Source organism: Musca domestica, unplaced genomic scaffold (assembly GCF_030504385.1).
Source record: "Musca domestica strain aabys unplaced genomic scaffold, Musca_domestica.polishedcontigs.V.1.1 12, whole genome shotgun sequence".
NCBI classification, from domain to species: Eukaryota; Metazoa; Arthropoda; class Insecta; order Diptera; family Muscidae; genus Musca; species Musca domestica.
Window position 1 is genome coordinate 9,126,249 of NW_026712155.1, and position 72,089 is coordinate 9,198,337.

Below are 72,089 nucleotides of genomic sequence, written 5' to 3' on the forward strand. Positions count from 1 at the left end.
AAAGAAAGAAAAGGAAGTTTTGTTTTTATTTTCATTGTGAACTGTGAGTGGTTCTTCTTTTGATTATGCAATCACTGATATGTGATCAAATTAAATTGTTGTTGCGAATTTTTTGTTTACAGTCGCAATGTTTGTAGATATAATCGTTGGCATTTTCTTGCTTTGTTAGGGAATGTAGTTTGGTTTGCATTTAGACATAAGGTAATTGTTTCTTAGTTAGGTATGTCCCGGCTTAATATTTAAACTCAAAATGGAATTTTTATGACTTAATGCATGATACAACAATGACTAAATGTGGAAATGAATTGGTATTAGCTTCGATGATGTTGTCAGCCAAATCGATGTGAAATTTCGTTGTGGAAAATTGTTTATTCTATTGAAATTAACATTGCGTTGTGGGGGTTCTTTAAAATTAGCGTTTTTATTCCCTACGCCACATAGTGGTAAGGGTTATATGTCTTTGTGCATTTGTTTGGAACAGGGAGAAGGAAGCCAGATAGGCCCATAGTTACTTCTGGGGATATTCATAGAATCACTTTCCGAGTCGATTTATGCATGTCAGTCAGTCCGTCCGTCCGTCCATGTATTCTCGTGAAAAAAAAGGTCGCATTTATTATCCGATTGAGATGAATTTTTGCAAACAATATTTGTTTGGACCAAGGACGAAACCTATTAATATTGGTGATAATCGGATCAGATTTAGATATAGCTCCCATAGAACAGTGTGGCTAGTTTTTAGAAAAATGGTCAGGCTTTATCCCTTTATTGCTGTTTTTATAAAAACAAAGTTTGTTTATTAGTGGAGAACGATGTTTTATTAAAAAAAAAAAACAATAAAGGGATAAAACCTGACCATTTTACAACAACAAAGTACTACGGTATCCCGAACAAACAAGCCACACTGTTCTATTAATAGATTTTTTTGTAATAGACAAAACCAACTTACATGGTTATGCTACTTCGTTCAGCTTGAACGGTTGTAAAATTTAGAAGACTTCCCAAATGAATTTTAGTTTTATTTAATGCTTTGGTTCCTCTTCTATTGAGCTTATGATCTCGTCACTTGGGTAAAAAATGTTTTTTTTGTCATAGAAGTTATTTTTAAAATAACTTCTGGGGAGAATATCCCAGACAAAAACCAAGGGAACTGATGAGGATTGGTGGCTCTTTCCGAAACCTAGGTATTCCCTGCCTTACCCCCTGGTAAACATTACCATCGTTCTCCACTAATAAACAAACGTTGTTTTTTTTATAAAAACAACAATAAAGGGATTAAGCCTGACCATTTTGCAACAACAAAATAGCTCCCATATATATTTAACCGATTTCGTGTTAATTGTGCATCAAATGGCCAATATAAGTCCAAATGACCTGAATTTTCCCACACCAACCGAATTCAATCTAGAAGCAAGTACATTAAATTTTTGTTCAGATATGGCCATAGCTCCCATATATATGTTTCATCCGATTTGGGGTTTTAATACCTCTGCCAAATTTTATCAAGATCGGCTCAGATTTGGATATAGCTCCCATATATATATATATATTCAACCGATTTCGGGTTAAGTAATCTGGCAACACTATGCCTGAGTAGTCGTGTTTTTTTTCATTGCAGCTGATCATTCGCTAAATTATCTTTTTTTATTCGCACTGATCGTTGTTATATATTTCGCTGCACTAAATTCTTGCAATTTATTAATAGTCCGACACAAATTACCTGGAGTTCGTATGATAAATCATTTAATCATCATTAAATCATCATCATTTTCATCAAGCGGTTTCTTATTGTGGCGTTCTTACGTAACAATTTTGCTGGTTGCTTATTTCGTTGTTCTTGATTGCTTTTGTTGCTGCTATTTCTTGTTGCTGTGCTGCCGTTTGCTGCGCTGTTACGTGTTTAAGGAAGAAAAAATGACGAAGTGTGGTGCTTGTGATGAGACTATTACAAAAACTCAGGGGAGTATATTGTGTGGAGTCTGTAACAAATGGCTACATGCCCCCTGTGCCAAGATTAGTGATAAAAACTTATTAGCGTTGCGTGCTATGAAATATACGCATTTCATTTGTGCTAAATGTAATGGAAACACCCGCACCAATCACAATAGTGACAGCATTGCTGATGAAATTCGCAATTTAAATGCCAAATTTGATGGGTTTATATTGAATAACCAATCAGAACAAAATTCTATAAAGACAGCACTTGATGATATAAAAAATGAAATGTCTTCGTGTTTCACTGAAATTAGGAGTGACATAAAAACTTGCAACGATCGTATTAATCATGTGGAATCTAATGCATCATCAAAACTATCTGATCTGCAAGCTGAGATCAATTTGTTGCATCGGAGACTGAACAGAGCTGACATGTTAATTGGTGGATTGCCAGCGGGAATCGAAGATCTTCTTGCCCCTGTTCTATCCTTGGGCACATTTTTCAACGTACCAATCTCTAGCAGTGACATTAGCCACGTATCTTACATAAGCAAGAAGGCACAGATTCTGGTCAAATTTAATAATGTGCATGCCCGTGACTGTATAATGAAGGAATACTTCAAAACTAGATCACTTAAGGCGTGTGATATAATGGATGGAGCCTGTAGGGATTTAACTAATCGTGTGTATCTTAACGAGCATTACTCGCCAGGTGCAGCTTACCTCAACTCAATTTGTAGAAAACTTCAAAAACAAAATATTATTACAAAATTTAAAATTTTGAACTCACATGAGCTGAAAGCCAAACTAATGTTTCCGGACGGCAAAGTATTGTTTGCTGACGTCAAGAATGCTGCCTCGCTTTTGAATGAATCCCCAGATGTTTCCACTTAAGCAGTATTTGACACTTTAACATTTTTTTAATACTTGCATTTCAATAACTAGTTTCCTAATATTGTGTAGTAGATCTCATTTCTTAGAATTTTATGATCAGCTGTATGAGTATGTTAAGTTTGAATTCGTTTTAAATGCATTTATATTGTATAGTATTAGTTTTTTATTTCGATTCTTGGTTCCCCCCCCACAAACTGTTTTTTGATTTATTATGCCCTTACGTGATAATCTAGGTCCAGTCGTGAATAATAACTCATACATAAAGGATGTACTTTGCCCATTTGACCGCAGTTTCAAGTTAGCTCATCTAAACTGCCGAAGTCTTAAACCTTTGTCAAAGATTGAAGAGTTGAGGCAAATCTTAAGAGATGGCATATTTCATATTTTTGCAGTCTCAGAAACATGGCTGTCGGCTGAAATATGTAGTAAAGCTGTTTCCTTGCCTGGATATAAGTTCTGTCGGAATGACCGACATCGTCCTGTCAGAGGTGGGGGTGTAGGGATATTTATACGTAGCGGAATTTCTTATAAAGTTGTGTTGAAAGTTTCAGAGTTAGGATGTGAGTCGTTATTTGTCGTAGTGCATTTTAACACTATTCAAATATTGTTTGGTGTTGTCTATTTGCCCAATGGAAATTTAGTTGAATTTGAATGCCACCATAGAGACCTATTTTCTAAATACTCCAAAGTTTTCATTTTAGGGGATTTTAACATCAATCTCTTTGACGCATCCAGAGCCAATGCTTTTCGTTCTATCTGTGCCCAGTATAATATATCTATCGTACATAATTCCATGCCCACACATTTTAACTTAGGTAGAAGGTCAACCTCACTTATTGATTATATGCTTACGAGTGATAGTTCATGTGTGAGATATTTTGATCAGGTTCAATGTCCGTCTGTGTCTGACCATGCTCTTATTTTTGCATCTATAGATTTCGATGTCCATTATCTGCCCGATTTTATAGAGTTTCGTGATTATAACAATATTAATTGGATTAGGTTATTTAGCTTTCTTGAGTCCTTTGATAATAATGCAATGTCTAATTCAATCGATGCAAATGAAAAATGTTCTTATTTAGGTGGTTTGCTTGCTGATCTTTTTTCTTGTGTACCAACTGTTAGAAAGAAGGTACAGTTTTCTCCAGATCGTTGGTTTATGGCAAGGGACGTTACTTTTGCAAGATCTGTAAGGGATCTAGCATATACTGCTTTCCAGAGAAATAAGTCTCAGGAAAATTGGGTAAAGTATTGTAGGTATCGTAACAAAGCAAGGACAGTTATTCGTAGGAATAAAAGGAGATATTTTTCAAAGCTTTTTGGTAATATGACTTCGTCTGAAATTTGGAAAGTGCTCAGGAATTCGGGATGTGTGCAACATGATAGCGCAGAATTTGATATTGATGTCAATGATATAAATACTTTTTTCGCACAGGCCAATTCTACGTCGGATGATAATTTTGATATAACTCAATTTAATGACACTACTTCGTTTTCCTTTAGATGTGTTTCTGTGGTTGAGATTTTTGAGGCGGTTAATAAAATTAAGTCGAATGCGGTTGGTATTGATGGAATACCAATCCGCTTTATAAAACTTGTCATTCCTTACATATGTGACTATATTTTGGATTTGGTCAATTTCATCTTGACTTGCTCCTCTTACCCATTAGCTTGGAAAAATGCCCGAGTAGTTCCTATACCAAAAGCTAAAAATGTATATAGTCCAGATGACCTACGTCCAATATCAATCCTACCAGCAATTTCAAAAATTATGGAAATGATCTTGAAGAATCAAATTTTGGAATACACTTCAAATATGATATCTGACACACAGTTTGCATTCCGGCAAAGGCACAACACCACACACTTACTTTTAAAAGCCACTGATTTCATCCGCCATAATATTAATGATCGAAAATTAAGTGTCCTTTTATCTCTTGATCTGTCAAAAGCGTTCAATTCCATTAACTTTGCTCATTTAATCACTAAATTAAGAGATAATTTTAATTTTTCTGGAACTGCCTGTAAACTGATTTATTCATTTATCAGAGATAGATCACAGTTTGTAGCTATCAATGGTAACCAATCTGACCCAGTGAGTTTAAATAGTGGTGTACCGCAAGGTTCTATACTGGGACCACTATTATTCCTTCTTTATGTTAATGACTTGCGTGATACCATGCAGTTCAAATCTTGTGAAACGTTGCAGTTTGCTGATGACATTTTCTTCATTTTAACTGGAGATAGTGATAACTTATCTTTGTTTGAAAGCAATGTAAATGAATGTCTGCAGCAATTCTCTAATTGGGCATCGGCGAATTATCTTACAATTAATCCGTCAAAAACTAAGGCTTTGATGTTTGGTAAGAGGAATAATAAGGCTTCCGATATCAATGTCCATTTAAATTACAATAATATTGAATTTGTTACTCACCACAAAATTTTAGGTGTTATAGTGGATAATGAGCTTTCTTTTAGACAACATATTGATGCTTTATCTGGGAGAGTTTGCTTTTTGTTGAGAAAGATCTATTCCGCCAAATTATATATGCCTCTTCGTATTAGAAAATATTTAGCTCATGCTGTGCTGATGTCTAACATCCTATATGGTTTGGAAGTAATCTCAGGCTGTATCGGGATCAGTTTTACACGTTTACAGAGAATTTTAAATTCAGTTGTGCGTTTTGTTTACAACGTTCCCCGAAGGAACCATATATCTAGATATGTTAAACTTTTTCTGGGGTGTTCTTTTACCGATTTTGTGTCTTATAGGATTCTTGTTGCCTTTTATAATATTATCAAATGTCGCACACCAACATCTCTATACAGTCTTTTTGTGTTTTCTCATTCAACAAGAAATCCTCAAATAGTTATACCAAGGATTTATAGAGATGTTTGTGCGAGATCGTTCTTAGTTAGAATTGCACGGAATTGGAATCTATTACCCTATGAACTGAGGATATTTTCCCACTCTAATAATGTTTTTAGGAAGAAACTTTTTATTCATTTTGCTTCTTTTGAGCTGTAGTTTTCTTTTCTAAATAGCCATGCTTCTGATTTTCTGACTTTTGGTGAAATGATCTTCATAATGATTGCATTGTATTACAACTATTTGAGTTATTGTTTGCTTGGACGCTATATTTTTCTTGTCTTATTATATTATTATGGCTGGGGAGCCAATGAAGATAAATTATTTTATAGTTTTAATTTTTTTTTGTATTTAATTATAAGTATTAAATACTCAGGTTTTGCTAGCTATGTAATATGATTTTATGGTCTCAGAGGCCCTGTATTACACAAATGAGTTTGAATAAATGAATAAATGAAATGAATAATAGTGCACCAAATGACCGAATTCAGTCTACAAGCAATTACACCAAATTCGGTGAAAATCGGCTCAGATATAGTTATAGCTCCCATACAGGGTAAGATGAAGAAACTGTAACCAACATTTAAATGTGAATAAATCTTTTTTGTCTCTTACCATCGCTCGTTACCGTGATACTGGTAGCGTAGCCCGACGTCAAGGAAGTGGAAATGGACGGAAGAAAACAGCAACATCAGCAGAAATGGTTCGAAAAGTAAAGAAGCGACTTAATCGAAATCCGCGTCGCAGTGGCCGAAGAAATGGCTGGTGAGCTAAACATATCGTAATATTCCATTCTGCAAATATTGAAAAATGAGTACGGGGTAAAGCCATTGAAATTCAAAAAAGTGCAAGAACTGAAACCGCAACAGAAAGGTAGAGGATGTCAAAAGATCGACCCTTAAGAACTTGGTGATATTTTACTTATTAATATTTCCCATAATGATTTATTTACATTGAACTATTTTTGAATGCTCAGAAATGAATTATCCAACTCGAATATTTGTTGAGCGTTCATGGCGTATTTAAAAAATGTGAATCTGTCCTTCTTGATGGAAAATATTTAATGAAAGAAAACTATATTTTAAAATTTCCAAATAACACCATGCAAATAACTATGGAAATTGGTATGTTAAATTATACACTTTTTTTATTTTGTAAACTTAAATTACGCTGTAACTTTATAACAACCAACAAAGAGATTTTAGACATCACAGATAAGAATCATTTTACAGATTGATAGATTACCTTCATTAATTATAGTCCTTGACGGCAAAAGCTCATTATGCTAATAAATAAACGACGTGTACATCATTGAGCCACTGACATTTTGTTACTGCCGAATTCACCTTTTCAAAAGAAGTGCGTGTCTCCACATCGCTGTATGTAAATCAATTTAGTTTTATGTTATATCCTTGACCCCTTCCACAATTAGAAGATTGGATGAAACCAGCGGTGCTCAAAACCGTGTTCTAGAACATGAAGAGAAAAAAGAGATAATTTAAGAGAAAATTAAAATTCTGTTTTTCTTTATATTTTACGATTCAATTTAATTATTTTTAACATGAATGTTTGCCTAAATAATTTATAATGCAAATGGATAAAAAATATTTGTATAAATAATGACTTAACACTGTTTTGTTCTTGATTTAAATAAGCAAAGAGAAATTTGACTGAAAAGAGATATTTCTTTTTGAGCACCCCTGATGAAACCTAAGCCATGCAACACTACAAGACACAACTAACACGGTTATGGTCTATGGGTGTTTGTGGGTTCTTGGGTATTTCGAAAATGAATGACCGAGTCATCGTTGTACGATTTCGGAAAAAAAAGAAGAACAAAGTAGAAAAAAGAACACTCTTGGCTCATAGTCACACTTGTAGCAGTAAGTCCCTGAAGTCCTTACCTTAATAGAGTGCAAACAATGGTGTATTATAAATCTTAACACTTCATCTTTGTTGGCTGGGCGGGTGGATGGGGTGTGGGAAGGCCCAGGTAAATTGGTTGCCTTAAACAATACCTTTCACTTCCTACTTTGACTCTGTATGCGATTTTGTACCTTTGTCTAGCCGTATTGATCTCATGAATGGAACTCGCCATGATACTACATCCATGATCACGGAAACCATTGTCGTCTGTCTGTCTATTCGGTTCGGTATCGCCGTCACATACTTTTACATCACCCAATTTCCAAAGATACAAAAACACAAAAAGTTCCAAATAAGAAGAAGACGAAGAACGTAAAGTAAACAAGACTTCAACTTTGTTTTCCTTAAGTTTTAATAAATAAATAAGAAGATGAAAAGAATACACAAAGGGCGGAACTGAAACAAATGCCACTTTCGTTTATATATTGTTTGGTTTTTGTTGTTTGAAGACAGTGTTCGGAGTACGAAGAGTGAAAACATGAATAAATTCATTACATTTTGCAGGATGAGAGACTCCCAGTGCTATAAGCGTGGGTTTTTATTGAATTTCTTTGAGGGATTCCCTGAGCTATAAGCGAGGATTTTAAAACGATTCTTTTATGGAATCCCTGAGTTATATGCGGGGATTTTGAAGTCAGAGCGACTCTCAGAACTGTTATTGAGGATTTTGAAGGATTTTTTTTCAGTGCGACTCCCAACGCTATCATCGTGAAATTTTAAGGAATCTTGCTGTGAGATACTTTCGGAGCAATAAGCGAGGATTGATAAAGAATTTTTGCTGAGCTACTTTTGGAGTAATAAGCGTGGACTTATGAAGAAAGTTTGCTGAGCTACTTTTAGAGCGATAAACGTGGATTTATAAAGAAATTTTGCTGAGCTACATTCTGAGCGATAAGCGTGGATTTATAAAGGCATTTTTCTGAGCAAATTTCAGAGAGATAATCTTGGATTTATAAAGACATTCTTTCTGAGCTAATTTCAGAGCGATAAGCGTGGATTTATAAAGACATTTTTCTGAGCTAATTTCAGAGAGATAAGCGTGGATTTATAAAGACATTTTTTCTGAACTAATTTCAGAGCGAAAAGCGTGGATTTTGAATGAAATTTTACCTAGCAAATGGGCTAACGGAAAAGTAGATCTACTCGAAGTTTTGACATTGTTTTCTTGAGTAATTAATTGAAACATTTCGGTTTTTAATGAATATTTAACCTTTCTTCCGAAAATGGCCATACATATTTATGTTTTGTTGTAGACTCTATAGAAGATCTTGTTTACCGTCAACCTTATGGCTACAGAGCTAAATAAAACCTAATGGCTAAATGCGCCTCATCAGAAAAACAGTCTTAAATTTGATGTTTCTTTAGACGCAATCTGTTTAAGGACATTTGAAGTCAATCTAATGTTCTCCGTCTGGCATTATATCTTTAGATATTTAAGAATATCTTATCCAGGCCATCCAGTACAAAAGTTGTGGATTTTGTAGGAATAAATTTAAGATTTCCTTGAATAAATTGTAAAAAAATGTTTAGGAACATTTTTTAAGATTTTAAGATTTTCTTGAATAAATTGTTTAAAAATATTTAGGAGCATTTTTAAAGACTTCATAACAACAAAAATATTTTTATTTAAAAATATTTTATATGAATATCGACCATGTATTTAGGGTTCATATCTGTCGGCAAACCACTATATCTTTTAACTCCTTTAAAGTCAAATATATATTTTTTGAAATATCGGCCATATCTTTAGTGTTTATATTTGTCGGCAAATCACTAACTAATATTTTTTAACTGCTTTGAAGTCGATTTTAGTTAACATATAACTATTTTCCATTCCATAGCGTTGGTTTCCCTTTTGCACCACTGTCTCCCCAATTGTCGCGATATTGTGTTATCCTTTATTTGCCATTCTTTACTCCAGCCACCGAGGATAATACAATAGCTACAGTTTTTAATTAGCTGGAGTGTAGTAGTAGTAGTGGTGGTGGTAGTCTGAATAAATAAGAGTTTAAGGCGGATGTGGCACATTATTATTATTATTATTGTTGTTATCGGTATTGTTATTATACGTGTTGTTTTTGTTGGTGTTATTAGCGAGGATTTTAAGTTTTCTTGTAACGTTAGGTACCTTAAAAAATTTATCTCGAGTAGTTGCTTTTGTTATCCATTGTCTTGCAAAAGTGCAAGCAAGACGTGCAGCTCTCTTTTGAATGCAGTAGCTGAGAGGAGAGAACAATGGAATGGAAGTCGGTGCAGTAGGAGTGCAACAGATTTGTGGATTTTGGAAAAAAAACATGTTATGCACATAGGGGGCATTCAACTTATAACATTTGCTGTAGTGGATTTAAGCAAGTAATGCTGGAGGTGCACCAAAATAAAAAAAAGAAAATGGTGTGAATCTTTAAAGGTGAAAGTGCATAAAAACATCATGAAATAATAACCAATATGCACAAGGGACCCAATTATTATATTAAAAGATCCATTTTTTTTTAAAATTCACGTTTCATAAAAATGATACAAAAAACGAGTGTTTAGAAAAATCAGTGAGTGGCTCCAGTGCTAAAAATTTCAATATTCGAGGGATGCCAGACCTAAAAGTATAGATTTTAAAAATAATGTTTCAGAGTGACTTTCAGAGCTATTATCGTTGATTTTCAAAGGCATTTTTCAGGATTTTAAAGAATTTTTTTCCGAGCGACAACCAGTGCTACTATCGTGGATTTTGAAAATGATTTTTTCTGAGGGAGTATGGGAGCTATAAGCGTTGATGTCTAAAGGTATTTTTTTAGAGAGACCCCATACCTATAATTGTGGATTTTAAAAGACTCTTTTCGGTGGCTCTTCGTGCCATTATCGCGGTTTTTAAGACATTTTTAAAGCAACTCACAGATTTACTTTCGTGGATTTTTAAGAATTTCTGCTGAGCTACTCCCAGAGTTATTAGCGTGGATTATTGAAGGAATTTTCTGAGCTACTCCTAGTGATGTTTTCGTGGATTTTTCTGAGGGACTTGTAGAGTAATAAGACTGGATTTTTGAGGAATTCCTCTGAGGGACAATCAAACCTATAATCGTTAATTTTTAAAGGAATTCTTTTGAGGGACTATCCAAGCTATATTTTAAAGGAATTTTTCTTAGCGATTCTCAGACATGAAAGCATAGATTTTTATAGGAATTCTTCTGAGGGATTATCAGACCTATTAGCATCGGTTTTTAAAAGGGGAGTTTAAGAGGGATTATTCAAGCTATAAGCGTGGATTTTTAATGGAATTCTTCTGAGGGACTATGAAACCTATGAGCGTGGATTTTTAAAGGAATTATTCTGAGGGACTATCAAACCTATGAGCGTGGGTTTTTAAAGGAATTATTCTAAAGGACTCCAAGACCAATGAGCATGGATTTTTAAAGGAATTCTTTTGAGAGACTATCAGAGCCATAAGTGTGGATTTTTAAAGAAATTCGATTGAGAGCCTACTAGAGCCATAAGCGTGTATTTTTAAAGGAATTCTATTGAGAGACTATCAGAGCCATAAGTGTGGATTTTTAAAGGAATTCTTTTGAGAGACTATCAGAGCCATAAGTGTGGATTTTTAAAGAAATTCTATTGAGAGCTATCAGAGCCATAAGCGTGGATTTTTAAAGGAATTCTATTGAGAGACTATCACAGCCATACGCGTGGATTTTTAAAGGAATTCTATTGAGAGACTATCACAGCCATACGCGTGGATTTTTAAAGGAATTCTTCTGAGGAACTTCAAGACATATAAGCGTGAATTTTTAAAGGAATTTGAGAGACTATCAGAGCCATAAGTGTGGATTTTTAAAGGAAATCTTCTGAGGGACTTCAAGACACATAAGCGTGGATTTTTAAAGGAATTCTTCCGAGGCACTATCAGACCTAAGAGCGTGGATTTTTAAAGGAATTCTTCCAAGGCACTATCAGACCTAAGAGCGTGGATTTTTAAAGGAATTCTTCCGAGGCACTATCAGACCTAAGAGCGTGGATTTTTAAAGGAATTCTTCCGAGGCGGAATCAGACCTAAGAGCGGGGACTTTTAGAGGAAATTTACCAGAGGGACTATCAAATCTATAAGCGTGGACTTTTTAAGGAAATTTATCAGAGAGACTATCAAACCTATAAGCATGGATTTTTAAAGGAGTTCTTCTGAGGGACTATCCAGGCTATAAGCGTGGATTTTTAAAGTAATTCCTCTGAGGGAATCCCGAGCTATAATTTGTGAATTTTTATGGGAATTTTTCTAACCTTTAAGTGAGGATTTTTAAAGGAATTCTTACGAGGGACTACCAAACTTATGAGCGTGGATTTTGGAAGCAATTGTCCAATCACTATCAAACCTGTAAGCGTGGATTCTTAAAGGAATTCATCTGAGGGACTATGGAACCTATAGCCGTGGAGCTTTAAGGAATTCTTTTGAGAGATTATCAGACCTAAAAGCATGGATTGTAAAAGGAATTCTTCTGAGTGATTCTCATACATGGAAGCGTGGATTCTTAAAATATTTTTTTCTGAGGGGTTCCAGAGCTATATTTTGTGTATTTTTCAAGGAATTCTTTTTTGAAAGGAATTCTTCCTTGAAAGGAAGGAATTCTTCTGAGTGACTACCAAATTTTTAAAGTAATTCTTTTTGAGGAACTAGCAGACCCATGAGCGTATATTTTTATAATAATTTTTCTGAGGGTCTTTTAGGGCTATAAACCTTTTTCTAAAGCAATTTTTCTGGGGGACTCTCGGATTTTTAATGCAAGATCCGAATTGCCGAAATTGTATTTTTTTGTATAATTCCAATATTTTCCCTCACCATATTCTATTAATATCCATTTGACGTTTCTAATTCCCCTAATTGACCAAACAAAACCAAAGATATCAAGCCAATACCAAGAATGACCTCAAAGGATAATATCCTATCCTTTTAATAAAGAATTCGAATATAAAAAAATAACCTAATTGAAATTAAATTCTTGGTATTTTGGGATACCTTTGTCCACCTTTCCTGCCATGCAAACATATTTGTTTTTAGTTAATCAAATCGCTTTTGTATAAAGGAGCGTTGTTCTTGTTGTTGTTGCTGGAACGCACAACAGCTCACTTGTGAAACTTCCCCCGACTTTTTTTAAAAGCCCTCCATAAGCGAAGTAAATATTGAAAAGAAAGGCCATACTGGTATGAAGGGATTGATGTTGTACACAACAAGAACAACAAAATCCAGCCAACCCACCAACGAACATGACCAGAGCTACTTAACATCATTTAAGTTGATTTTAAGGGTACTTTTGAAGTTTCCTGAGACAAAAGAATTGAACAATCCTTTTCTTCTTCGTTTTGCTGTGTTGTGTTGGGTGGTTTTTTTTGCTGCAATGCTCTCCATTTTCCTGCCAATTCATTTCGCAAATGGCATCAGCAGCATCAGCGCCAGTAAGTAATTCATTGACAGGCTCCCCCTTTTCCCCAATCCATTGTTGCTTTGTTTCATTATAATGATGTTGTAGTTGCTGTTGTTGTTCGTGGCGCTCGCCCTCTATTGTGGCTTTCGATTAACGTCCAGGCCATACAAATACGCTTTGTTTTGTTTAGCCCAGCTGAATGGATGAAGGGAAAGCGAGAGAGTGAGTTCCTATTTTAGAAAATTGGTTTATTGGTTTTTTTTTTTCGAAATATTTCGTCTACCTGCCAGCAGACATCAAAACGTAACAAAAGACTCCAACCAAGTGGTTTTAATTGAAAGCTTTTCCCACGAAGAAGGGTTTGTTTGCCACTTTGTGTTTTCTTTAAAATTAAAAGAAAACTAATTTTCTTAGAAGAAAAAAAAAGTTTGCCGAAATTTTGAAATAAAAAAAACGGCAACAAAAATGTCCTTTCAAATATGAGGACAATAAGGAGTTTTGAACGGAGGGGTATTTTTATTTGAAAATGTTTAAAATTTAGAAAATTGTCAAGTTATATACAAATTTTTCCCGAGTCCCACATAGATTTAAGAGTGGATTCGTAACGGAATTTTTCTAAGGGAGATCTAGAGAGAGAGAGAGATTTTTCGGAGGAATTGTCAGCGTGGATTTTTATAGGATTTTTTCTGAGGGACTATCAAATCTCTAAGCGTGGATTTTTAAAGGCTTTTTTCTGAGGGACTATCAAACCTCTAAGCGTGGATTTTTAAAGGATTTTTTCTGAGGGACTATCAAACCTGTAAGCGTGGATTTTTAAAGGAATTTTTCTAAGGGACTATATAACCTCCAAGCGTGGATTTTTATAGGATTTTTTCTGAGGGACTATCAAATCTCTAAGCGTGGATTTTTAAAGGCTTTTTTCTGAGGGACTATCAAACCTCTAAGCGTGGATTTTTAAAGGATTTTTTCTGAGGGACTATCAAACCTCTAAGCGTGGATTTTAAAGGATTTTTGCCAAGGGACTATGAAACCTCTAAGCGTGGATTTTTAAAAGATTTTTTCTGAGGGACTATCAAACCTCCAAGCGTGGATTTTTAAAAGTTTTTTTTCTGAGGAACTATCAAACCTCCAAGTGTGGATTTTTAAAGGATTTTTGCCGAGGGACTATGAAACCTCTAAGCGTGGATTTTTAAAAGATTTTTTCTGAGGGACTATCAAACCTCCAAGCGTGGATTTTTAAAAGTTTTTTTTTCTGAGGAACTAACAAACCTCCAAGTGTGGATTTTTAAAGGATTTTTGCCGAGGGACTATGAAACCTCTAAGCGTGGATTTTTAAAAGATTTTTTCCGAGGGACTATTAAACCCCTAAGCGTGGATTTTTTAAATATTTTTTCTGAGGGACTATGAAACCTCTAGGCCTGGATTTTTAAAGTATTTTTTTCTGAAAAATGAGCTCAGGGTAAAGCCATTAAAATTCGAACATTTTGGCCGCAGACCTTGGACATTCCAACAGGTCTCAGCACCATTGCACTCAGCACGCGCCATCCAAGAATGGTTACAAAATGAGGTTCCTTGCTTCATTTCCAGCGCACAACGGCCACCAAAATCTCCGGATACCAATCCGTTGAACTGTTGTGTCTGGAGTATTTTGGAAAACAAGGTTGGCACTAAAAAATACCAAAGTGTCGATCACCTCAAGCAAGCGCTTCGCCGCGAATGGGTCAAAATACCGCAGAGCAACATTCGGGCACCGTGTGACGGTTTCATTGGCCGTTTGAAGGCTATAATTCGTGCCAAAGGTGGCCAATTCGAACAAATCTGAATTTATTCTAAAATTTGGTGATATTTCTGACATTTTTTGCTTTTATTGAATAAAATTAAAAAAAAATGTAAAAACGATGGCTTTTGACTTTGTTGCAGTTTTTTTATCCCACCCTGTATGGTTAAACTGAGTTGTAAAATACCTATATTCTGAAGTACATTGTTTTCTGACCGTAACTTTTAATTTTCAAATAGAAAAACTAAGACAACTTTCTAACACACACATACAGTGAAAGATACGAATCTACGCACACAGGTAGATAAAACAAACCCTCACCAACAAAGGCAACCGTAAAATGGTATTAAAAAATAGAAAGAACTTTTCGAAATGTAGTTAGGAATCCTTAAGGATTTTTGATTGATTTTTGGTTAAATGAAAGACAGACATACAACTCAACACACACATACATAGATATGTGTACATATAAGGTATATAAGCTACTTTTTATTGAAAACTCCTGTGGCAATGTTTGTGAACCAGTTTGTTGTTGTAGTTGTTGTTTTGACACACAAAAACACAAAGGAACTAACTTGGTTAACCAAATATGAAAAGTTAATGAAAATTTTCTTTAGTTACATTTTTCACAAGTTTTCAAGTTTTCTCCATGTTTATTTGTTTGGGTATGTTGGTGTTTGTTTGCCCGCCTGCCTGCCTGCTTGCCTGTCTCCGGCATTTTACCATTGTCTTTCGAGTTAGTTGATGCTGTCTTTTGTTGCCAAGGTATGAAAATGAAATAGAGTATTTGGTTGCTAAAACCAAAATTCTTATAGAAATTAAACAAGTTTTTTAATAAAGAAATTGCAACAACAAGAACACTATGTATTTCAAATAACGAATCAACTTGAATTAGAAAGGATTGTATTTTTTTCAAACATTATATGACAGATTTAAAATATGTTTTTGTGGTTGCCACATAAATGACGAGAAGCAGAAGAAGACGGAGAAAACAATAACTGTCGTTCAACATGATACTTTTAATTAAAAGTTTTGAATTTGATTTAAGATTCCGAAAACTTTACGAGGTAAAAAAAATATTAAAAAATAATTGTCACAAGACAGGGGAAGGGGAAGGGTAATCTTTGCTACACAATTAATTTGAGGAGACTATGTCAATGTCATAGAAGTGATGAGGGGTTATGGGGTTATCGGAGTCATATTTAGGAGGAATCTATGTCATATGCACTAGTTTTAAAAGTTATCCGAATAGACTTAAATGTGTCAATGGATATATTAGTTGTTATTGTTTTACCATAAAAATATCTGATGCTCTTCCGAAAATGGCAACACGTTTATTTTTTTACTCCCGTCCTCTTCTTCGTCACGACAATACAATATTTTATAATACGCATAATTTAATTTTAATTTAGGGCCAAATTGCCTTCTCATAGAAAAACAAATTTTGTTGAATCCTATAAATTCCAAGATACAAAAGTTCAGCAGACAACCTTTTTTAAAAATTCTCGATAATAGATCTGTAAGTCTTTCAGAAAAAAATCAAGATTAAGGTTCTAACAGTCTTCCAGCAATTTGATATCAAAATCTACGATTGTAGGTATGAGAGCCTCTCCGAAATGCTATTTAAAAATTGCAGTGCTGAGCAAAAAAAAAAAGAAAAATAAATCCATAAAGAATCCTTTGAAATCCTTAGAAAAATTCCTTTAACACTTATGGGTTTTGGAGTCCCTCAGAAAATTTTATTTAAAATCCTCAACAAATTCCTTTCAAAATCCACGCATATGGGTCTTGAGGTCCCTTCGAAAAGTGCCTTTACAATCCTCAGAAAAATGTCTTTAAAAATCCTCACTATGGGTCGTGGAGTCCCTTAGAAAAATTCCTTTAAAATCCCCAAAAAAAAAAAAAATCTTTTAAAAATCCAAAGTTTCCGAAAAGTTCCTTTTAAGTCCTCAGAAAAATTCCTTCAAAAATCAAAGCTTATGGGTCTTGCGCCCCCTCCGAAAAGTTCCTTTAAAGTTCTCAGAAAAATTCCTTTAAAAATCTACGCTGTAGCCCTTGAAGTCTCTCAGAAAAATTCCTTTAAAAATCCACGCTCATGGGTCTTGGAGTCTCTTAGAAAAATTCCTTAAAATCAACGCTTATGGGTCTTAAAGCCTTTAGAAAAAATTCTGCAAAATCCTCTGAAAATGCCTTAAAAATCAACGCTTAAGGGTCTTGGAGTCTTCCAGGAAAATTGTGTGTTGGAGTTTCATAAAAAATTCTTTTAAAAATTTACGTTTATAGATCTTGAAGTCCTTCAGAAAAATTTCCTTTGAAAATGAACGCTTATAGGTATTTGGAGTCCCTCATGAAAATTCCTTTAAAACAGAGAAATACCTTTGAAAATCCACACTTATAGCCCTTAAATACTCTCAGAGAAAATCCAGGCTTTTGGCCCTAGGAGTCTCTCAGAGAGATGCCTTAAAAAATACACGCTTATAGACCTAGGAATATGTCAAAAAATCCACGCTTTCAGCCCTAGGAGTCTCTCAGAGAGATACTCTTTAAAATCCGCGCTTATAGCCCTTAAAAACTCTCAGAGAAAATCTACGTTTTTAGCCTAGGAGTCTCTCAGAGAGATGTCTTAAAAAATTCACGCTCATAGATTTAGGAATCTTTTAAAGAAATCCACGCTTTTAGCCCTAGGAGTCTCTAGACAAATACCTTTAAAATCCACGCTTGTAGTCCTGGGAGTCCCTTAGGAAAACTTCTTTAAAAATGCAGGCTTGAAAGTCTCTCGGAAAAATATTTTGCCCTGGGAGTCCCTTAAAAAATTCCTTTGGGAATCCAAATTTATATTCTTGGGAATCTCTCACTTCTGGGTTTCTCTCGAAAGATCTGCCCTAAAAATGCACGATTGTAGTTCTGTATATCCATTCAAATTCAAAATTATTGCTCTGAGAGTTCTCCAAAAAAATCGTTTTAAAAATCGACAAGTTTAGGTCAGACTACCGACAATTATAGCTAGCCACAATATAGCACTGGTAATCTATCAGAAAGTCCAAAATGATAACTTTGAGAGCACCTCAAAAACACGATTGGATATCTGTGAGTTCCTTCAGAAATCTATTTTAAAAATACACAATAATATGTCTGGGAACTAGTCAAAAAATCTCCTTTAAATATCCGCGATTGTAGCTCTGAGAGTCTCTCTAAAAATCTAACGAAGAAAATCAGAAAATCCAAGATAATAGATCTTGAAGTCCCTAGGGAAATATCCTCGACAAAATTTCGATTAAAACAATTTCAGTCTCTCTAAAAATCTTTTTTAAAAATCTGCGTTTAAAGCCTTGAGATTTCTTTAGAAATCCCATTTACTTAATAAAATCTCCTAAAATATACACGATTATATTCTTTTCCAGATTATAACCCGGAGATATTCTCAGAAAATCTTTTGAAAATCGAAGAGGCATGTTTTGGGAGGCTGTCAGAAAATGATTATAGCTCTTAAGGTTTCTTAATAATCTCCATTTAAATAAACTCAACACATGTATACTCTTGGAAAAGTTCAGTAACGTTACTCAGAGAAGATCAAAATTTCTCATCATAGAAGACCAGTAAGTCTCTCATACCTATTGATTTCCTTTTCCCACTGCATCAAGGCGTATACGTATTGTCGTCATAAAGCATACGCAACCCCACACTTCAAAGCTTCTGCTTATATTTTGTATTTATTAAATCGAAAATTATTTATATAAAATCTCTTACAAAACATGCAGCTTGCTCCACATGCCAGATTTAATAAACCCAGCCAGCTAGCACACCCAAAAATGAATTATAGCCACCCGTTTCAATAACGCCTTCACAAACATTCATTTTTCCATATTTGAACCCCATTTATTTTTTGTTATTGTAAATTACATAATTAGCATGTGCAAATGTTGTGTGCCTGGTTTGCTATTCCACTTTTCTCTCTCGCTCGCTTCTTCTTTTTGGTAATCAAAATGCTGATATATTCCCATAGTCATGTGTCAAAACATTCATCATTCAAAAACATGATTTCGAACATCGGTCCTTCGTTTCGAGGCGATTATGGCAACAATTCTTTTCCCTTTATTTTGGCAGTGCGTCACATGTTCACATGTCCGTACGGTGGATATTCAACAACGAACGCTGTTGATACTTCTCCATCTACCGATCCCAAGCAAAGACAAACAAAAGAAAAGAGGATACATCGATAGTTTATTTTAGCTGCCAAGAAAAAAATACTTCCCCCTTCGGATAGACAATTTAAATAGATTAGACGGGGGGTCGTCGGCGGCGGAGATGGTGACTACGACGATATAAGGAAACGAACAAGTACTGACTTGCTACCATCTGCAACCATCCAGCCAGGCCTAGAAAAAAATTGCACATCAAAATAGATAGATTTGGCATATCAAGATGGGCGATTGTTGGTAACAAAAGCATTACAGCCACTGGCCGGGGAGTTGTTATGGTGAAGCCTTTGGGTTGCTTGTGGACTCCAAGGAAAATATGTAGTGGTCTTCTAAGACGAGGAATTTTAAATTTTTTGTGAAAACTTCAAGGTCGATTTTTTATGGGATTTTCTGAGGAACTATAGGAGCTATAAACGCTGATATTTAAAGGATATTTTTGAGCGTTTGCCACATCTATAATCGTAGGTTTTATAGAAAATTTTCAGAGAGCATACTAGAGCTTTAATCGTGGATTTTCAGAGGAGGTTGTTCGAAGACTTCTAAGGAAAAATTAACGGATGCTCTGAGGAACTTCTGGAGCCTAATATACAAATTAAAAAAAATCTGAACGACTCTCAGAGCAAAATTCGTGGAATTTCTGAGAGAATCTCAAGGCGATAATCCTGGATTTTAAAAAAAAAATTTTTGAGAGATACTCTGAACCAGAATTTTTGATATTTAAATCTAATTTCTGAAAGACTCTCATGGATTTTTGCTTCAAATTCTGAGAGCCTATAGTCTTTCATTTAAATAAAAGATCTGAACGGCTCTCAGAGCAAAACTCGTGGAATTTCTGAGAGAATCTTTAGGCTATAATCTTGGATTTTTAAATCAAATTTCTGAGAGATACTCTGAACCATAATTTTTGTTCTTAAAATCAAATTTCTGAAAGACTCTCATGGTTTTTGTATCAAATTCTGAGAGCCTATAGCCTTTCATTTAAATAAAAAATCTGAAGGGCTCTCAGAGTAATAATCGTGGAAGTTCTGAGGGAATCTCAGAGGAATAATCGTGGATTTTGAAATCAAATTTCTGAGAGATTCTAAGACCTTAAATAATCTATTTACATATATAAAATATCTAAGCTACTCCCGCAATAATCCTGGATATTTAAATCGAATATCCAATATCGAGATTGTCTAAAATATAATCGAGAATTTTTAACTTGGACTTCTAAAGGGACTTTCGCAGAGCTGTGGAAGACTCTCAAAGCGATGGTGGATGTTAAAAACGAATTTTGAAAGACTTTTAGAGCTATGATCGTAGAGAAAGACTCTCATAGCTTTAATCGTGGATTTTTTCCGAAAGGTTCTCAAAGAGCGATAATTATGAATCTAAATCAAGTTTATAGAGAGGGGATTTTTTGAGGAACTCCCAGATTTATAAGCCGGGATTTTAAATTACATCTTCCGTCTACAGGGTCTGAGATCTTAGGCGACCTGTAAAATGTTTTTTGGCCTTAGAGAAGTTTGAAAGGGTCTTTTAATTCTACAAGACCTGTTAAAGGTTTTCTGCCCACAGAAGACTAGTAGAAGGTCGTATTTCCACAGAAAATCTGTAATAAGTCTTTATATCAAAATACATAGATCTCGTTCAGTCCGCAACAGACAAGTAGAAAGTTTTCTGGTCATAAAAAACCAATTAAAGGTCTTCTGGCCATTGAGGACCTGTTTAAGATCTTTTGAATATATAAGTCATGTTAAAGTTCTTCTGGTCACAAAAAGACCTGCTGAAGACTTCTTTCCACAGAAAAAAATTTTCAGATTCGAGTCCACTGATACCGTTCTATTCATAGTAGACCTGTGGAAGATTTTCTGGCCATAGAAGACCAGTTAAAAGATTTATGGTCATGTAGAACCGGTTAAATGCCTTTTGAATATATAAATTCTGTTAAATATCATCTGGCCACAGAAGACCTTTTGAAGGTCTTCAGATTCAGGCCCAAAGATCTTGTTTTGGTATAGCAGACCTGTGAAAGGTTTTCTGGCCATAGAGGACTGGTAAAATATTTCTGGCCAAGGAAGACCAGTTGAAAGTGTTCTGTGAATGACCTTCTGGATATGGCAGACCAGATGATCTGTTAAAGGTCTTTAGTCATAGAAAACCTGTTAAGGACCTTTGGCCGCAGAGGATCTGTTCTAGGTTTTCTAGCCATAGAAGACCTATGAATGCTACTTTGTCAATAGAAGATCTGCAAATGACTTTATGTATTTAATCGACTTGTGAAAGCTCATCTGTCTATAACAGACCTCTGCAATATTTATCTGCAAAAAGGATCTGTTATAGGCATTCTAGTCATAGAATACCTGGAATGCTCTTTTTCCAATCGAAGATCTTATCTAGGACTTCTGTGCATAGGCGACCTGTGAAAGCTCTTCTTCGCTAAGAAGTCCGGTGGGAGGTCTCCTGTCCTCAAAAGAGCCGAGATAGCTCTTCTATCCATAGAAGACCTATGGTGAGGCGTATATCTATTGAAGACCTCTGAGAGTTATTCTGCCTATAAAAGACCTGTAAAAGGACCAAATGCTCTGTAATAGGTATTCTGTTCACGGAAGTGCTGTGAATACTCTCTTGTCCATAGCAGGCCTGTAAGAGGTCTTCTGCACATTGAAGTCGTGTTGAATGTCCTCTGATCGGAGAAGACCTGTGGAAGGCCTTCTGTTTGTAGAAAGCCTGCGAAAGACCTTCTGTCCAGGGAAGACCTTTGTAAGATATTCTATCTATAGAAGATTTCCTGAAGTTTCTCGGCCGTAGAATACCTGTTAAAGGTTTTCTGCCTATTGAAGACCTCTGAAACTTCATCTGTCTATAAAAGACCTGCAAAAGGACCAGGTGGTCTGTAGTAGGTATTCTGTCGACGGAAAAGCTCTGAATGGTCTTCGGTCCATTGAAGATCTGTGCTAGGTTTCTTCTTCATGAAAGACCTGGGAAAACTCTTCTTCCATAGATGACCTGTGAGACCCCTTCGGCCCAGAGAAGACCAGTTGAAGGTCCTCTGATCGAAGAACACCTCGAAGGGCTCTTTTGCCTATAGAAGACTTGTGTAAGGTCTTCCTTTCATAATATGTCTCTGGTGGGTGTTTTGCCTTTGAAAGACCTGTGGAAGATCTCTGATCACAGAAGAATTGTGAAGCTTTTCTAGTCATAAAAGACATGTAAAATGTCTTCTGGTCCCAGAAAATCTGTGGTTGGTCTGTGGAGGGCTCGTAAAAAACCTCCTTCCCTATTTAAAAACCCTGTTAGTAGCATTTCCTGTTCAGAAGAACAGTGCGTCTGTTTTTTAAAGACCCTTGAGTGTCTTGGGCCTATATTTCCCTGAAAAAATTCTTCCAATCTCTTTTTATCCTACCCAATGCTGTGTGCAAGGACCTTCTTATATATGTATGCCGTTTGTGTGTGTGCCACCAATATCGAAGATAAAGGATAAACGGCATATATTAACTTTTACATATAAATTTATTCTTATATTGAATAACTTATGACGACTAGGACACCCGACCGCCTGCCCTCTCGCTTAGCAAAAATTTTCTCGTACCACAACACATTTATGTTTTCTTTTTGTTTCCAATACAGCAGCAACAACAACAACATCTCCCCATGGCATGGTTCTTTGGCAGTTTTGTTCGTTTTTTTCGACACATTCTCAGGCATGTGTGAAAAGCAGGACACCCATTTATATTGGATATTTGTGAGTGAACGAGCTAGCGAGTGTGTGTGTGGGGGCACATATTGATGGCAGTAGTAAAGCCATTCGACCGTTCAACCAACCAACCAGTTCAGCCTTGCCCAGCCCCACAACTTCTAGAGCTGGAAAAATGTATTAAAAATCCAACATATGGCGTTAAAGATGTAAACGTGCTAAGAATCCTTGAACTTTTCTGCTTCTTCTTTTTCGTAGCCGTCGTCTCCTTAGGCCCAGTGGCCCATTGTTGTGTGTTGTTTTTGAATTTCCTACATTAATATATAAATGTGTGAGTGTGTGTGACTCTTCTTTATTTTCATTTCATTTTCCACTTTACATACAAGCACTCATCCTCACGAGGTCCGTCCTGCTGTTGTTGAGCGTGTTTCTTCTTCTTCTTGTTTTGCCTATTTACTGTCAAATTTATGCGTTTTGTTTCTAAATTAACTACATTGTCTATGTATTATGGGTGTATGGGTGAGTAGCGGTGGTCTCTGAGCTCTGTTAGTCTGTGAGAAATTGGTGTTGTGTCCAGATGTATGGCAAACAAAACAAACGAAAAGTGGCAAAAGAAAAGCAAAAAAAAACTATGCCATCATATCTTAAGGTATGCCTCCAACACACTCTCAGATACACATAGACACCCACACTTTGAGACAAATTTGCACATCGACTTGAGTCTCCATTCGCTCACATTCAAAACATATTTGGCACATAAGGCTCCAAAGTGTGCGAGGATAATATGCATCATATTAAAATATATGAACATTTGTCTAGGTGGTTATTAGGGTGGGGAAGTGGAATACAAATTCGTACAACGGGGTATAAAAAGTGCCAAAAAGGTGCTAAATAATACGAAATTGCTTTTGAACTCTCATATATCGAATGGAAAACTTTTTTTGGGATGAACTAATGCGCGATTTTTTAAATGTGCGACTTTTTAGGAAATTCGCGCTTCAATGGTACGAAAAATATTAAATGGTACGAAACTCTTGTTGCGAATTTTGAAATACTTACTTTAAGGGTATAAAACGGCACATAATAGGGCATTGTTACCAGCGATCAGTGATCATATGATTTCTTATATAAGGACATAAGTTCTTTCTAGGGAAAGTCTGAATGTTTTCTTGGAGAAACTCAAAATTCTTTTGAAGAACGTTAACTTCTCCAAGAGGTTCTTGTGTTTTTCTTTAAGTAGACATATTTTCTCTAAAAAGGCCATCTTATTTTCCCTAAGAAAAACATTTGATCTTCTCAAAACGATGGTCTTCTACAGAAGGTCTGTAAATTGTCCCCAGATTCAGGTCCACAGATCTCATTCTGTCCATAGCAGACCTGTGGAAGGCTTTCTGGCCATGGAAGACCAGTTGAAGGTCTTCTGGATATGGAAGACCATATAAATATTTTCTGACAATAGGTGATCTATTAAAGGTCTTTAGCCTTTTGGATATAAATCCTATTGAATGTCATCTGGACACGGAAAACCTATTGAAGGTCTTCTCTCCGCAGAAGATCTGTAAAATGTCTTCAGATTCAGGCTCAAAGATCTTGTTTTGGTTATAGCAGACCTGTGCAAAGTTTTCTGGTCATGGAAGACCTATTAATGGTCCTTTGGCCATAGAGGACTTGTTAAAAGATTTCTGTCCATGGAAGACCAGTGGATATATAAGTACTGTAAATGACCTTCTGGATATGGCAGACCACATTAAGAAATTCTAAGAATAGATGATCTGTTAAAGGTTTTTAGTTATAGAAAACCTGTTAAGGGCCCTTGGGCTATAGAGGATCTGTTCTAGGTTTTCCAGCCATAGAAAATCTATGAATGCTACTCTGTCAATAGAAGGTCTGTAAAAGGCCTTTATGTACATAAACGGTCTTCTGGATATGGAAGACCATACAAATATATTCTGACAATAGATGATCTGTTAACGGTATTTAGCCAGAGAAGATCTGTTAAGGGTCTTTTGACCACCGAGGTTTACTAGCCACTTAAGACCTACAAATGCTATTGTGTTCATAGAAAACTTGTGGTAGGCCTTCTGTCCAGGGAAGACCCTTAAAAGCTCTTCGATCCATAGAAGACCTGTTGAAGGACCTCTGGCCGTAAAAACCTGTTAACGGTCTTTTGTCTATAGAGGACGGAATCATAGTGGACCAGTTGAAGGTCTTTTGGATATATATCCTGTTAAAGGTCTTTAGCCATAAGTCTGTAATAGCCATATATGACCTGCTATAGGTCATAGAAGTCCTATGAAAGCTCTTCTGTCGACATATGAAAGCACACGTGGTAGACCCTCTCTACAGGGAAGACCCTTGATAGCGCTTCTATCCATAAAAACATGTTAAAGGTCTTCTGGCTGTAGAAGATCTGTTGTAGGTCTTTTGTCCTGTGAGAGGTCTCCTGAGGTCCTGTTGAAGGTCAGCTGACCGAAGAAGATCTGTGGAAGCTTTTTTTCAGTCGAAGGCCTCTGAGAGCTCTTCTGTCTATAGAAGAGTTGTGGAAGGTATTCTGTTCATAAGAGGTCTCTGGTGGGTGCTTTGCTCATGCAAGATCTGAGGAAGGGTTCTAGCCGTAGAAGACATGTAGAAGTTTTTTTTTAACCATAAAAGACTTGTAAAATGTCTTTTGGTCCTACAAAATCTGTTGATGGTCTTCTGTCTTTCCTAGTCTTAGAAGACTTATGAATGCTCTTCTGTCAATAGAAGACAGGAGGCTTTCCGAACATAGACGACATGTGAAATCTCCTAGGGAAAATATCCCGTCCAGGGAAGACCCTTTTCCATAGAAGACTTGTTGAAGGTCCTTAGGCCGTAGGAGATCTGTTAAAGGTCTTTTGTCTATAGAAGATCTGTGGTAAGGAGCCTATCTTTTGAAGACCTCTGAAAGTTCTTTTGTCTATAAGAGAACTGTGAAAGGACCATGTGTTTGTAATAGGTATTCTGCCATGGAAAAGGCGTGAAAGGTCTTCTGATAGGACTTTTGTACATTAATGACTTGTGCGAGGTCTTTAGCACATAGAAGTCCTGTTGAAGATCCTCTGACCGAAGTATACCTGCGTAAGGCCTTCTGTCTTTGGAGGACCCCTGAGAGCTCATTTGTCTATTGAACACTTTTGGCAGGTGGATGGGAAAAATCAGGCGGACATTTTGTAGAGATAAAAAAGTAATTTAAGGGAAGACTAAGAGATCCTCAAAAGGAAGATAAGAAGGTTCTCTTAGGAAAGACCATAAGATACATTGCTGAATGACTAGAAGAGACATAGAAGACATGAAAACATTTAGAGAAGACATGAAAACCTTTAAAAAGAAGAACAAAGCGTCATTTTACGAAGATAAGAAGTTTTTCTTACAGAGGACAATAAGGTTTTCTTAGAGAAAAGATCTCCCAGGAGAAGATTGGAAGACCTTATCGGAGAAGACGAAAAATGTCTTATTCGGAAAATGGCCCTTCATAGATGAATGTGTTTTCATAGAGAAAAATATGTTTTTCTTAGAAGAGAAACTGTTTTGGTTCTCTCTTTAATACCGGAATATCCATTAGTAGAAAGATCCTCTCATATGGTTCTCCCATTGCAGCTTTTGAAGGGGTTCTCTTAAAAAACTGACTGTTTTCTTATGGAAACGTCTTCTTATAGATCAGAAGATCTGCTAGAAGAAGATTGGAACAACTTTTTGAAGAAAAAAGTCTTATTTGGAGAATGTCTTTTTCTAGAGAAAAAATGTCGTTTTTCATAGAAGAGACACCATTTTGGTTCCCCTTTAATCCTCCTTTAATCCTAATCCTAAAGATCCTCTCATATAGGTTTTCGAGGTTCTCCCAATGAAGATATTATAAATAAAAACCTATCGTTTTCTTATGGAAACGCCTTCTAATAGAAAATCAGAATAATGATCATAGAAGACCAAAAACCTGCTCTTTTTAAGACACACATATTCTTCTTATTGAAGTCCATAAGAGGTTCTATTATAAAACCAGAAATTTCGGCCAGAGATAAACTTCTCTCATGGAGGAGCAGACGATACTCTAATTGTAACCAGCGATCAGTTACATGCCTGAAGTTCACTCTCTGTGTGTAGGGTAAAAAATTCGAACTTTAAGGTTACGAAAACTAAGAAAAAAGTACAAAAAAGTTATCGATTGATAGGGAAAGTCCAATTGGTCGCCTTGCGGGACATCCTACTATAGAAGATTGTAATATTTTCCTTGTATATCTTCCATATATATGTACATACGTGAATTGTGTTAGCCGTTGTTATTCCTTTGAATAATGCGGGTGTTTATATGTGGGTCAGGATTTTCACAGCAGCAGCATCAAAAACAACAACAACAAGAACAGCAACAGCGGTGGTAGCAGCAACAACAAGTGCAATTATGAGAACAACACCATATCTTTGAACGTTTCACAACATAAAAAGGGTGTTTCTTTTTGTTGTAATATACTACATACATACATACATATGTTATTTGTTTATGTGCCATACCAACATACACACACACGCCCATGTGAATGTCTGTGTGTGTGGGGGGGTATATGTGTTATGTGCTCGTTTACGAATAAGTTAAGTACACTTTTTGACTTCATAACTGTGTGCGTAAGTATGTCCATATTAACTTCTTAATGCATTGCATGATGCTCTATATTAAGCAAAAGTTGGTATTTAGACAACAACAACAGCAGCAGCAGTACAAAAAAATCTACAACAACAAGTAAGAGAACAAGACCAGTACAAAAAAAATCCTAGTAGCAGCAGCAAAAGTTTTCTCCCTTTTTTTTTGTTTTTTTTTGTTAAAAAAGCTGTTAAATACACTTTATGAAATATGTGCATAAATACATGTATGTGGATGTCTGTGTTTGTGTGAGGGTGTCAGTACATATGGGTATCTTAACAGACGCATGTGGCAATTAAGTTATTAAACTAAATTTAATAGAGAAGCAACATAAATTGCGAGAGATATTTTTTGAAATGTTTATATGAAATATTTACTAAAGAATATCCAATAGGAAACTGATTTCGTTAAGTCCTTCAAAAACGGTGTCTATTTGCAAGGGTGTTTTGTGAAAGATTACTAAAAATCGTGATTGTTACCAGCGAGTCCTGGAATTGCCCCTATTTTGAGACAAGAAAACATTCAACAACTCCCAAAAATGCAGATTTTGTCATAAGGGGGTCATCGATTTTTTTAGAAGTACAAGATTAATGTCTACCAGATCTTTTAAAAAACTATTCAGAATAAGTTAAAGATTTTCAGCCAGATGGAATTTGAAAAAAATTAAAATAAATTTATGTATTCAAAACAAGTAAGCAAAGGTTATAGTAATGCGGAGCCGACCCTGCGATACCCTACAACACTAAAATATGGTAGAAGTGCCCTTATGTCTAAATGAATTTTTAAAATCATGTCATTGGGCACTGCCCAGATATTACCGTTAGCTTTTTGGCCAGGGACATTTATCCAATATTTACGCTCTCCGTCGTGCTGTTAGTTACAGCTAAATATGTTCCAGGAGTCATCCAACATGCTAGACTTCTTCCCTGTACTTAACTTTCCGTGCCGATTGATTTCAATTGTGTGACCATAATTTTTTCCTGTTTTTGGTTCATTTCAACCCCTGATTATTATGCGATCATCTCCAAAAGCAATAGACGTCAATTCTGACCATAACTCCACCTCCATGCAAAATTTCGTGAGGATCGGGCCATAATTGCGACATGTAAAGTGATTACAAATTAACATGGACAGACAAACGGACGGACATACATAGCTAGATCGACTCAGCTCGGAGAACTGGGAAAATCCATACATACTTTCCTATGTGGAAAACCAATACAGGGTGAGAGAAAAAACTGCAGCAAAGTCAAACGCCATATTTTTTTAATTTTATTGAATGAAAGCAAAAAATGTCGGAAATGGCATCAAATTTTAGAATAAGTTTAAATTTGTTCGAATTGGTCGGAAACAGCATCAAATTTTAGAATAAGTTTAGATTTGTTCAAATTGGTCACCTTTGGTACGAATTATGGCCTTCAAACGGCCAATGAAACCACACATGCTGCCCGAATGTTGCTCTGCGGTATTTTTGCCCATTCCCAGCGAAGCGCTTTTTTGCGGTGATCGACACTTTTGTATTTTTAGTGCCAACCTTGCTTTCAAAAATACTCCAGACACAATATTCCAAAGGATTGGTATCCGGAGATTTTGGTGGCCACTGGGCGCTGGAAATGAAGCGAGGGACCTCATTTTGTAACCATTCTTGAGTGGCGCGTGCTGAGTGCGATGGTGTTGAGTCCTGTTGGAATGTCCAAGGTCTGCGGCCAAAATGTTTGCGTGGCCAAGGCTTTAATACAACCTCCAGAATATTTTCGCGATAATATTCGGCATTTATTCTGATTAAGCATTGAGCGACCATCGGCTATTATGGCGGTCCACACCATCACCATGGCCGGCGCTTGAGTTCTGGTGGCCAACCGAAGGTGCACATTTTCAGCTGACCTGACCTCTTTGGCAAGTAAGCACGATCATTTGGTTTGTTTACAAACTGCTGGACAACGAATGTTTTCTCATCGGAGAAAACCAAATTCGGCAGTTCACCACTTTCGTACAAGTGAAGCAACTCTTTAGCTCTTTTGAGTCTATTTTCTTTCTCTTGTTCTGTTGCGGTGTAAGTTCTTGCACTTTTTGGAATTTCAATGGCTTTACCCCGAGCTCATCTTTCAATATTTGCCGAATGGCATATTGCGATATGTTCAGCTCACGAGACATTTTTCGGCCACTGCGACGCGGGTTTCGATCAAGTCACTTCTTTACTTTTCGAACCATTTCTGCTGATGGTGCTGTTTTCTTCCGTCCACTTCCGTTCACATCCTCGACGTGTGGATACGCTACCAGTATCACGGCAACGAGCGATGGTACGAGACACAAAAGATTTATTCACATTTAAATGCTGGAGTGCTCTACCGATAGCCACTTGTGGTTTTCCAGCCAAATATAAAAAAATCACACTATCACGCTTAAATTACATCACGAATAATTTCCGAGAAATTCTCACCAAAATGCTTTTGTGCGGTTGTAAACAATATAATGACCTGTCACTGGAATAATTTTTAGAAATGACAACAGTCTGCAGTTGGTTGCAGTTTTTTTCATCTCACCCTGTAATATCACATTATTGCCACATTTAATACACCTTAATGGCCATTAACACCTTGTGCATACTCAATGTCCCATTGACCAGCAATTGTCCTTCACAACTTCAAGTTTAAAGTATTTTCCTTGTTTTTTTAATTTTTCAATAAATATCAAGAGATTAAATGTAATAAAAAGTTATTTTTTTTTGCAAACTTATTTTAAATATTCTGTCAGCATAATTTTTTGCATTACAATCCGATTTTTTTTTTCTGGTGCAGACTGCTAGTAAACATTGGATAACTAATTCGTGCTCCAGTCTTGATGACACTTAAGGGCAGACAGCTCTTGTTCTGATTATTTGAAATGCAAACAATGGCATCAAGAGATTCTGTTGATATGAATATAAAAAAAACAAGTAAGCAAAGGCTACAGTCGAGCGGGGCCGACCGTTGAATACCCTACAACACTATAATAAACGATACAGTTTATATAGGCGAAATACTCGACAGAATTCCACAAGATATTGTGACAAATAATAAAAGAAAACCATCAGATTTCGTTCTCTAATTTACGAATAATAGCTACCTTAACTAATTTGCTAATTTCCAATTTATTGGTAGATGTTGCACTTAAATGATCTTCCTAGATCTGGAACCAATATTTCCCAAAGACCTATAACCTCTCAGAAGTAGCAAAAAATTAACATTTATTATTGGTTTTTGACAGAAACGCATCTGTATGAGATACAGACATTTGACTATATTCTTCAACGAAATCAGCGTTAACGAAATAATCGGAAGTGCGTCTTTCCTGTATTTATGAATTCTCCAGAAAGTCACTGGAATGGACATTTTCGTATTTTGTCTACAAAAGTTGGCAAACTCCCTCACACATTGAATATTTTTGGATGACCATTCAAAACTGCTTGGCTTTTGCAATATGCGGTAACCCCCATTCAAATGTGCGTGAGGATCGGGCGATAATTACGACCTCCTGACAATTTTGCAGTTTTTTGGTCCATTTCAACCCCTAAATATATGGCGATCATCTCCAAAAAGAGTAGGCTTCTATTCTGACCCTCATCCATGACCCTCCATGCAAAATTTCGTAAGGATCGGGCAATAAATGCGATCTGTATATGATATCCTGATATCCTAACTACTTAGTTTTGTTAGCTGTAGAAATATTACCAAATATTTAATTCAAAATGAAAATATGCCAAAAATATGACAAAATTGAAAAAATATGAGAAAATTTTACAAAATCAATATTTTCATCTTTAGAGAGATATTTTTATGCGATTTTTTTAGACGTTTTTTCTTTCCTGCCAAGAGGCCATTCTGAATTAATGAGAACTGTCGAAACCAGTTCAGCCGTTCTCGACATATAAGAGATTTTCCAAGCATATCTTCTTTGATAAACAAATATATCGCACATATTTTGCTAAATATCCGATTTCTTGGATGTTAACATCAATGTAAAGGTCAGAAGTAACCTTGTCATGGCTTTGTGATTTCGCCGGGATTTAAAATATTCGCGGTTTAATGAAAAATTTTGAATTTTTTCAACACAAAATATATGGTCTATTTTACCCGCTAAATATTATCCGATGACCACCCAAATTGGTAGGCTTCTTCCCCGCCCTAAACTCTAGCTACATGCGAAATTCCGCGTCGATTGGTCTATAATTGCGACCTGTATAGCTACTGCAAAATTTGAATTTTTTTCAGTATTTGGTCCATTTCAACCCCTAAACATTTGGCGATCATCTCAAAAAGAAATAGGGTTCTATTCTGGCCCGACCCCGACCTCCATTCCAAATTTCGTGAAGATCGGGCCATAATTGCGACCTGTAGAGTGATTACAAATTAACATGGACAGACGGACAGACGGACAGACGGACGGACGGACATACATAGCTAGATCGACTCAGCTCGGCGAGCTAGGAAGATCCATATATACTTTCCTATATGGGAAACCAATATTTCGAGGTGTTACATAATTTTTGGGCCAATCAAACTTATAATACCCCCAACACATAGTGTTGTAGGGTATAATTAAATATTTTTTTTCGCATAGCACAGACAAATTATTAATTAAAAGGGAATATGACAAAAAATATAAAATAGTAGATTTTTTATGGCCAATCGAAATGATTCATTGCAATTATACAACGTGGCGGTCAGGCACACAATCTGATAGATAGTGGAAAAAGAAAAATTAAAAAAAAAAAACAATTAAAAAATATGTTTTGGGCAGAATACTAACTATTTAATTATTGAGTAGAATAAAAAAGTTAAATTGTGAAATAAAAAAATTGTATTTATTTTTATAAAGATTGGTAAATACGATAAATAGTGATTACGATATATAAATCTAGGTTCAGGGGCACATTCTTTGCCCCTCAGCCTTTTGGTTATGACTAGTTGGTCCAACTAAATACAAACTTGCAATTTCGAATTTTTTTGAGAAACTTAGATTGAATTTTGGTGTCCCCAATTCAGAAGTATGTTTTTTTGTATCTCTCCCACATCTCTCTCTCTCTGGACAATGTGCTGAGATATTTTAAGAATATCTTACCAAGAACTTTCTTCGCAGAAGTTTCAGGCGAAGATTTTTGTTTTTCAAAAATATTTTTAAGGGATTTCTTAGAAAGAATCGGGGTTAAAAAAATAAATAAATAATGCTTAATTATGCATATTTTTTAATATTTTATTTTCAATCATATTTTGGTAATTTTAAAGAAAAAACTGGATTTCGCCCGGGATGTTCATTCTTTTCAGGAGATCCTTTGTTTAGATAGAGATTGTAAAAATATTCTTAAAAAATAACATATTTTTGATATGGTGGTTCTTAAAAAATATTTCTTTAAACTCACGATTTTTTGTCAGAAAGTCCCTAAAAATCTTTTTTAAAGAATGTCCTTAAAAATATACATTTACTATTCTGTGATTCTCCGTTTGAAAAAAAGAAAAAAATAGGATTTTTTTTGGGATGTCCTTGAGAAAATTGGGTTGTCTGGGTAGTAGATTGTATAAATATCCCTAAAAATTGCTATTCTCCGTCTGGTGATGCTTAAAAAAAATCTTTTAAAACTTACGGTTTTCCACCGTTAGGTCCTTGAAAAACATTTTTAAAGAAAGTCCTTGAAAAATAAATATATCCACAATTGAAGTCCTTGAATAATATTTTAAATACATCTACGAGTCTCATTAGGAATATTCTTCAAAAAATCCACTATTTTCGTTCGGAACGTCCTTGAAAAATGTATTTAGAAATTTTGCAAATCATATAGGGAGAGTCCTTGAGAAATATTATTAACAATCATTTATATCATACCATTTATATAGCCGGAGAGTCTTTTTTAATTTTTCAAAAACTCCACAATCTTCTTTTGGTTAAGACTAGTTAGTCCAACTAAATACAAACTTGCAATTTCGAAAATTTTTGAGAAACTTAGATTGAAGAAGAGAAGAGAACAGCAACATCAGCAGAAATGGTTCGCAAAGTAAAGAAGCGACTTGATCGAAACCCGCGTCGCAATGGCAGAAAAATGGCTTGTGAAGTGAACATATCGCAATATGCCATTCGGCAAATATTGAAAAATTAGTTCGGGGTAAAGCCATTGAAATTCCAAAAAGTGCAAGAACTTACACCGCAACAGAAAGAAAATAGACTCAAAAGCGATAAAGAGTTGCTTCGCTTGGCCGAAAGTGGTGAACTGCCGAATTTGGTTTTCTCCGATGAGAAAACATTAGTTGTTCAGCAGTTTGTAAACAAATAAAATTATCGTGTTTACATTCCAAAGTTGAAAATGTGCACCTTCAGTTGGCCACCAGAACTCAAGCGCCGGCCATGGTGATGGTGTGGGCCGCCATAACAATCGATGGTCGCTCTCCGCTCATATTAATCGACCGTGGCATCAGAATAAATGCCGAATATTATCACGAAAATATTCTGGAGGGTGTATTAAAGCCTTGGGCTCGCAAACATTTTGGCCGCAGACCTTGGACATTCCAAGAGGACTTATAATCATCGCACTCAGCACGCGCTCTCCGCTCATATTAATCGACCGTGGCATCAGAATAAATGCCGAATATTATCGCGAAAATATTAAAGCCTTGGGCACGCAAACATTTTGGCCGCAGACCTTGGACATTCCAACAGACTCAGCACGCGCCACCCATGAATGGTTACAAAATGAGGTTCCTCGCTTCATTTCCAGCACACAATGGCTTCCAAAATCTCCGGACAACAATTCGTTGGACTATTGCCTGGAGTATTTGGAAAGCAAGGTTGGCACTAAAAAATACCAAAGTGTCGATCGCCTCAAGCAAGCGCTTCGCCGGGAATGAGCCAAATTAATGCAGAGCAACATTCGGGCAGAGTGTGACGGTTTCATTGGCCGTTTGAAGGCCATAATTCGTGCCAAGGTGACCAATCCGAACAAATCTTAACTTATTCTAAAATTTGATGCTATTTCCCACATTTCTTGCTTTCATTCAATAAAATTTAAAAAAATATATAAAAATTATGGCGTTTGACTTTTTGCAGTTTTTATTTATCTCACCCTGTAGACATGATGGAGGTCTAATAATTTCTCTGGGAATATCAGAAGATCCTCTTAGACAAGTTTGAAAAAAAAAAAAAAAAACAGAAGAAGATCTCCTAATAGGAGAACCTAATTTTTTATAGAAGTTTAAAAAGATTGTCCATTGAAGACTAGAAGATCCTCTCATGGATGTCCGTAAGATATTTTTATCATAGAGGTCTACAAAGTTACATTATAGAAAAATGTAATTCTCATTGGGCGCCAGAATATATTTTCATAGAAAAGCTAAAGTCTTTTTATAAACGATTCAAAAAATCTTCCAATCCTTTCAGAATTTCACAATTTTTGGGCTACTATTGGAATATCTCATTGATTTTTTATGAGGAAATATTTGCTTTTTTTATGAGAAGCCAAAATCTCCTCCTGAAACGTCACACAAAAGACCTTTTATGGGAAGATTGTGGCTTTTCTCTTTTTTTTTTTTTTTGAAGAAAAAAGGTCTTTGCGTTAAAGGGATGAGATATGGCCGAGCTCCTCGAATACCACAAAATTTTATGGAAGATTAAAAAAAAATTACCAGAACGTTTTTTAGGAGACCTTCTCCTACAAAAGTCGAGAAGTTCTTGTCAAATTTGACAGGGTCTTTTTATTGGCGGAAGCATATCTCACGGTTGACTCCCCAAAAGCCATGTGGTCCCCGAACTGGAGTTTAATTATAAAAAAATAAATTAAAATTAATGGACATTAAGTGTTAAAGCTTTTTCATGTTGCCACACTCTCCTGTGACCGCAAACAACATGACCACCACTACAGCCACATCAGCATCATCACCAACACCATTACTACTACTACTACCATTGCCACCACAACATAGTTATAGATATTTTATAACATTGCAACATCAACTGGCAGTGTGTCATAATGGCAAATCTTTATGATGACGGCCGTGACGATGCTGGCGATGCTAAGGATAAAATTACTAAAACTGATGTCGGTGGCTTGTTGGTGGCGGCCGGTCGTGTTGACTGCTGATTATGACAATGGCTTTGCTTTGGATGCCATAACTTTTACTGCTACTCATAATAGTATCCTCCAACTCGCTCGCTCTCTCTCTCTCTCTTCTTGGCACCTCTTCATCGCGCACGTTTTGTGTGTGCTTCTTTTTTTTTGCATTCTTTCTCCTCGTTATCTTTTCCACGAATCGGTTGAACGTGTTGTATTACGAGTCTGTTGCAACACGCTAATTAAAATCATAATAAAATCACAATTATAGTTAAAGTATAAACGCCTCAAGTTATAAAAACATAAAGAAGCCAACAACAGCAAAAACAACACCAACAACACAAATCCATATAAAATGGGATATTTTGCAGCTCTGAACAAGGACACAAAAATAGACAAACGCACATTCACACACACGGAGTATGGAGTACAAACAAAGTAAGTGGGTGTATGTGTGTGTAGGAATTGCACATGAAGTTTGTTTTTGTGTGTGCGTGCGTGTTTGTGTCGACTGACAGCCATGTGAGAAACTAACAGCAAATCAGCACCATCAGCATCAACATTTTTCATGGAAAATTGCATAAAAATTAAAAATAACAGAAAAACAATAAAACCAACAACGACAAAATCCAACAACACACAGATACATAACTATACACACACAAACACACGATCACACAGAATTTTAATTTAGCTACATAATTTGTAATAAATTTCCTCTGCAGTAGTTTATGTGTTCATGAACACAGAATATCCTACACATACATACATACGTACATACATAGAGTCTTTTGATAAACAAACTAAATAATAAAATGTTTCATTTCTTGCTAAACGATGCTATTCATTAAAAGTAGGAAAATTGACAGGTCTGGGTTCGAAAATTGTTACCGCATAGAAGAGCTGAAGGTCTTCACATAGAAGACCAAAAGGTCTTCTCGAACAGAAAGTCTTCTCATAGTAGACGGGAAGGTCTTCTCATAGAAGACGGGAAGGTCTTCTCATAGAAGACGGGAAGGTCTTCTCATAGAAGAGCTGAAGGTCTTCTCAGAGAAGAGCAGAAGGTCTTCTCAGAGAAGAGCTGAAGCAGGTCTTCTCATAGAAGAGCTGGAAGGTCTTCTCATAGAAGAGCTGGAAGGTCTTCTCATAGAAGAGCTGGAAGGTCTTCTCATAGAAGAGCTGGAAGGTCTTCTCATAGAAGAGCTGGAAGGTCTTCTCATAGAAGAGCTGGAAGGTCTTCTCATAGAAGAGCTGGAAGGTCTTCTCATAGAAGTGCTGGAAGGTCTTCTCATAGAAGTGCTGGAAGGTCTTCTCATAGAAGAGCTGGAAGGTCTTCTCATAGAAGAGCTGGAAGGTCTTCTCATAGAAGACGAGATGGTCTTCTTAGAGAAGAGCAGAAGGTCTTCTCATAGAAGAGCTCGAAGGTCTTCTCATAGAAGAGCTGGAAGATCTTCTCATAGAAGAGCTGGAAGGCCTTCTCATAGAAGACCAAAAGAAGGTCTTCTCACAGAAGACCAAAAGAAGGTCTTCTCACAGAAGACCAAAAGAAGGTCTTCTCACAGAAGACCAAAAGAAGGTCTTCTCACAGAAGACCAAAAGAAGGTCTTCTCATGGAAGACAAGAAGAAGGTCTTCTCATGGAAGACAAGAAGAAGGTCTTCTCACGGAAGACCAGAAGAAGGTCTTCTCATAGAAGACGGGAAGGTCTTCTCATGGAAGACAAGAAGAAGGTCTTCTCACGGAAGACCAGAAGAAGGTCTTCTCATGGAGGAGCAGAAGAAGGTCTTCTCATAGAAGACGGGAAGGTCTTCTAATAGAACACGGGAAGGCTTTCTCATAGAAGACGGGAAGGTCTTCTCAGAGAAGACGGGAAGGTCTTCCCAGAAATGAGCAGACGATGGTCTTCTCAGAGAAGACCAGACGAAGGTCTTCTCATATGAAGACCAGAAGAAGGTCTTCTCAAATGAAGACCAGAAGAAGGTCTTCTCATATGAAGACCGGAAGTAGGTCTTCTCATAGAAGACCGGAAGAAGGTCTTCTGATAGAATACCGGAAGAAGGTCTTCTTATAGGAGACCGGAAGTAGGTCTTCTCATATAAGACCATAAGAAGGTCTTCTCTCATAAGAGCAGGAAGTCTGAGAAAGACAGAAGGTCTTCTCCGAGAACAATTTTTAAAGAAGACGAGAAGATGAGTTGGTCTTCTCCCAGACCAGAGCATCTTTTCATAGAACCCCTAGCTTAAAGTTAGACCCCTGAAAAAAGAACCAAGGGGTTTTCCAACGAAGCCTTGGAAAGCCTAATTCACCATCCCTCAGCTGTTGAAATTCAACTAATAACTTGTTATTTTTGTTATTGCTGTCATCAACAGACATCATCAGCTTCATCAACATCGTCGTTATCATCATCATCATCGTTCGCATCCACAGTCGTCATTCGCATCAAACGGCATTGAAGTAACAATTTTGTATTTTATTTCTTAATTAATATTTTGTTCTGCTGCTGCTGCTACTGTCATTTTTGGTGTACACTAACACACATTGCTATCAACGAAAAACACACACACTCACACGCAAACATACACTTGCATAGAGCCTAAAGATATGCAATGAAATGTTGAGTTTTTGCGTAGCATAACAGCAGATGAGTTCATCCAGCAACATACATATATAAATATTTGTGTAGGTATGTATGTGTATATAGTAGAGTTGTATAGTTGTCTGTATGTGTGTTCATTGTTAAAATACATATGTATGTACACATACTAACATTCATAGGTGGAATATGTTCTATGACAGCTTCATAATAAAAATGAACTGATTTCTTGCCATCTCTCCTCTTCCCCCTCTTTTGTACAACTCACTCCTTAGCCCATTATAGTTTGTTAACATGCCACATACATTTAAAAGAGAGAAAATGAAAATCTTAACTTCAAATTTGTAGAAGCACACAAACACATGCACACACACACATAGAGAGAGAAACATCTCAGGCACTAAAAGTCAAAAGTTTTTTTGTTTTCCTCACGAAAAATATCTTTGAAATTCTGACAGATTGTAGATGAACATTTTTGTGTGTGTGCGTCTGTATTGCGGAACAAAGAAGAAAAGTAGAAATTACAAATGCCTTAAGTGTTCTCTTCCTCCTTGACGTTCCGTGTGCGAGAGTTTTGTATTCTGTGTAATTTCCTTAACTGAACTTTTTCATTAAATGCTCGCACAAACAATGGCATTTTGCAACAACGATCCCGCTACTACTCGGCAGGGCATTGGTGGTGATGAAGTGAGCATTGCTGGCATCTGAAGGCAAGAAGTTCAGTCGGCAAGGAATAGCCGATATTATATTTTGCGCTGGCTGATGTTTGGCAATATAATTGCAGTTCTTTCTGGTCCTTCATTCCGGATATACCTCAGAAATGTTTTCTCTTTCTCTTCCTCTCTATAACTTCTAATGTTGGCCTTTGTGTGCATCTGAGTGTGTGTGTGTGCGTAATGCATTTAACATTACTTTTATCTCAGCTGAGTTGGCATGAGTTGCAATGGGCCAAACATTTTGCCAAAAAACATTTCTTGAAAATATGAAATTTCATTTGCCTTCAAACTTCAACCTCAATTATGGCCACAAATGAATGTGGCATCCTCCGTTCCTAGTGCCTTTTGGAACTTGGCTTTGTTTCACCAAGAATTGATCTACTAAGTCAAATGGTATTATGAACTTCATTTGGATATAGACTGAGAATGGAATTACTTTATGAGTTTTGTTTGCTGTAAAGGCTGTTAATAAGGATATAATAGTACATTTGGGAGGCAAAGAATAATAAGAATAAAGAATATTTTTTCAAGGACCATCACATGCGTGGATTTTTTAAAGAATATTTTTTCAGGGACCATTGCAAGCGTGGATTTTTTAAAGAATATTTTTTCAAGGACCATCACAAGCGTGGATTTTTTAAAGAATACTTTTTTCAAGGACCATCACAGGCGTGGATTTTTTAAAGAATATTTTTTCAAGGACCATCACAAGCGTGGATTTTTTAAAAAATATTTTTTTCAAGGACTATGACTAGCGAGGATTTATTAAAAAATATTTTTTCAAGGACTATGGCTAACCGGCATTTTTTAAAAAAATATTTTTTCAAGGTCTATAACTAGCGTGGATTTTATGGCTACTTTTCTAGGGCCTTTGGGATCCTTGGATTTTTAAATACTATTTTTTAAGGACCTTCAAAAGGATTTTTAAATACCATTTTTAAGGACCTTTAAGGATACCCTAGTGAATTTTTATAGACTATTTTGAGGGATCTTCAGTATTTCCCGGATTGGGTTTTTAGAAACTATATTCCCAAAGACTGGATTTCAGGAAAATACTCTTCGACTTTAAAGAGATATTTTAAAGGACTTTCAGGGCGATACTCGTAAACTTATTAAGACTATTTTAAGGAACTTAAGGGACTAGCTCGTCTATTTTAAGGACATTCAGGAACTATTTTTATGGGACATATGCATACATTTTTCTAGATTTTTTTAGGGTCCTTCAGGAACATACTTGTGGATTTTAAAAGATTATTATTAACAAGGACCTTGAGTGACATATTCGTATCTTCAAGGACATTATCGTGTATTTTTTAAGGCTATTTTTTCAAGGACCTTCAGGGCATACTCGTGGATTCAGGAACATACTTGTGGATTTTAAAAGATTTTTATTAACAAGGACCTTTAGTGACATATTCGTATCTTCAAGGACATTATCGTGGAATTTTAAGGGTATTTTTTCAAGGACCTTCAGGGCTGGATTTTTGGATTTGGATTTTTGAAGACTATATTTTTAGGACATACTTATGGTTTTTAAAGACTATTATCCCCGTTTCTTCGAGGACATACTCGTGGATTTTAATGGACTATTTTCCCAGTATCTCGAGGATATACTCGTGAATTTTTAAAGACTATTTTTCCAAGGACATACTCGTGGATTTTTAAAACCTATTTTCATGGAGTTTTTTTAAGCTATTTTTGGGAAACTTTTAAGTACTTTTTGAAGTTCTTTTAGGAACGCACAATTGGATTATTTGGGACCACTTTTTGGCGTATTTCCAGAGACGTACTCGTGGGATTTTTGAAGACTATTTCGAAAGAACTTTTGATAGATTTTCAAAGTCATACCCAAGGTATTGTAAGTACTCTGTTTTCAAAAACCTTCAAAGACATACTTGCGGAGTTTAAGAACTATCTTTCAAGACACAAGGACTTCTAAGACATATTCGTGGATGCAAAAATTATTTTTGCAAGGACCTTTGATGATATTTTAAGAATTACTAGTAACTAACAAATTTTTCACTGGAAATTAATTTCAGAAATCTCACAAAAATGTTGTCGTTGTATTTCTTAGAATACATTTTCTAAGCAAAGTTTTCAGGGACCATTTAATATAATGGAGAATTTCCTATGAATATTTTGTCGATGACCAATAGATATAATCCTTGATCTTCTAAGGATATGTTTTTAAGGACCTACAGAGCCATGATTATGAGTTTTAAGTATATTTTTTAAAGCCTTAAAAATGTATATTTCAGATGTTTCTAAATTCGATACAGATTAAATTCCCTCAGCATCATGTTAACCTTGTCAACATAGTCTTCTAAAATTGATGTTACACCCCTTCCCTCCCCTTCCACCACCAAAAAAATTACATGGAATTTGCATTTTCTTCATAGAATCAATTGAAGGGCAACATACTGCAATATGGATGGTGTAACGTCGGCATCATCCTCGACAAACATTTGCCATCGGTGGCAAAGCTATATTTTGTCGATATTATCGTACCATTTTCCACGAAAAACGACAGAGAAAACCAGTAAAGAAAGTCTTAAAGTCGGGCGGGGCCGACTTTATGATACCCTACACCACTTTGCTAATTTAGTTGAGCTGCGCATAACAATTAAAAGTTTTTATGGGAGAATTCAATCATACACGCTATGATTATAATTATAATTTAAAGTTCAAAGAACTAAATATGCATTTGTATCTTTTAAATTCTGAGTTTTATTGCCCATTTGGTGCACAATTAATCTGAAATCGGATAAAAATATATATGGGAGCTATATCCAAATCGAAACCGATCTCGATAAAATTTGGCAAAGATATTTCTGAGCTCTGTTTGATGTATTTCCCTGAATATCGTTGTTACGGAGTGCATATTATGGCTGTGGGTAACAAATATGACAAATCGGATGAACAGTATATATGGGAGCTATAGCTATATCTGAACCGATCTTCACTAAATTTGACATACTAGCTTCTAGACTCAATTCGGTCGTATGTGCCAAATTTCATCCAATTTGGGCAAATATTAGACGTTTGGTGCACAATCCAATGTAAATCGGACGAAGTTATATGTGGGAGCTATATCCAAATCTGAACCGATCTCGATAAAATTTAGCAAATGTATTTCTGAGCAGTATTTGATAAATTTCACCAAATATTGTTGTTACAGAGTGCATATTATGGCTGCGGAGGACAAAAATAACAAATCGGATAAACAATATATATGGGAGCTATAGCTATATCTGAACCGATTTCGATGAAATTTGGCATACTTATTTTGAGGTCCAATCTGATCGTACACGCGAAGTTCCATACTATTCGGTCTGATATTACACGTTTGGTGCACAATAAAAGGCAAATCGGACGAAGATATATATGGGAGCTATATCTAAATTTTGACCGATTATCTCCAGTTTCAATAGGGTTCGTCCTTGGGCCAAACAAATGATTTGTGCAAAATTCCATACTATTCGGACTGATATTACACGTTTGGTGCACAATAAAAGCAAATCGGACGAAGATATATATGGGAGCTATATCTAAACTTTGACCGATTATCTCCAATTTCAATAGGGTTCGTCCTTGGGCCAAACAAATGATTTGTGCAAAATTCCATACTATTCGGACTGATATTACACGTTTGGTGCACAATAAAAGGCAAATCGGACGAAGATATATATGGGAGCTATATCTAAATTTTGACCGATTATCTCCAATTTCAATAGGGTTCGTCCTTGGGCCAAACAAATGATTTGTGCAAAATTCCATACTATTCGGACTGATATTACACGTTTGGTGCACAATAAAAGGCAAATCGGACGAAGATATATATGGGAGCTATATCTAAATTTTGACCGATTATCTCCAATTTCAATAGGGTTCGTCCTTGTGCCAAACAAATGATCAGTGAAAATTTCATCTGGATCGGGCAATAAATGCGACCTGTACTTTGTTTACAAAAATACATGGACAGACGGACGGACGGACATGCATAAATCGACTCAGAATGTGATTCTACGCAGATCATCAAAAGGAACTATGGGTCTATCTCGTTTCCTTTTGCCTGTTACAAACAAATGCACAAAGACATAATACCCTGACCACCTTGTGGTGTAGGGTATAAAAAAACCGTAAAACACTGGCAAACGAAAGTCAAGTCAAAATCGGAATGGAGGTGCCGTAACATTAAAGAGGTGAAAAAAACGTAAAACAGAATTCATATATATTGCGCATAATTCTTGTGCTGACATGACAAAATATGTCTATAATGTAATATTGGTGATGGTACTGTCACAGAAGCTGTTTCGGCTGCGGCATGGCTACGACCCCCCACCCCCCTTTCCAAAAGTCTGCTTTATGAACTTCAAGTACATGTCAACAATGTCATTTTCATCACCTCAAATTGTTACTCTTTGCCTCGGCTTCCAATCTTTTTGCCCGCTATTGCTTTCATTCTCATTTCTTTTATGGCATAGTTGGTGTTGGCGATGTCGTTGTTTTAGTTGTTGCTGCTGCTGTTGCTTTTGTCATTGTTGTCATCGCCCCATTCTATTGATGCTATAACAAAACGACAAAAAGTCCACCTAAAAGTGATGAGTTCTTCCTTTGGTGTTTGCGTAGTGTACTCTGTGTGTACTTCGCAATATATCTTCAATGTGTACCCAGATGTGTATGTGTGTGTGTACGCACACATATCCACATTACGATATACAAAGGCTTTCTCGTGTTGGTTTATTTGTTTGTATGGGGATGTCAGGCAACATAGTCGTTGTCATTGTCGTTACCATGATTGAAAATCGAATTCATAAATCATAACTTATGAAGTTCAAAATGGGCGGGGAGGAGGAGGGTGGATAACGGTATGGTGAAGTAAAAGAAAAAGGGGAGCTGAACAGAGGACCTCAAAGAGGGTATTTGGTTTATGAAATGGAATTAGGTTTAAAATCGATTTTTTCGGCGAAGATATAAAGGTCGTTTTTTCAACGAGTGAAGGCAGTAAAAGTGTCAGGTCCACAAATAGAGGGGCTATAACATAGTTCTGAGCATTATTCTCTATCATATGCTTTTTTTATGAAAAAAAATTCATGGGAATAAAAAAAATTATTTTGTGTAATCATTCAATGTCCGAAGACTGTTGTTAGCTCCCATTAAACACTAACAGGATCAACAAAGAGCCAAAAAATTGGAGATGCGAAAAAAAACGTATGAAATTATGGCTTAAAATGTTTCAAAAGATGGGACCCAATTCCTGATAAAAATGTACTCGATATTCGCGTCGCGGGTCCATTCTATCTCTTCTACCATGATTTGAGGGGTATATTAATTTTGTCATTAAATTTGCAATATCAGAATTTTAATTTGGATAATTTTAATTTGCAGAATTTTAATTTGCAATATCAGAATTTTAAGACCCTATATTTTTGAATGGGCTTTAAAGAACATCAACATTTAGTCCTGATCAAATTATTTAAAGGACCAACAAATCTACACCCGTAAATTGTCTTAAAGGATATTTTCAGGAATATGTTTTTCGTGAATGTCCTTGATAAAATAGTTTTTTCAATTTCACCATATTTTCAAAGTCCTGCAAGGATATACTAGACGATTTTTAAAGGATCCTGGTGTCAACTCGTTCATCTTAGAAAATATTACTTTTATGTCCTTGTTTTAGAAAATATTTTTTCAAGGACTTTTAAAGGCATACCTGAAGATTTCAAAAACTCCTTCTTCATGGACCTTTAGGGGCACACTAATGTATTTTTAAATATAAAATTATATTTTTTCAAGAACCTTTAAAGAAATATCTGTGGTTATTTCGCAAGAAGCTTCGGGTATCTGATATTAAAAAATATTTTTTTAAGGACGTTCAGGGATATATTTGAGGATTTAAAAAAAATACAGTTTTTTTCAAGGACTTCCTAAGATATACTCGTGAGTTTTTTAAGTTTATCTCTAAGGACATTTCAAAATATATTCGTGAATTTTTTTAATTTTAATTTAAAAAGGAGCTCTAAGGACATACTTTTGACTATATTTTTCCAGCTCATTCGAAGATATATTAGTGACTTCTTAAAAAATATTTTTTAGGAACTTTAGAGATTTTTATAGAAGAATTTTGAAGGACATTCAGGGAAAAAGAAAAAGGAACATTTTCAATGTCGTGATTTTTGTAGAACTCTTTCATCCGAGTTTTTGAGGAGTTTTTGTAAGGATTCCAAGGGTCCTTAGAGATTTAAGAATTACTTTTTCAAGGACCTTTTGAGACTTACTTTTGTCTGTATAAGGAGGATTTGTGTTAAGGACCTAATGGACTTACTACTCTGTGAAAGACCTCCAGGGATATATGTACTTACTGTTTCAAGGAATTAATTTTTCAAGACCATACATGTACATCCTCGTGGCTTGTAAGGTCTGGTTTTTAAAAATCTTCAAAAGGGTCCTTGAAAAATAGTCTTTATACAGCCACAAGCATTTCTCAATGTTTGCGGACTATTTTTTCGAGGACCTTCTGATACTTACTACCTTTAAAAATGATCTCCACGGACATACTCATTGCTTTGAGGACCTAATTTTTCAAGAACATACTCATAGCTTTTTAAGGACTATCAGGGGACATGCTTGCATCTATATAAGGAACTTCCATAAATATAATATTTTTCGAGGACCTTCGGGGACATTCAAATGATTGTGAAGGGCTAATGTTTAAGGACCTCTAGGAACATAGGTACTACTATTTATAACTTATTTTTCAAAGATTTCCGGGCAAATACTCCTGGTGTGACATCTTTTTCAAGAACTACTTGTTCAAGGATCACCATGGACATATTCGTGATTTTTGAGGTCTTATTTTATAAATGCTTCCAGGGAAATATTCATGTAATTTATTGACTCCTTTTTCAAGGATTTCCTGGGCAAAGATCTGTGTTTAAGAATTATTTCGTTGAACATTTTTAAGGATATCCAGGGACATAACGTGCCTTTACAAGAGCGTTTTTTTTAAAGGACCTCCATGAACTGACTATTGTTTGAAGGACTTTCAGGGACACAATTTGTAGGGACTATTTTTTTTTATAAAAACTTTCAGGGACATATTCGTGGTTTTTGAGGGCTTATTTTTCAAAGTCTTCCTCGGAAATACTCCAGGTATGATTTATTTTCCAAGGGTCTCTTGGTGCATACTTGCGGCTTTATAATGACGAATTTTTCAAGAGCCTAATGGACTTACTGATGTTCTAAGGATATCAAGGGACATATTCGGGGTTTCTTGAAGATTTAATTTTTAAAGGCTTCCAGGGAAATAGTTGTGGTATTTATTGGCTAATTTTTAAAGAACTCACACTTACTGTTTTATAATGACGAACTTTGGCAACCATCATTTAAAGACTACTGTTTCAACGATTTTTAAGGACATACTCGCGCGTTTTAAAGACTATTTTTCGAATATTTTTAAGGATATTTTTTTTTAATGAAAATTAGAAAATTTTCAAGGATGGTATTTTTGTAAAGATTAATTTTATGTTCCTGCTGGGACATACTTTTGTAGCAGAATCTACGGAAATATACTCGTGTTTGTTGTTTTCAAGGACATCCAGGGACATACTAGTGGTTTAAGGTATTAATTTTCATACTTGCTTATTTATACTGACGAACTTTGGCGAAAATCTTTTAAAGACTACATTCTTGAAGATTTTTAAGGATAAACACGTGTGTTTTAAGGACTTTTTCAAGGATGTTTGAGGATACTTTTTAAAGATATTTTTAAAGGATATTGGTTTTTAAGGACCTCCTGGGACATAATTTTCAAGCAGAATCTACGGAAATATACTTGTGGGGTTTCAAGGTCATCCAGGGGCATATTAGTTGTTTAAGGTATTAATTTTTTAGTGACTTTCAGGGACATACCTATAAATTTTAAGGACTATTTTTTCAATGATTTCTAAGGACTTTTGACGTTTTGAGGACTATTTTTTTAAGAATTTAAGGATATTCTGGGTCATAGACGTATTTTAGGACTACTATTTTAATGATTGTCTTTTCGTAAGGAATACTTTGTAATGATTTGTGTGCTTATCAAGGATTTCAAGGATCATCAGCTAAGTAGTCGTCGTTTTCATGGATTATTTTGTCAAGGATTTCCTGGGACAGAGTCGGTTTTTTAGTTTTTTTTTTTCACACTCATGGTTTTTAAGGACTATCTTTTGTAAGATTTTCAAGGACTTCCACCAGGGTCATGATAGTGCTTTTTAAGAACTACTTTTTCAAGGATGTAGGACTATATTTTTAAAGATTTTTGAGGAATACTATTTCAAAGGCTTTCAAAGACGACATGCTTCTGGGGTTTTAGACACTTTTTAAAGGTCCCCTCAGGCATACTCGTGGTTTTCTAGGACAGTTATAAAGTCGTGGTTTTTATGCATTACTTTGTCAAGGATTTCGTGGAACACAGTAGGCTTTTTTATTACTTTTTTGTTAAATATTCAATGACGTCATATTCATAGTTTTTTAAGGATTAGTTTCGAAGATTTTGAAGGATCTCCTCTAAGGATATTAAAGTGGGTTTTCAGAACTCCTTTTTCAAGGATGTTTTTAGGGACCTGAATGGATACACTTGTGTGTTTATTGTTTAAAGATTGGTTTGGCAAGGACCCCTAAAACGATACTCGTGGCCATTTAATGGACCTCCACTCATGATTTTCTAACATCTAATTTTTTCGAAGACTTCTCATACTCGTGTTTTTGAATGTGATTTTTTCAAGGACCTACAGGGACATGGTGGCTGCCAGTTTGGCAACTAAATGGGATTGAATCCAGTAAGTAGTCCACAACTTATTCTTATGTTTGAAATTGTGACGAGTTATTGGGGGTTTGTCTCCAACTTTTTGCAACTGTGTTCTGCATTCAGTTTTTATATATAAGGAGCTTTTATCGAATTTTCTATAGACAAGGGACCCTCTATGGGTTCCTCATAGAAAAAGTGTATTTTATGCGTCTTCTATAGAAAGAATGGAACTTGTCGCACCAGTCCTCATCCTGTAGGGTATCATCGTTTTCGTTTATTTCTTTGTTTTTGCAATTTTTCCCGCCGATTCTCCGCCATTCCATTTCAAGTTATGAACTTGTCGCGTTCCAAACTATCGTTTTTTTTTTGCTATGCGAAAAAACGCAAATTTCGTTTTCGTTTTGGGAGATTCAAAGGAAATAATACCAACAGTCGGTGGCAGGAGTGGTGGTGGCAGTGTGCCATGGTCCCAATGGTGGCGGAGAAGCGCAGGCATTGAGCTCTGCTGCACTATGACATAAAGTTTAACTGCAACAACACTGGTGGGTGATAATGGTGACGATGACGACGGCAACAACAACAAAAACAACAACAACAGCATCAGCAATAACAACATTTACGATGGCGATGACGATGATGGCGATTATGATATTGCTCCTCTGATGGTTTATTTTAATGCACCAAACTATGCAGATTTTTTTTCTTTCGTCCTGGCATGATGTTGTTGTCGTTGTCCTGTTTGTCATGACAATGAGAAAAACGGGGAAATTTGTGTTTTTTTTTGTTACTTCGCAGAAATTCATTGGTATGCTTTGGACTTGCTGGCTGGTTTGTCTGCCACCATCCTGCCAAGCATTCATTCATCCATCCATCCCTCCAGCGAGCCAGCCAGCCAGCCTGATGGAGGTTGCAAGATAACAGACAGTTAACAAATATGCCAGCGAATGGAACTGGTTGGTGATCGCACCCTTTTCCGGCATGCTCGAACAAGTGAATGAGTGACATTGGCACGTGTTGTCAGCAATTTTAACATCATCATCTTCAGCTTCTAGCCGGAGCCTCCTGTGTAACAAACTAAATGTCTGTCTGCCTGGCAGCTTGTTCGCCATGGCGAGTAAAATATTTGCCCTCCATTACGAGAAGACGATGACGAAGAAGCTGCAATAAGGAAATATACGAGCAATCAACGGATTTCATGGACAGTCGTAAGTTATTCATCCGCGCGTCTTATTTAGGTGGCACAACATCTTGCTGCATGCCTTCCATTTCGTACTCACATTTCCACAGTTAGTTACTTGCAACAACAACATTCTTGACCAGTGGTCCGACCAATGAATCAATAACTTGGATATCAATCTTGAAACCGGACTGCAGTAACTGAGAGTTTGTAAGAAAAACAAACGAAAATCGATAGAAATTTTAAGGACCTTCAGGGACAAATTTTTAAAGGAATTCCATTGAACTATTTAAAGTTATTAAAGGAATACTCTTTCTCGCTGTTTTAAAGGACTAGATTTTTAAGCAACTCCCGGAAAATACTCGTAGATTTCTTAGGTACTGCCTTTTGGAACATTTGCAAGCAACTTAGGATTAGTTTTTACAGACTACCTAAATTTTATTTTCTTTTGATTAAAAAAAAAATTCAGTGTTTTTTACACCTAAGTTTTTAAGGACCTCCAGGGTTATATTTGTAGTTTATCAAGGACATACATCGACATACATGCATTTTCTAGGAACCGCTCCACCCCGGGACATGGCTGTGGATTATATGGACTACTTTTTCAAGAATTTTTATGCAATTCCTGGAAAATACTCCTTGTGTTCTAGGGACTACATTTTCAACGATTTTCAAGGATAATGAGGGACATTTTTTGTGGTTTTAAAGGACTTCTTTTTCAGGGATTTTAATGTACCTCCAGAGAAATACTCGTGTGTTTCCAATGATTACTAGCTCTGCAGAAACAAATTTTTAGTGTTTTACAACATAAGGACCTCCAGGATTATATTTATAGTTTTTCAAGGACCTACATCGACCTACTTGCAGTCTCTACGAAGCACTTTTTCAAGGATCTCCAGGACATAGCTGTGGATTTTATGGATTACTTCTTCAAGGAGGCAACTCTAGAGAAATAACTGTTTATTATTGGAACTAACTTTTCCAAAAAAAAATCAAGGATTTGGAGGATCTTGAGGGACTAATTTTTCAGGGATTTTAATGTACCTCCAAGGATTTTAATGTTTTAAATGACTATTAGTTCTGTAGAAATACTCAGTGGTTTTTTTAAAAACTTCGTGTTTAAGGACCTCCAGGGTCATACTTGTAGTTTTTTAGGGACATAGGGACATTGTAGTCTCCGGGGACATAGCTCTGGTTATTATGGACTACTCTTTCAAGAATTTTTAATTCCAAACAAGTGGTTTTCTTAACAAGGATTTTCAAGGATCTTAAGGTATGTTTTGCTGGATTTTATTTTTAAGCGATTTTAAGTTATCTACGGTGAGTTTTAATGACTACTATTTCTGATATAGGACCTCCAGTGTTATACTTGTAGTTTCTTAAGGACCTACATTGACATAGTACTTGCTTGGAAATAGGAACTACCTTTTCAAGGATCTTTAGCTACATACCAGTGGTTTTAAGGACTACTTCTTTAAGGGTTTTAAGCAACTACAAAATACTCGTGGTTTTCATAGAGACTGCCTTTTCAAAGATTTTGAAGTTTTTGAAGGACTACGTTTTGGACACATTAGTGGATTTTATGAACTATTTTCAAAAGATTTTAATAGAACATCAAATAGAGTTTCGGGACATTTTCGAAAAAATTACACTATAATAAAAATATTCAAAAAAAAAAAATACACACTTCTTCTAATGTTTCAATTCTGGTTTTTAGGTTCCCACAGATAACGAATATTCCTTTGCTTTTTCTGGGTCACTTCGAAAATTGTTTTTATAACGCTAAATATGGAGAAAATCAGAAAATTTGGGACCCTTTGTAGGTGAGGTACCAGAAGGAGTGAACCGATATATCCTATCCTCACAGAAGATCTTGTTTTAGAAGAAATAAAGCGATGTGTGAAATATGAAGATAATCGGATGCTTATTTCGTACTATATGACCATATTGGTTATTCAAAATTCCGTCTCTTTGTGGGGGAGCTACCAGAAGAAATCCGATCTCTAACATCCTTATAACAGATCTTGTGTTGATGGAAATATTGAGTTGTGCCAAGTCTGAATGGAATCGGATTTTAATTTCTCATTTTTTGCGCTTCATAGTTATTTAAAATTTTGATCCTTTGTGGGGGAGGTACCAGAAGGAGTGGACCGTCTTCACACCAGATTTTGGGTTGGTAAAAAATATTTTCAGTTACATCACACTTCAAAGTATTATAATTATTCAAAATTCTGACCCTTTGTGGGGGAGTTACTTTATGGAGTGAACCGACCTGACTTAGCACTGATGCGAACATTAGGATTTGCAAAGTTGGAGCAAAAATGGACTATTCTTTCTCTTTATATGCAGTAATTGGTCAGCTTCAAATAGCCTTCAAACAGCAAATGAGACCGTCACACGCTGCCCGACTGTTGGTATTGTTTAGTGCCAACCTTGCTTTACAAAATACTACCAGACACAATAGCCCAACAGATAGGGTATCTGAGTGCAATGATGCAGAGTCTTGTTGGGATGTCCAAGGTCTGCGGCCAAATGTTTGCGTGTCCAAGGCTTTGATACACCCTCCAGAATATTTTCGCGATAATATTCGGCATTAATTCTGATTCCACGGTCGATTAATACGAGCGGAGAGCGACCATCCGCTGTTATGGCGGCCCAAACCATCACCATGGCTGGCGCTTGAGTTCTGGTGGCCAACCGGTGCAAAGGTGCACAGCTGACCATTTCTGTTTTTTCATCTGACCCTGTATACTATCCGTAGCCATATGGCTGAGGGTACAGAAGACCTTTGGAACCTGAGGACTCCATTCTTCAAAGAAAAAAATTTTAGTGACAAGGGGGAGGGACTTTTTTTTATAAAAAATGGTTTTGGGGGCATTTTTGGAAGTTTTCTAAAGAAAAAAGTCCTTTCGGAAAATAATTGTCTGTGTCCGCAATTCCTATTCTGCAGAAAAAATTTCTCTGGAAACACAGGTCTATAATATTTTATGGGAAAAACTTTTTTGAGAGCGGAGGACAATTTTTCCTATAGAAAACTTACCATGAAAAATGTCCTCAGGGACCGTGAAATACTTTTTTCTTTTGAACCGATTCCCACATATCTGGGGAATCATTCATTTCCAATTAAAATATTTCCGCAAGATCTGAAGAGTTTTCCTGTAGAAAACAATCCTAGGTCCTTAGAGCTTCTTTTTATAGGCATTTTATGGAGTGTGAAATATTTCCCATTTTTAATTATTTTATTTGACTGTATCTCATTTCCAATGTTTATGTATTTTTTTATTGTTTCTGTTGTTGTTATTGCTTTTTTTTGTTATTGAGGCATTTGCTTTAGTACCTGTTCTTAGGTGAGTGTATTGTTTTTTTATATTTTCTTTCCTTTCTGGCCAGCAAGTGATTGCATTAGGATAACAAGGATACGCCACACACAGCCGTCAATGACATCTGTACAATGTTGCAGCAGAAGCAGCCGCAGTGGAAAGAAATACAACAACCATTTTCAAACACAACGTCCTGCATGGGTCTTGTTGTCGTTGCCACTGCTGCCGTTGTTGTTACGGGCACCGCTCGTTATCCCAAAACGTAAATGAAAATTTAATTTAGGTGTTGTTGCTTTCCATCGACTCTTCCGTTTTTGGCAGTTGGCTACGTGTCGGCTGTTTCTTTGTATTTCTTCATCCCCCACTCCCCTCTCCCAGTAGCAAGTAAGTGACAAGAATATGGAGCTGTTTCTTCATCCTACGATTCAATTTTCAGCTTGAAACAATTCAATGTAGTACCAGGATTTAAGAAATGAATTTTAAAGCACTGCAGTACTACATTTGGTTTGTAATAAAAAGTCTAATTTTTGTTTCTTATTCCACCTCCTAAAAGTAGACCACATAAAATTAATTCTGATTCCCTAAATCCCTCATTAATTCTAAAATATGCTATTAAAGAATCTTTACTTTAAAAAATTATTACACTAACTATAAAATATGAAAATTGTCCTTTTACATCCTCTAAAAATTAAACACACCCCCACCTTTAAACGCCTTAAAGTAGGCAACATGGAAATACATTTTAATGCTTTAAAAACCACAATTATTCTATCATTATATAACCATTAATATAGCCAGCTCTTCAGCTTATTTTTATGCGGCAACAGGTCGTTATTGGTAATCTTAAAACTGGTCTACAATTTTACGGCCACAGCCAAATATGATAGCCGCCATTGCGAGGGAGGTGGGAGACGATGGCAAATTTATTTATTAAATAACAGCCAAAGCCAACAGCCAATATTATGAGAAAAAATTATGCCAGCATTATCCCAGTTGATAAAGGAATAATAATGGATATTAGAACAGCAAGCCACACTTTGTGTCTTATTGCCTTCTTTGGAGGTTATGTTTTATGAGAAATTATAATCATAAAGAAAATCTAACGGAAAATATGCAATTTTCAATTACCCAGTCCAGTCGTTTCAAATCGAGGACAGAGGACAACGAAATGCTAAGAAATTAAGGACAAACGAAGAATCATTTTTTTTTTCAAAATAAAATATATTCTCAGGGTTCTATGGAATTTTCCCATAGAAAAAAAGAAACACTCGGGGGCATAGGGAAATTTACCTAGAGAATGAAATAATCATCAGAAGCCTAGGGCAGTTTTTCATTTTTACTAAAAATGTTCAGAGGAATTTTTTATCAGGCGTCTGAGAATTTTTGTTTAAAGTGGTCCAGGGAACGCAAAAAATAGTTTTTAAAAAAATTGTGCTCAGAACCTATTGACAATTTCAGGAGCTGAGGATCTAAAGAAAGCAGTCTTAGGGGTTCTAGGGACTTTTTTTAAGCAATGTAGTCCATAACGACGAAAGGGGAGCTTGAAGCTAGAGTACTTATATAGAGGTGATGGAGGCCAGGGAGTCCATATAGACGAGCTGGAGGCCACGGAGTCCATATAGACGAGCTGGAGGCCAGGGAGTCCATATAGATGAGTTGGAGCCCAGGGAGTTCTTAGAGACGAGTTGGAGGCCAGGGACTTCATATAGACGAGCTGGAGGCCAGGGAATCCTTAGAGACGAGCTGGAGGCCAGGGAGTCCATAGAGACGAGCTGAAATCCAGGGAGTCTATACAGACGAGCTGGAGGCCAAGGAGTCCAAGGAACGTCAGGGAGTTCATAGAGACGAGGTAGAGTCCAGAGGGTCCAAAGAGACGAGCTGGCCTCCAGTTTATATAAATGAGCTGGAGTCCATATATATGTCCTTATTGGGCCCGGGGATTCCCCAATTGCCACTTGGGATTCCCCTCAGTTCCCTGAGGTGGGATTCCTCCTGGTTTTTTCTATAGAAAAAATTTCCTCAGGTCCCTGAGGTGGTTTTTTTCTATAGAAAAAATTTCCTCATGTCCCTGAGGTGGTTTTTTTCTATAGAAAAAATTTCCTCATGTCCCTGAGGTGGTTTTTTTCTATAGAAAAAATTTCCTCATGTCCCTGAGGTGGATTTTTTCTATAGAAAAATTTCCTCAGGTCCCTGAGGTGGAGTTTTTCTATAGAAAAAATTTCTATAGAAAAAATTTCCTCAGGTCCCTGAGGTGGATTTTTTCTATAGAAAAAATTACCTCAGGTCCCTGAGGTGGATTTTTTCTATAGAAAAAATTTCCTCAGGTCCCTGAGGTGGATTTTTTCTATAGAAAAAATTTCCTCAGGTCCCTGAGGATGGTTTTTTCTATAGAAAAAATTTCCTCAGGTCCCTGAGGTGGATTTTTTCTATAGAAAAAATTTCCTCAGGTCCCTGAGGTGGATTTTTTCTATAGAAAAAATTTCCTCAGGTCCCTGAGGTGGATTTTTTCTATAGAAAAAATTTCCTCAGTTCCCTGAGGTGGATTTTTTCTATAGAAAAAATTTCCTCAGGTCCCTGAGGTGGATTTTTTCTATAGAAAAAATTTCCTCAGGTCCCTGAGGTGGATTTTTTCTATAGAAAAAATTTCCTCAGGTCCCTGAGGTGGATTTTTTCTATAGAAAAAATTTCCTCAGGTCCCTGAGGTGGATTTTTTCTATAGAAAAAATTTCCTCAGGTCCCTGAGGTGGATTTTTTCTATAGAAAAAATTTCCTCAGGTCCCTGAGGTGGATTTTTTCTATAGAAAAAATTTCCTCAGGTCCCTGAGGTGGATTTTTCTATAGAAAAAATTTCCTCAGGTCCCTGAGGTGGATTTTTTCTATAGAAAAAATTCCTCAGGTCCCTGAGGTGGATTTTTTCTATAGAAAAAATTTCCTCAGGTCCCTGAGGTGGATTTTTTCTATAGAAAAAATTTCCTCAGGTCCCTGAGGTGGATTTTTTCTATAGAAAAAATTTCCTCAGGTCCCTGAGGTGGATTTTTTCTATAGAAAAAATTTCCTCAGGTCCCTGAGGTGGATTTTTTCTATAGAAAAAATTTCCTCAGGTCCCTGAGGTGGATTTTTTCTATAGAAAAAATTTCCTCAGGTCCCTGAGGATGGATTTTTCTATAGAAAAAATTTCCTCAGGTCCCTGAGGATGGTTTTTTCTATAGAAAAAATTTCCTCAGGTCCCTGAGGATGGTTTTTTCTATAGAAAAAATTTCCTCAGGTTCCTGAGGATGGTTTTTTCTATAGAAAAAATTTCCTCAGGTCCCTGAGGATGGTTTTTTCTATAGAAAAAATTTCCTCAGGTCCCTGAGGATGGTTTTTTCTATAGAAAAAATTTCCTCAGGTCCCTGAGGATGGTTTTTTCTATAGAAAAAATTTCCTCAGGTCCCTGAGGATGGTTTTTTCTATAGAAAAAATTTCCTCAGGTCCCTGAGGATGGTTTTTCTATAGAAAAAATTTCCTCAGGTCCCTGAGGATGGTTTTTTTCTATAGAAAAAATTTCCTCAGGTCCCTGAGGATGGTTTTTTCTATAGAAAAATTTCCTCAGGTCCCTGAGGATGGTTTTTTCTATAGAAAAAATTTCCTCAGGTCCCTGAGGATGGTTTTTTCTATAGAAAAAATTTCCTCAGGTCCCTGAGGATGGTTTTTTCTATAGAAAAAATTTCCTCAGGTCCCTGAGGATGGTTTTTTCTATAGAAAAAATTTCCTCAGGTCCCTGAGGATGGTTTTTTTCTATAGAAAAAATTTCCTCAGGTCCCTGAGGATGGTTTTTTCTATAGAAAAAATCTCCTCAGGTCCCTGAGGATGGTTTTTTCCATAGAAAAAATCTCCTCAGGTCCCTGAGGATGGTTTTTTCCATAGAAAAAATCTCCTCAGGTCCCTGAGGATGGTTTTTTTCCATAGAAAAAATCTCCTCAGGTCCCTGAGGATGGTTTTTTTCCATAGAAAAAATCTCCTCAGGTCCCTGAGGATGGTTTTTTCCATAGAAAAAATCTCCTCAGGTCCCTGAGGATGGTTTTTTTCCATAGAAAAAATCTCCTCAGGTCCCTGAGGATGGTTTTTTTCCATAGAAAAATCTCCTCAGGTCCCTGAGGATGGTTTTTTCCATAGAAAAAATCTCCTCAGGTCCCTGAGGATGGTTTTTTCCATAGAAAAAATCTCCTCAGGTCCCTGAGGATGGTTTTTTCCATAGAAAAAATCTCCTCAGGTCCCTGAGGATGGTTTTTTCCATAGAAAAAATCTACTCAGGTCCCTGAGGATGGTTTTTTCCATAGAAAAAATCTCCTCAGGTCCCTGAGGATGCTTTTTCCATAGAAAAAATCTCCTCAGGTCCCTGAGGATGCTTTTTTCCATAGAAAAAATCTCCTCAGGTCCCTGAGGATGGTTTTTTCCATAGAAAAAATCTCCTCAGGTCCCTGAGGATGGTTTTTTCCATAGGAAAAATCTCCTCAGGTCCCTGAGGATGGTTTTTTTCCATAGAAAAAATCTCCTCAGGTCCCTGAGGTGGATTTTTTCTATAGAAAAAATCTCCTCAGGTCCCTGATGTGCGTTTTTCTATAGAAAAAATTTCCTCAGGTCCCTGAGGTGCGTTTTTTCTATAGAAAAAATTTTCTCAGGTCCATGAGGTGGGTTTTTCTATAGAAAAAATTTCCTCTGGTCCCTGAGGTGCGTTTTTTCTATAGAAAAATTTCCTCTGGTCCCTGAGGTGCGTTTTTTCTATAGAAAAAATTTCCTCTGGTCCCTGAGGTGCGTTTTTTCTATAGAAAAAATGTCCTCAGGTCCCTGAGGATGTTTTTTTTCCTTTTCTATAGGAAAATTTCGCCTCAATTCCCTGAGGATGGTTTTTTCATTAGAAAAAATTTGAGTCAGCTCCTGAGAAAAATTTTTTATCAGTTACCTAAGTTGAATTTCTTCTATAGAAAAATTCGAATCAGTTCCCAGAGGTGTTTTTTGAAAGAAGGATGTTGGTGTGGATAAGGATATTTTTTCTCCCCAGTTCCCTGTTTTTCAATAAATGCCATACAAGTCTACACCCCTCCCCTAAAGAACAATTCTTTTTGTCATTTTTCTTCCCGATTTATTCATTTAAAATCCTCAAACTGACATAATTCTCATGTTAACACATTTCCGAACACAAAATCAACACATCGTTAAAAGTTGTTCCTATTATGGTTTGTGCCGGCGAGCGAGAGCAACAATTTCTCCAAATAGATTATGAACATACTCCCGCCTGTAATCTGATATCTATGGACACAAATCTTAATGGGACCAAAAGCCTATAACAGGGCATTACTTAACATTTTATGACTTAATTCTATTATTTATTGTCTCAAGAATTTTGTGGAGTTTTTCCACTGAGTTTCGGTTGGTCATAAGAATGTTGAAGCCGGGAGAAATAAACAAGGGGTCCTTGGCTAGTATATGAGGAGGAGGAGTAGAAATGGTGGAATTCAATTTTGTTTTTGCCGCCGAAAAAACTTCAATTATAATTATGTGAAAATTATCCTAAAAAATGTTTTTTGTTGTTTTTCTATTATGAAAAATATACCTTTTTTACCCAAAACACCTTTACCCTACCTTCTCCAGACTGCTTAACAAGATGCACGTGCCTGCCTGGGGTGGGGAATGGCTTATGGCCATTGTAGCAACTTTCCTTTGCAGTTCTATTTTTCCCTTGTTTTTTTTTTTTTTGTGAACAGGGAAGAAGGGTGCCACCGTCCCCCTGCCTATTTTGTTATTGTTCTTCAGACTTGTTAAACATGGCTAGAAAATTGTTTCTAAATGAAGCGGAAGTTACTTTTATGTTTCCTTTTCTGTTATTCACGAATTGTGGACAGGGTTTTTTATGAACTGTCGCCATTTCGCCATAACAATGAGGCCGAAAATGGGACTGAGGCCAAATTAAAGATTTATTAATGTTTCTGTTTTAATTTTATTTATTTATGTTTATTCAGGATATTCTTAAGTGGCCACCACAAAATATCCCCTTTAAAAGCAGCCAACCATTTTTCCGCAACAATTTTCGTTAACCTAATTTTTAAAGAGACATTGAAAGTTTGTCCTGTCAAAAGGGAGGGGGTGGGTTTGAGGCAAGTGTAGACAATAAAAATTATGTTTCCTCTGTGTGATACATTAAAATTAAATATTAATTTTTACCGCCTCATAAAAATCATGTAACACACCGCAGTTTAACAGCGTCAGAAGCTCTGTCTGACAAGCAGCATCTTTTCGAAGGTAGCAGCTCAAAAACCACTCAAAACTGGGGAAGTTTTTGCCTCCATTCCCTACCTTTAGTTCGGTGATAAAAAACAAAACGAACATTATGTAGACAGGTGGCACTGTTATGTTACACTAAACCAAGCCGCACTCTCCCTTTCCACCATCCTCAGACCCACCGACACTGGATGTAACCAAAAAAATGAGGAACTTCTGGTGTTGCATATTAAACAGGGCAAGAAAATTCATACAAATATTGGAGGGAAGGGCAGAAGGGTTTCGTTTAATTCCAATACAGTTCAAGAAGGTGGATATTCCGTACCCCCAACCCCTCAACAAAAAGTAAACATAATACTTCAAGTTGTTTTAATGTTATGTGTTCGTTCCTTTTTCAGCTTGCCTGAACATGATTTTTCTAACACCAAAATTATGTTTTTTATGCGTATGGTGTTCGTATAGAAACTTATATATGTATGTAGGTGTGTATACTGCTAACGCACCGTGGTATTTGAGGAGTAAATGGAAAATTTTGGGAGGTTGAATAATTTTTTCTTCAGAAAAAACCTACTTCAGGCAGATGAAGTACATTTTTTCTATAGAAAAAACACTTAGAAACCTGACGAAATTTTTTCTATAGAAAAAACCAACATCAGGGACCTGAGGAAATTTTTCTATAGAAAAAAACCCACCTCAGGGACCTGAGGAAATTTTTTCTATAGAAAAAACCCACCTCAGGGACCTGAGGAAATTTTTTCTATAGAAAAAACCCACCTCAGGGACCTGAGGAAATTTTTTCTATAGAAAAAACCCACCTCAGGGACCTGAGGATTTTTTTTCTATAGAAAAAACCCACATCAGATAGCTGAGGATTTTTTTCTATAGAAAAAACCCACATCAGATAGCTGAGGATTTTTTTCTATAGAAAAAACCCACATCAGATAGCTGAGGATTTTTTTCTATAGAAAAAACACACCTCAGGGACCTGAGGAAATTTTTTCTATAGAAAAAACCCACCTCAGGGACCTGAGGAAATTTTTTCTATAGAAAAAACCCACCTCAGGGACCTGAGGAAATTTTTTCTATAGAAAAAACCCACCTCAGGGACCTGAGGAAATTTTTTCTATAGAAAAAACCCACCTCAGGGACCTGAGGAAATTTTTTCTATAGAAAAAACCCACCTCAGGGACCTGAGGAAATTTTTTCTATAGAAAAAACCCACCTCAGGGACCTGAGGAAATTTTTTCTATAGAAAAAACCCACCTCAGGGACCTGAGGAAATTTTTTCTATAGAAAAAACCCACCTCAGGGACCTGAGGAAATTTTTTCTATAGAAAAAAACCCACCTCAGGGACCTGAGGAAATTTTTTCTATAGAAAAAACCCACCTCAGGGACCTGAGGAAATTTTTTCTATAGAAAAAACCCACCTCAGGGACCTGAGGAAATTTTTTCTATAGAAAAAACCCACCTCAGGGACCTGAGGAAATTTTTTCTATAGAAAAAACCCACCTCAGGGACCTGAGGAAATTTTTTCTATAGAAAAAACCCACCTCAGGGACCTGAGGAAATTTTTTCTATAGAAAAAACCCACCTCAAGGAACTTAGGCGAATTGTTTGTATGCTTCACTGTCCGCCTATACTCATGTACATTTGTATCTATACATTTACATTTGTTTAATATGCATGACATGCCAACAGATGTGATTGTCCTGTCTCACCCTCGAACGCTTTCGATTTCATTTACTGTACGACTGGCGATAGAAAAAAATTCGTAATGTTGAAAGAGAACTCCCGACAAATGAACGTTTTGTTACTAACTCATGCAGCGTGGCATATGTAGCTCATCCTTCATGCAGCAGCAGCACCACCACCAACCCCTCCTTCATTCGCAACCGTTTTGACTTATAACTCGAAAGTGTTAGAAACCAAAGGCAAAGGGGTGAGAGCGACGAAATGAATGCGGTAAACATCAAAACTTTTATTACAAAATGTGTGAGTGAGTATCTGAGTGCGTGTGTGTGCGCGCGGTGTTGTATCGCACTTTCAACAGATTCGCTGAGACATTCCGGTTACCATTATTATGGCATAAAACACGTTTAACACATAATTCTTGGTGAAATTGACAATATTCTAAAATCATGCGAAGCGGAAGTGGGAAATCTGAAATCTACATACATATGTAGAAATGTATGTGGTGCAGGGAGTGGGTGGGTTATGACAGGACCTGCTGAAATACGGTTATATTCAGTTAAACTGTCAAAACGCTGATATGTCTTTACACACTCGCACATACAAGCATTTGCACTAAAGCACAACATTTTGTTATGGTTCAGTGAATGTTTTAGCATTTCGTGGAAGAGAAGAAGGAGAATGAAAGGATTTGAATGTGTATGTGTGCACACGTTATAATGGGTTGATTAAATATGAGGAAAGGACTGTCGTCCTTTATTATTATGATTTGATGTTCCTTGAAAGTCAATTTCGCTTACAACATTTCGCATGAATTGCTGTGTGAAAGCGAAATTGTCACCAATGATATTTTGGGAATAAGTATCACCAGAGAAATTTTTCTAAAAAAATTTCATAAATGAAAAATATCATAAAGGACAATTATTGTCGACTGAGCTTTTCTAGAGAAAAATTATTACCTGTAATGATTATTCAAAAAAAAAAAAGAAGGAAAATTACCACCAGTGATAGTTTTCTTTAAGAAAATTATCACCAGTGATATTTTTTATCACCAGTGATATTTTTCTATAGGAAAATTATCACCAGTGATATTTTTCTATAGGAAAATTATCACCAGTGATATTTTTCTATAGGAAAATTATCACCAGTGAAATTTTTCTATAGGAAAATTATCACCAGTGATATTTTTCTATAGGAAAATTATCACTAGTGATGTTTTTCTATAGGAAAATTATCACCAGTGATATTTTTCTATAGGAAAATTATCACCAGTGATATTTTCCATAGGAAAATTATGATGACATTTTGCTATAGAAAAATGTCTCCTCAGGACCTGAGGAAAGATTTTTCTATAGAAAAATGTCTGTTGAAAAATGTCTCCTCATGAAAAATGTCTATTGAAAAATGTCTCCTCAGGAACTGAGGAAAGATTTTTCTATAGAAAAATGTCTCCTCAGGAACTGATCAAAGATTTTTCTATAGAAAAATGTCTCCTCAGGAACTGAGGAAAGATTTTTCTATAGAAAAATGTCTCCTCAGTTCCTGATTCATCCTCAGTTCCTGAGGAGACATTTTTCTATAGAAAAGTTCATCCTCAGTTCCTGAGGAGACATTTTTCTATAGAAAAATTCATCCTCAGTTCCTGTGGAGACATTTTTCTATAGAAAAATTCATCCTCAGTTCCTGTGGAGACATTTTTCTATAGTGATATTTTTCTATAGGAAAATTATCACCAGTGATATTTTTCCATAGGAAAATTATGATGACATTTTTCTATAGAAAAATTCATCCTCAGTTCCTGAGGAGACATTTTTCTATAGAAAAATTCATCCTCAGTTCCTGTGGAGACATTTTTCTATAGAAAAATTCATCCTCAGTTCCTGTGGAGACATTTTTCTATAGAAAAATTCATCCTCAGTTCCTGAGGAGACATTTTTCTATAGAAAAATTCATCCTCAGTTCCTGAGGGGACATTTTTCTATAGAAAAATCTGTCTTCCGTTTCTGAGGAGACATTTTTCTATAGAAAAATCTTTCCTCAGTTCCTGAGTATACATTTTTCAATAGAAAAATGTTGCCTTCGTTTCTGAGGAGACATTTTTCTATAGAAAAATCTTTCCTCAGTCCCTGAGGGTGTATTTTTCTACAGAAAAATTCAACCTCAGTGGCTGAGGAGATATTTTTCGAAAGAAAATTTCAACCTCAGTTCCTGAGTAGACTTTTCTCTATAGAAAAATCTCTCCTAAATGCCAGCTTCAGTTCCTGAGAAAAAATTGTCCTATGTTTCTAAGGGGACAATTTTTTACAGCTTCTTCTCTTTCAAATGTTATCTCTAAAACACATCTTGTTACGATTTTATTTAGAAATCTCCACCTATTTCATTGTTGTTGTTATTCTTCCCCCTTTTGTATGATTGTTGTATACATCGTGTCACACATAAACATGAAGTTTGAATTTCTGGTACACTTCCTTTGTCGTTTAGCCTGTTATTGATTTAAATGGTAATCGGATATAACAACCACAATTAGCATATGGTAGTTGCTGTTGTTGTTGTTATTGTAATTGATGTTGTACGATTTAATAAGAGACATACCTCGTACATAATTGAAAATTGTTTCCTTTTGCCATTTTATCTTAATCTTTACGGTTTGAAGTAGTGGTTGTATGTTCGATGTGTGGAAGTGTGTGCGTGCGTGTCCACACGAATGATTGGTCAAATTCTGATGCATTCATGCAACCTGGATTAGTTGTTGGACTTTTAATTACTCCTGCACTCAATTAATTTCCAGTGTATCAATGTAAATGTTAGTTTTCGGTTTTCCCCACAAAAGAATTTCCCAGGACTGGCCATAGTTGGTTTTCAATGCAGTTCGCATTGGGCGCCATGACAATTTATGTAAATTTTTACTTAAATCAGTTTACAAAAGCTATTAACATTACATTTATAGGGCACTCTACGAGTATGGGAGGCGGAATTGTGGTTTTGTGGATGGAAATGTGAAAAATGAAGCCTAAAAGGCAACAGAATCAAAAGTCTTGGAAAATATTGCCTTTATATTCCCTTACAGATAATACCCATTTGAACCTGTTGTAAATTTTCTGGTACTTTCGAATAGGGATTTTGTGTAAGAAACTCTGTTGGTTTTGGACCTCTGGAAACATCTTAACTTTGGTGCTTCAAATTTGCTCCATGAATCTCCTTCTAAGGCCACCATCTGTAGAAACCTACTTCCCAATAATTTTATTAATAACATCACATCCTTTTCTAAACAGACTTCCTTTCGATACTTCAGCTATTGTGATTTATTCATTAACCTGAAATTTCCTTTCCGAATCCTGTTCATTATTTTTGGACATAACCACAAATATTGCCATGCATCAGGACGACGATGTCCGTTGCCTTCCATTTTCTTCAAAATCGAAAAATTAGGCATTCATTATCGACATTCATCGGATTCGATATTAAATGGAAAATGTCAAAATTGTCTTGAGCACAAAGAATGAATGAATTTCTTTAAATTTTATGGAGATGATGTTTTCCGAAATTCAATTTGTATGCGTATGGAGGAAAGGCTCCACTAACGAAAGGTAAACTCTGACAAAACGAACCAAAGGAGAAGAAGAAGTGTATTGGAATTGAAGCACGGTAGCAACAATAATGAAAATGAGGATGGTAATGGAAAATAATAGGGAGGTCCTGAGTAGGAAATTTTCCATAGAAAATCTTATCTCAGATGGCCGAGGAGAAGATTTTCTAAAGAAACTCACGTCCTGAGGGGAAATTTTTCTAAAGAAAATTCTTATCTCAGTTCCTGAGGGAAATTTTTCAAAACAAAAACGTTTTATCAGTTCTTTTCTAAAGAAAATCCTTTCCTCAATCCTTTCCTTTACAAAAAAAAGTCTTATCCTCAGACTACAGAGGAGAAAATTTTCTGAGGAGCATCCGTTCCTCAGGTCCTGAGGAGAAAATTTTCTGCAGAAATTTTCAGAGGAGAGCTGAATGTAGTCCCTGAGGAGAGCTGAAAGTCATTCTGTAGGAGAACTTAGGGTCTTCTCATAGGAGAGCTGAAGGTCTTCTCTGAGAAGAGTTGAAGGTCTTCTCATAGAAGAAGGCCAGAACGTCTTCTCGTAGACGGCTTAAAGGTCTTATCATATAAGGCCAGAAGGTCCTCTCATAGAAGGCCAGAAGGTCTTCTCATAGAAGGCCAGAAGGTCTTCTCATAGAAGGCCAGAAGTTCTTCTCATAGAAGGCCAGAAGTTCTTCTCATAGAAGGCCAGAAGGTCTTCTCATAGAAGTCCAGAAGGTCTTCTCATAGAAAGCCAGTAGGTCTTCTTATAAAGGCCAGAAGGTCTTCTCGTAGAAGGCCAAAATGTCTTCTCGTAGAAGGCCAAAAGGTCTTCTCATAGTAGGCCAAAAGGTCTTCTCATAGAAGGCCAGAAGGTCTTCTCGTAGAAAGCCAGAAGGTCTTCTCGTACAAGGCCAGAAGGTCTTCTCGTAGAAGGCCAGAAGGTTTTCTTTTTATAGAAGAGCTGAAGAAGGTCTTCTCGTACAAGGCCAGAAGGTCTTCTCGTAGAAGGCCAGAAGGTTTTCTTTTTATAGAAGAGCTGAAGAAGGTCTTCTTCTCTTCTGAAAAGGCATTCTTTAGTTGGTCCTTGAAAAAATATTCTTTAAAAAAATTCACGTTGTGATGGTCCTTGAAAAAATATTATTTAAAAAATCCACGCTTGTGATGGTCCTTGAAAAAATATTCTTTAAAAAAATTCACGCTTGTGATGGTCCTTGAAAAAATATTCTTTAAAAAATCCACGCTTGTGATGGTCTTTGAAAAAATATTCTTTAAAAAAATCCACGCTTGTGATGGTCCTTGAAAAAATATTCTTTAAAAATCCACGCTTCTGATGGTCTTTGAAAAAATATTCTTTAAAAAAATCCACGCTTGTGATGGTCCTTGAAAAAATGTTCTTTAAAAAAAAAATATTTTTTGAAAAAATATTTTTTAAAAAATCCACGCTTGTGATGGTCCTTGAAAAAATGTTCTTTAAAAAAAAAATATTTTTTGAAAAAATATTTTTTAAAAAATCCACGCTTCTCATGATCCTTGAAAAACTATTCTTTAAAAAAAAAATATTTTTGAAAAAATATTTTTTAAAAAATCCACGCTTCTCATGATCCTTGAAAAAATATTCTTTAAAAAAAAAATATTTTTTGAAAAAATATTTTTTAAAAAATCCACGCTTCTCATGATCCTTGAAAAACTATTCTTTAAAAAAAAAATATTTTTTGAAAAAATATTTTTTAAAAAATCCACGCTTCTCATGATCCTTGAAAAAATATTCTTTAAAAAAAAAATATTTTTTGAAAAAATATTTTTTAAAAAATCCACGCTTCTCATGATCCTTGAAAAAATATTTTTTAAAAAATCCACGCTTCTCATGATCCTTGAAAAAATATTCTTTAAAAAAAAAATATTTTTTGAAAAAATATTTTTTAAAAAATCCACGCTTCTCATGATCCTTGAAAAAATATTCTTTAAAATATCCACGCTTGTGATGGTCTTTAAAAAAATATTCTTTAAAAAATCCACGCTTGTGATGGTCCTTGAAAAAATATTCTTTAAAATATCCACGCTTGTGATGGTCTTTAAAAAAATATTCTTTAAAAAATCCACGCTTGTGATGGTCCTTGAAAAAATATTCTTTAAAATATCCACGCTTGTGATGGTCTTTAAAAAAATATTCTTTAAAAAATCCACGCTTGTGATGGTCCTTGAAAAAATATTCTTTAAAATATCCACGCTTGTGATGGTCTTTAAAAAAATATTCTTTAAAAATTCCACGCTTGTGATGGTCCTTGAAAAAATATTCTTTAAAATATCCACGCTTGTGATGGTCTTTAAAAAAATATTCTTTAAAAAATCCACGCTTGTGATGGTCCTTGAAAAAATATTCTTTAAAATATCCACGCTTGTGATGGTCTTTAAAAAATATTCTTTAAAAAATCCACGCTTGTGATGGTCCTTGAAAAAATATTCTTTAAATAATCCACGCTTATATTTGGTCCTTGAAATAATATTCTTTAAAAATCAACGCTTATATTTGGTCCTTGAAATAATATTCTTTAAAAATCAACGCTTATATTTGGTCCTTGAAAAAATATTCTTTAAAAAATCCACACTTATATTAGGTCCTTGAAAAAATATTCTTTAAAAAATCCAGGCTTGTGTTGGTCCTTGAAAAAATATTCTTTAAAAAAATCCACACTTGTGATGGTCCTTGAACAAAATTGTCTTTAAAAAATCCACGCTTGTGATGGTCCTTGAAAAAACATTCTTTAAAAAATCCACGCTAGCGATGGTCCTTGAAAAAATATTCCTTAAAAAAATCAAAACTTTTGATGTTCTGTGAAAAAATTGTCTTAAAAAATCCACACATATAGTTAGTCCTTTCAAAACATTATTTGTGTTCCACCCCAATATAATTTTCGTTTCAACTCCTCTCCTAAATACTATTTGTGTGTGTTAAATATATACATAAGCCATGTGTATATTATTAATAAGAAAGACATATTCTAATGTAAATATTGCGGCAAAATCTCATAATTAAGATAAGCTTCATGATTGAATGGCTAAAAAGGAGGAAACTCAAACAAAGCTAGCAATGCAGTTGCATAGTGTTGGTTAGCAGGATGCAGAGAAAGAGAGAGCGGGAAACTCCATTGCAATGCCATGACAATACTAATGCATTTTTGAAGTTGGCAGAGCTTAGGAAACCCATCTTGGATTACGCACAAACACAGAGACCCACTCATGCATGGTATATTTCTGGAGTGTCACCGAAATCGAATATATGTGTAAGAATACCTGTGTGCCTGCTCTTATGTTTTGTTATGCCATTCTCAAAAGTCTCTTTGTGAAATCAGATTTATTTGCAGTTGAAGGGGTGCGTTTTGAAATTAAAGTGGGTAAATATATATATTTTGAGATTAAATTTGAAATAAGGAAAATTTTTGCAAAAACCTCGATTGAGGGTATAACCTGTCAATTGCTTCGGAACCTATTAATGAGTTGTGTTCTTTTTTCAATTATCCGACATGTTGGAATCACTTGGCTATTCATTTTGGCTCTAGGAAAATTTCACGTATTCTATTACCTACACCATTACACATTTCCCTGTCGTAATAAAGCCCAATAGCTTAGAAAAATATATGCCAAATATAGACATTTTAAATTTTAATTTGAGGATACCAGAACACACACTCACATTCACATACAAATAAAATATCATTGCTATCAATAGCTGTTCCAATATCCTTAAATATTGTTTGTGTTCATGGCTTTTCTCAGCCAACAAACACACGCACACACACACATGTGCACACATCTGCTCGCACCATGTTTACCTATTTGAAGATGAATGTTTGTACAACATTATTAATTTGTATTCGAAGCAATAAGCTTAATATTTAATTAAAATTGAGTAAATAAATGTGGTCTTAAAGACGCACAATTTTCAAATCCCAAATATTATTATGTCCGGTTATAAATTCCGAAACAATAATAACAGCAGTAGCAACAACAACAACAACTGTTCTAACCCAAATAGCCTTAGCAACAAAAATGCATATTTACTCTAGCCCCCGGGGGCAAAGTTTATTCTGGCAATTAATTCAAAATTGATTTGGCAAAAAGTGAAAGTGTTGCGGAATTTGTTCTTATGACCGCCGCACAGATTCTTTGGTCAGGAGTTGTGGTGAATTTTTGGGGGGTGAAACAAGTGAAGGCATAATAAAGTAAATGTAATTACATATAAGGATTAAAATTGAGAAGAGAAAGAGATGTGGAGACGGAGGAAGTCATTTTTTTCAAAGAAATAATAATAACGTGATTTTTTTAAGATATTTTCTCAAGGCTCAATAGAAACGTGGGCTTTTTTCTTTTTCAAGGAACACTACAAGCGTGGATTTTTTAAAGAATATTTTTTCAAGAACCAAATATAGGCGTGGATTTTTTAAAGAATATTTTTTCAAGGACCTTCGCAAGCGTGGATTTTTTAAAGAATATTTTTTCAAGGATCATCGCAAGCGTGGATTTTTTTAAAGAATATTTTTTCAAGGACCATCACAGGCGTGGACTTTTTAAGGAATATTTTTTCAAGGACCATCACAGGCGTGGACTTTTTAAAGAATATTTTTTCAAGGACCATTACAAGCGTGGATTTTTAAAGAATACTTTTTGAAGGACCATCGCAAGCGTGGATTTTTTAAAGAATATTTTTTCAAGGACCATCACAAGCGTGGATTTTTTAAAGAATATTTTTTCAAGGAACATTACAAGCGTGGATTTTTTAAAGAATATTTTTTCAAGAACCAAATATAGGCGTGGATTTTTTAAAGAATATTTTTTCAAGGACCTTCGCAAGCGTGGATTTTTTAAAGAATATTTTTTCAAGGATCATCGCAAGCGTGGATTTTTTAAAGAATATTTTTTCAAGGACCATCACAAGTGTGGACTTTTTAAAGAATATTTTTTCAAGGACCAAATATAAGCGTGGATTTTTTAAAAAATATTTTTTCAAGGTCCAAATATAAGCGTGGATTTTTTAAAAAATATTTTTTCAAGGACCAAATATAAGCGTGGATTTTTTATAGAATACTTTTTCAAGGACCATCACAAGCGTGGATTTTTTAAAAAATAATTTTTTAAGGACTGTGACAAGCGTGGATTTTTTAAAGAATATTTTTTCAAGGACTATGACAAGCGTGGATTTTTTAAATAATATTTTTTCAAGGACCATCACAAGCGTGGACTTTTTTAAAAAATATTTTTTCTAGGACCATCACAAGCGTGGCTTTTTTAAAAAATATTTTTTCTAGGACCATCACAAGCGTGGCTTTTTTAAAGAATATTTTTCCAAGGACTATGACAAGCGTGGATTTTTTAAAGAATATTTTTCAAGGACCAAATATAAGCGTGGACTTTTTTAAAAAATATTTTTTCTAGGACCATCACAAGCGTGGCTTTTTTAAAGAATATTTTTCCAAGGACTATGACAAGCGTGGATTTTTTAAAGAATATTTTTCAAGGACCAAATATAAGCGTGGATTTTTTAAAGAATATTTTTTCAAGGACCATCACAAGCGTGGATTTTTTAAAGAATATTTTTTCAAGGAGTATCACAAGTGTGGATTTTTTAAAGAATATTTTTCAAGGACCAAATATAAGCGTGGATTTTTTAAAGAATATTTTTCAAGGACCAAATATAAGCGTGGATTTTTTAAAGAATATTTTTTCAAGGACTGTGACAAGCGTGGATTGTTTAAATAATATTTTTTCAAGGATCATCACAAGCGTGGACTTTTTTAAATAATATTTTTTCAAGGATCATCACAAGCGTGGACTTTTTTAAAGAATATTTTTTCTAGGACCATCACAAGGGTGAATTTTTTAAAGAATATTTTTTCTAGGACCATCACAAGGGTGAATTTTTTAAGGAATATTTTTTCAGATTTTTCAAGGACTATGACAAGCGTGGATTGTTTAAATAATATTTTTTCAAGGATCATCACAAGCGTGGACTTTTTTAAAGAATATTTTTTCTAGGACCATCACAAGGGTGAATTTTTTAAGGAATATTTTTTCAGATTTTTCAAGGACCTAATATAACCGTGGATTTTTTAAAGAATAATTTTTCAAGGACCTAATATAACCGTGGATTTTTTAAAGAAAAATTTTTCAAGGACCTAATATAACCGTGCATGGATTTTTTTAAGGAATATTTTTTGAGGGACCTAATGTAACCGGGGATTTTTTAAAGAATAGTTTTTCAAGGACCCAATATGAGATTGGATTTTTAAAGTATATTTTTTCAAGGATTTCAGATACTGTTTCAGCCCATCCTTCTTTGGTTCCTGTAAGATTTTTGTCTGGCAGTGCATATCAACTTGTGGTCTAAGAAGTTACTCTTTTTAGATATCTTCCAATTGCTAATAGCAGAGTCGTCCACATTAAAGGGTATCCAATTGACACCTTTAAGGGTGTTTTATTAAGGAAAGGTCTTTCAAGGCTCTGTAATGGTCTCCAATGAAGAGAAGACCCATTAAGGAGGAGAAGTCATTTTAAGGGCCTTGTTATCACAATTTACGGTCTCCTATAAAGATAAGATCTTTTAAAAGTCTCCTATGGAGAGAAGACAGTTTAAGTGTTTCCTACGAAAAGAAGACCCGTTAGCAGACCCACTTAGGGTTTCGTGTGGGAGGAAAACAACTTAAGGGTCTCCTATGGAGAAGAGAAAATATCTTTGAGGCGTCTCTCCTGTGGAGAGAAGACCCTTCTATAGTCTTATGTGAAGAGAAGGTCCTTTCAGAATCTCCTGTGGCGAGAAGCCATTTGAAAATATCCTGTGGACAATAGATTTTTTAAGGATCTCCTATGGCAATAATACCCTTTTTTAGGGAACCCTTGGAGACAATACCTTTTAAAGGTCTCCCATATCGGGACGAGTACACAAGAAATCCTTAAAATCCAAAAGGCCCTTTAAAGGTCTTCTGTGGACAGAAGAGCTGTTAAAGGTCTCCTATCGACAGAAGCCTCCATTAAGAGAACATCTGTGAGCAAACAACCCCATAAATGTAATCTTTGGGAACAAAACTTGACCAAAAAGAAAACTTGTTTATATGTGTCCTTTTATAGATCTTCTCCTAATAGAAGAGCGTTTGGAAGACTTGTATTTCTCTACTCTCTCTAAAGACACAAGATCCTTTGTGGGCAGTCTCTATAGACCGAAGACTCTTTTTGAGTGTATTTTATTATCATTGGACCCTTTGAAGTCTTGTTTTGTATAGAGGGCCTATTAAGGTATTCTATGGACAAAATGCGCTTTAGAAGTCTTTTGGTGGCAGAGGACACCATAATTTTTTTCCTATAAAGCGAAAAAACTTAAGAATTCTCCATGGAACACAATTCTCTAAGGATCTCTGGGGAGAAGAATATCATCTAGAGATGCCTTAAGAGTCTTTTTATGAAGAACAGCCCGTTTAAAGAGAGGATACTCCTTAAAGAAAGACTAAAAATCCAATTCACCAAAAAAAAAAGAAAAGTTTAATATAAGACTATTAAAAGGGTTTCCTTCAGTGTCCTTTTAAAGATCTATTGAAAGAATAGAATTTAGGGGTTTTCCATCTTCCCTTGTGTCCCCCATTGAGTTAAAACCATTTAACTTATTATTTCTACCAAGGACCCTTTAAAAGATTTCTGGGCACGGAATATCCTTTTCATAGTTCTCTATGGACCGAAGACCTTTAAGGGTCCTTTATAGACACGAATCCTTTTGAGAGCATTTTATGGTCAAAAGACAACTTTAAGGACTCTTATGGGCACCAGGTTCCTTAAAGGGCGTCTATCAGCAAAATAAACTTAGAGGTCTTCTATTGAGAGATCATTCCTAGAAGGTCTTTTATTGACAGAAGATAATTAAGAGAACTTTTCTTAAAGGTCTTTTTTGACAAAAGACTCGCTAAGGGCTTTATTTGTCCTAGAAAATTTTTGAATTCTTATGATTTAATTTTTTTCCTACATAACTCGGAAATAATTTTGCAATAAAACCCCGGCAATCTGTTGTAGCCAAAGACAAAGTTATGGTAGGAGTTTGGCCAAAGGACAGTAGCATCAACGTTTTCTAATAAAGTTATTGTTTTTGTTACTTCCAGCAGCAATAGCTACCGACTGGATATAAAATAGCTGGCTACAGTGCCATGGAGGGAAAGGCTAAAAGCAAAAGGTGGCTGACTTCATAATTGTCGCACATATGGTGCGGAGGCAAACAAGGAAGGCCAGCATTCTATCCTCCATAAAGCCAGGATATCTGCTCGTCCAGTACGCAGGCAGTGTTAAAAGCAGTTAAGCAGATAAGCAATAAAATTGTAATTATACATAGTTTTAATTTCTTCGTCGGTGTAAGGGTGTGTGTGTTCCCTATGTGTGTGCTATTTTTAGTTTTTTTGCTAGCTTTGTGTGTAAGCTGGCCTTTATGGCCATGCAAGGATGGCTGGGCACACACACAGGCGCCCATTTATAAAATACGTTACTTAAGTCAAAATTATAACAAATGGCTTATTTTATTGCTTTTTCATACGCATTAGCAACATATTT

The 72,089-nt window shown here is 35.7% G+C and overlaps 1 protein-coding gene across 1 annotated transcript in view; it reads left to right on the forward strand.

Moving 5' to 3' along the window:
* The window catches only part of LOC101893137 (succinate dehydrogenase cytochrome b560 subunit, mitochondrial), an 813-nt gene extending 801 nt beyond the window's left edge, over positions 1-12 (forward strand). The window contains exon 2 of the mRNA XM_005181341.4: positions 1-12. This exon is cut by the window's left edge and continues 613 nt beyond it. The gene's annotated coding sequence lies outside the window, so the exon portion shown is untranslated.
* The last annotated feature ends 72,077 nt before the right edge of the window (positions 13-72,089 follow it).